Genomic DNA, 72,089 nt, shown 5'->3' with positions numbered 1-72,089 from the left:
TATGGCGAAACACGTGTTGCGTTTTTGTAAAACAATTTAGTGAAAATCTCACAATAAAGTGTTTTTGGAATACGTAACTTATTCGTTATCATTTCGACCAAACAAATGGATTCTACTCTGGATATATAATCTTCTTCATGTCTCTTTCCCTGAAAAGCTCAATGGTATTCAGTACTCGAAATATTTCGTGTAGTTCACTTGAAGTCTTTGTCTGATATTTATTTTTCCTCGCCTATCACGACCAAACAAGTTGTTTTAAGCCTGTATATGATTCTTCTTGTACGTCTTCATTTTTGCGAAAGATACAAATTTTTGACCGATAGTCTCTCGCATTCCACAAAAAATTTTACCTACGTCAGAAAGTGTGGCCGGGGAACTATGGCTAACTTCAGAATAATAACAATCCTTTATCTTTTGGTGGGTTTGCACGAAAACCTAAATTGAATCACTGAGAAATCTGTAATAATCTCAACAGAAATTTACGAAAAATCAAATGACCAGACTGAAACCCAGACTCAAAAAATTATTTTACGGTCTCACGCCAAAACTCCTCAATCAACACCACAACTCCCAGATTCATCCTCATTTAGAGTGATCTGTTCGAATTTGATTACTACATTTTATTGGACACATTATATATTTTAAAAGGACTCAAAGCAATACAACCAAAATTATGCCAGATTACAATCAACGTCTGTATAACCAACATCCACATTATTCAAAATTTCCATCACATTCCTTACATTCTTCACATTCTTCACATATAACGTCATCATGATGCTTTTCATCAGTTTCAAGATGAAAATTTAACATTTGTTTCACGTTCACGGACTAAGTTTTAAAATAGCGGCGTTATCAACTGAAGTAAGATGAACAAAAATAAATCTGAAATGAAACGGGAATATAAAATTTGGCATCAAAGCATTGCCGGGATAAACTGTTTCAATTAATTATGATTCGTCTAGGGACCGAGTATGTTTCACGAATTCTACTGTAAAACTAGAATTTCCTATCTAGTTTTTGAGCCATGGAGCTGAAACCTCTTTCAGAAGCAAATTAACAAGAGGAATGATATGTCTGCATCGAGCACCGGCCAGTAAACTCGTGGCATCAAACCGTTATGCTCCGGCTTTATAGCGAGATGAGAAATTCTGATTTATTTTTTCTCGTTCATCTCATGTTAATTTAATTTTATAGGCTCCGGTATATTGCCACTGGCTCGTTTATAGCGTAACGAACTTGTTCAATTTTGAATAGGTATATTACCTACTGAAACAACTAGATGCAGATTAATTGAACCAGTTTGTTTGGGGGAAAGGGGTTCTAGTGCAGTAAAATCCTTTGGTGAATGCGCTGACGGTGGTTGTGTATGGTGTTTATCAATTTTATATGCAATTGACACAAGAGGATGCGTCCATCAGAGGGGTTGTGGAATTGATTGGAGGATGTACCATTATGATTGTGATTATGACGTTCCTGGAGAGTTCCTGGTGGTCTTAACCCTTTCTGTTTGTCGTCCGTATGATTTGTATGAAAAGGGTTTATCGAGTTTATTATAATGATAGTGATGATAATCTTCTTTATTATTCTCTACAATCGATGTAATGAAAACAAAACTCGGCTCATTGCAAATAAGAGACGCAGTACACAGTGGCGGCAGGGGAAGGAAATATTGACAGCAGATAGTTGTTGGTTCACAGATGGATCAAAAACACCTTTCGATTCTGGTGGAGGTGTTTTCAGTCGCAGACCCAGAACAGAGATATCAACCTGCCTAGGAGCCAATGAGGCTGTATTTCAAGCGGAAATTTATGCTATTCAGTGACGGCTCGTGCATTGGAGAACAGGGGAGGCTAAAGTAATGAAGACTATATACACACAGAAAAGCCCGCCGGAGGCGCGAACATTTTTTGGGGTACCGCATCTATTTAAAACAAAATACGTAATATTTGCATGAATGCAAACAAAAATTGTGTATTGCCTAAAATTATACGTATGAAATTGACCATTGAAAAAACAAAAACAAGGAAAAAGGGTTGTCTTTGAGTTATTTGATATAAATGAACTCTTCTCAGTCAATAAATAATACTTTTCAAATATAACAGTTTTGTTTAAAATTGCTACAAATACTTCATAAGCACATAAGCACAAGTACTTAATTATGCTTATAAAAACAGGTCTAGAAGTATATTTTATTGTCCAGCAAAAACCAACGGAGGTGGGAGGTGAGAGTCGTGTCTTGCCAGGAAGGAAATGGAAGGATGGGGTAGGAAGGAAGGTTAAATCTGGTTTGTTCAAGTGAATTCACAAGGAACCCGCAAACTACTTTTAATCGGCGGTCATTCAAGTTCAATATAGTCTGCGAGGGTCCCGCATTTTGAAAGGTGAATTGAAGAAGCACTAAAACGATTTACTGAAATATTTTTCAGTCCCGGTCCGTCACGGCATCCCGTCCGAATAATTAAATCAAAAACAAACGAAGTCGTACACTAACGAAGACCTACTGGAGGCTAGCCTCCTCTAACGCTATAATTTCTGCAAAAAAATTACAAATCGAGACGTATGTCGCTGGCTGGATCGGTCTCGCGGAGCTTGTGTTTTTCAAAGCGGTCGAAGGCTTGTCTCCCTTGCAACTTATCAACGTAAAGAATTCATTATTTCGGGTTGATGGTTTCTTCATTATTCGTTCGTGGGCGGTGCGTTTGAGGTTTGTTGATGCAGGAAACAGTGTGGTACGTACTACGTACGTGATAGTGTTTTTTCGGACATATTATGTATTTATATTGAAAATTAATGGTGAAGTAATGATACCCAAGCATTGTTGCTTCCATCCAACCTCATACACAAACCAATAAAAATTATCTCGGACAGTCATGCGGCATTGGAAGCTCTTGGTTCACACTGAACAACGTCTAAATTGGTAGCAAATTGGCAAACATGACTCTCCTCGATAGAAAGACTTAATAGATTGTCTCTGGTCTGGATTTCTCATCATACTGGCCTGGAAGACAATGAGGCTGCTGACTACCTTGCAAACTAGGTTGCTGCAAGTAGCTTCATCGGACCAGAACCCGTCATTGGCGTCGCTTTTGGCTTCGCCAAACAAAAATTGAACACCTGGATGGCAAGAAGATCTATGAACTCCTGGCAGAATCTTCCAGGATTGGCTCACTCCATGACGTTCATTCACCCCCCTTCATTACTTGATACCAAACAGTTGTTGGACTACAGTAGAGATGAACTACGATGTCTAACAGGCCTTCTTACAGGTCACTGTCATTTGAATCATCACATGCAGAGACTTGGACTGTCGGAAGACAGTGTGTGTCGCCTCAGCAGAGTACATACTTTGTGCCTGCCCTGCTGAGGATCGAATCAGGTTTTTAGAGTTCGGCAGAGCCGGCAGAGCCACAATAAACCCTTGCGGGTTGCGATGGAGGGTCGAGTAGACCCACTCACTTTGTACCTTACCTAACACAGCGGCGGCGCAAGATCTGAATTCAAGGTGAGAAAGGTACATTTTGTGAGGCCCTCTAATAGTGTGAGAAGAGGGGTTCATGAAAAAAAATCTTGATATAAAAAAAATATCCATTAAGAAACACTTACAAAAATTTTTACGTGAGTACTTCTTCAGAGAACATTGAACAACAAAATAAAAAACGATCCAAGAGTAATAAAAAAAACATATGTAGATCGCCGTATTGAAACCCCAGTCAAAGTCACTGACACTGCATCTATTAACAAATTGAGACCTTCTGAATGAGCCCCAAGGCGTCACGTCTGCTGTGAGTTGCTGAGTAGTTGATCCTTTGCAGAATGTTGTGGTTGCAGCATCACGTTGAAGTGAAAATGTTATTGTACATACTATTAGAAAAAAAATTCGAACACCTACACAACAGTACATATTTTTGTTGAAACCGTATCGGAAAAAATGAACTGTGTTTATGAAAAAGTTTCACAGTAGCTTTCCTTCGATGAGCCTGCCAGAAAAATTGAAAGCTGATTTTTTGACACACCCCGTATTGAATTACCAGTAATGGGGTCTTCCGCTGAGTGTTCCCCCTCGTTTGTCCAGGTGAAATTGCATAAACTGAGTCACCCTTAATTGTTTTACTCTCATAACCCTCAACACGTTATTTGATATTAGTCATCGAAGGTGGTTTGTAACCGTAAGAGAAAAAGGGCACGGCATTTTACTTGTTTGTAGTGATTCAGATTGAAATATGAGGTTGTTTCCATTTTTATGAGACTGATTGGGATTAGTGTACTTCTGCCAAGGTAACACCAGTTGAATAATTCCATTAATTCGGACTTCCATTTTCTGATATTTAAAATTATTTGATATCCCTGAAGAAACTAAAAAAAATAGATTTAAAAAAGTAGCTGAAAATAACAATTATATCAAGCAGAAAACCTGAAATAAAATAACAGTGACATGGAATACAAGCAGGTATAAATAGAACAATCGAACAAAAATTAAGAATAAAAAAAAAAAGAGATTCCAAACCAGGTTACTTCACTATTTCGATTGTTAGTATCTACAATCGTTTTCGAGTGATGACTGGACTAATTCGTCCGAGAGATGACTATTTATAGGTCATTCGAGTGCTTTCACCTATCCCCACTTTATTTTTTTCCGCTTCACCACTTTGGCGGGAGTTGGCCATGTTTCGCTTGATTGTGGGTTTCATATGTTGCGTGTCTCTACGCTAGCTTGACTGAATACATTGTTGGACAATATGTATGCGGCTTCTTTGAATTTCCTCCTGAACCAATGTTCCTCTTTGTGTATGATCTCAGCTTAGGACCATTCGATGTTATGTTGATGTGTCCAACCATGCTCTGCTATTCCTGATTTGCTGGTTTCCTCTCGCTGTGTGTGTTTCTTGTGCTCGAAAATGCGCACTTTCAATGGTCTCCCAGTTTTACCGATATAGGATTTTCCCCACTTACAGGGTATCCTCTAAATGTAATTCTTGGACTCGTAGTCCGCGTTTGGTGTCCTGGTTTTCGTAAGGCTACTATGGCTAGTGTTTCTAGATTTTAAGCAGGTTCTGATGTTGTACTTGGGCCCAATTCTTTTCATCATTCCCGATAATCCTCTGATGTGGGGAAGTGCGAGCACTAGTTGTGACGTCTTCTCTTCCTTGCTATGCTCCTGCGGTCTCTTAGCCAAAATCTGTTCCACCATCGCTTTGGAGTAGCCATTCCATTGGAGATAATTTTTGTCATCTGCACTGAACCGGTAAAGCGAAAAAAGGAAAGAGAAGATAAGTGAAAGTACTCAAATGACCCAGAAATAAACGTCATCTCTCTGTGGTTAGTAACAATTGAAGTAATAATCGTGAAGTAACTTGGCTTGGAATTTAATGATAATAATAATAATAATAACAATAATAATGTCTTTATTTCCAATGAAAAATAAAATGCATGATATTCATCTTGTTACACAAAAATCTCAAGGGGGAGTTCACCCGAGGGTGCTCTACCACTCAACCCTTGCTATTTTAAATAAGCATATTATAACTTGAAAACTAACCTAACTAATCCTTAAACCTAAATTTTTATTTCTCAATTTTTTGGCATTTGACATTTGACATTTGTCATTTGTTGGGTCACCTGAATATTCACCACCAATAACCAAGTGGAAAAAAAAGAAAGTTGTATGAGAGATAACGAAAAATGACTACTTGTGAAACACAGATTATAGAAAAAAAAAGGGGTATACGAAACGGAACTGCATCAGAATGTGTTAACTTGCAGGAAACTTTTAAGCTCTTTTTTGAATTTATATAAATTACTATGGTGTTTAAGCGAATCGGGAATAGAATTATAAACTTCTCTGGAAAATTGCGGTCTTGTGTTGTGGACATGTGATTACATTTTTGTTTCTCAAATTTATGTTGTGTACGTCTGTCCTGAATGTTATTTTACGATATAAATAAGGCGGATTTCTGTATAATATAATTTTATGAAATAAACATAATGAATGAAATTTGAACCTATCTTTCATGTTAAACCAGTTTAGTTCCGCAAGCTTGTGGGACACATGTTCATACTTCCTAATTCCATATATATAACGAATACAAGAGTTTTGAACACGTTGTACTCTGGACCAGGTATCGTAGTCAAGACAAGGTCCATAGACCGGAAAACAATAATTGAATTGTGCTAAAACTAGAGACTCGCATAACATTTTCTTTATAGGTACATTGAGGTACATTTTGTGATGATATAGTAATCGTAGTGCACCATAGGCTCTCTGAATATTTCGATTGATATGTTCTCTAAATCTTAAAGACTCATCTAAAATTAAACCAAGATTTTTTGCATTACTTTCAAATCTAATTACTTCATTATTCAGATACAGTTTCAAGTTATTTTTAACTGATGCTACATGAGCATTGCTTCCAAATACTAGTGCTACTGATTTTTTTGGATTGAGCACAAGGGAATGCAGTTCGGCAACATTTGATATGGTTTTTAAGTCATTGTTCAACTTTCTAGCAGCGTTGTTCAAGTCATCAACTTCAAGAGGGAGGTATAGTTGTATGTCATCAGCATACATGTGTATTTTACAATGTTCAACATGTTTATGAAATTGGCTAGTATAAAGTGTGAAAAAAAGTGGTCACAGAACTGAGCCCTGAGGTACTCCCAAAATGACATTTCTAGCTGCAGATAATTTTTCCAATTTGACGCTTTGTCTACGATTGTTGAGATATGATTGACAAAGCTGCAGTGATTCCGTACAGACTCCACTTGTTTTCAAGATCTTTGGTAAGGTATCATGCCTGAATTTCTCAACTTTCCATTATTATTTTCAATGTTTGTACTTGTTTTCAATTGTATTTTATTTCACTGTTATTACATTTCAGTTTTTTTGCTTAATATCATTGTTATTTTCAGCTATTCTTTTTTTTTAGTTATTTCAGGGATTTCAAATCATTTTATAAAATATAAGACAATGGAAATCCTAACTAACGAAATTCATCATGAAACATTGTCAATCACCTCCAAACAAACGTTAAAATATCAAATATTCAATGAAAACGACACTTCCAAAGTTCTTTGTTCACATTGCTATAATACTACAGTCAAAAAGCAGTTCAGACAATTGGTAAATCTCATCTAAAACTAAAGCCTCCGGCGTGAAGTAAATCCGAAACATGCACTTTTCCCAATCACCAGAAATACAAAACTCCTTCTCCTAGGAACGCCAACTTTGTTTTGGAATGAGCAAATATATTTTCAATTTTCAGAAAATACCATGATAGAAAAGCATAGCAACATTTTCCAATAAATTCGTTATTAATACAGACATTTCATTCATCAATACCTTCGATTAATTCATCAATTACTCAGTTTCTCCGAATAAAAATACCCCTCGTACATTCTGCAAACTTGAGCTTGAGAACATATTTTGAGTAAGCAGATTCTATATTTATCAAGTTTAATGGCAGAGTAACAGGATAATGTGTTTACAGACTCTTCCCAACAGAAACGATATCAAATATTGATGCACTGAAAAGTTCAATTCAAATGATATTTGCTGTTCAATGATTTGATGTGGAGTTGCAATGGAATTCGCGAGATATTTCAGATAGCCACAGTTTGGATGATCAATTGATTGATTTCATAGATGAGTTCTAAGAAAGATTCATTTTCGTTGTTAAATATTCTTCAAGGGATACATGATGATGAAAATAATAATAATAATAATCGGAACTGTCAGGGAAGAACAAAGTTGCTGCAACAAATATGATTGCCGTTCCAATCTTACTCTACTCGATTGGAGTAGTGAAGTGGACTCGGGAGGAGCTGTATCAACTCGACGTAAAGACTCAAAAAATGATGCATTTCTGTAGGAGTTTGCATCCCAAATCGTCCATTCCACGGTTGTACTTCTCCCGACAACAGGGAGGCCATGGACTTTTAAGATTGGAGTGTCTACATGATAGAATGGTAATGGATATAGCCTGTAAAGTCGTCAGGAGTTCGGATCCCCTTCTCTGCATGGTCCGTGACCATGAGAGAGCAGGAATTGGAGCATTTCTCTTTAGGGCAGCTGCCCGAGCAGCTAATGAACTCGGTATAGTTTTCGACACTGAACGAGGTGACCACAACTCTGTCACCGAGTTGGAACCCGTTCAGTAAAAAGCTCAGATGGAAGCCGCAGAGATCCCCTCACTTCTGCGGAAACAGAAGGATAAGCCAATGCATGGGTCTTCTTCCATAACATTGGAGACCTTTTCTTATCAGAGAGTCATGAGGGTTTCGTCATGGCTCGACAGGATGGTGTCTTCAACATCTTAATCTACCGCAGTGGCGTGATGGGTATAGAGGTTCCCGACACAAGGTGCAGGGCCTGCCACGAGGCGCTCGAGAATCTAATGCACTTGCTATCAGCATGTCCAGCATATGCGGTCTCGACCTATATCCATCGAAATAACGCAGCCCTAAGAGTGCTATATTACCATCTACGGCACTCTTACGGTATTTACGAGACACCGGTCTTCCCTACGCTCCGAGAGATATAGAATCCGTTGTGGGGAACGAGAAGTGCCGAATTCATTGGACCTATTCGTTCTCCACCCTCAGGCTCATGCAAGCTAATAAGCCTGATGTAGTCTTCCTCGGCCACTAGAGCAAGACGATATTTGTTTTCAGCTCCTAGCGATAGAGTCTGCGAACTCCGCAGACTCTATCCAGACTACTCTGTCAAGATGATTGCTCTGTTTATTGGAGTCCTTGGTGGAATGATGCCCTCTCTGCTCTCGAATCTTAAAATCATACTGACTTGCCGCACCAAGGCAGAAATCTTAGCCGCACTAAGGCAGAAAGCTTAGCGGCACAGATGCAGAAGGCTGTCATTCTTGGCTCACTGCGCTTGCTCAGGGCACATGATCACTTACCCCACAGTTTGGGGAGTGGTCATTGGTTGATAATGCTGGCGCGCCCTTCCGAATATATCGAGGCTTCGGGGGACAGGACCTGACCAGCGCACACTACGGTGAAAAAAAATGAATAAGCAGGGATGGCGACTCACACCCTTGGTCTTTGGTGAGTTACGCCACCACTTACCCGAGCAACTGGTGCAAAACCGGACCGGCAGCCCAGGCGCACCCGAAAAGGGGAACACCATTCTCCCTCCGGTGCCGGCTGTGGGTCCACAGGGCTAACCACCCGGTGAACTCAATACTTGGTTCCTAGTAATCAAGAAAGGGGCCCCCACAATTGACCCGCTCGGAGGGGTCAGAAGTAAGGTGGTAGGGCCCACAACGGTGATTTGCCAACCGGTGACAACCCTGGCAATGACAACGTACTTTGAGTGGACGCATGAGCTGAGACATGCCCACATGCCCGCGAGCAGAGAGTAGATGGCAAGATTGCATGCTCTGTGGTGTGAAACACATCCGGAGTATGCCGCTTTTTCTGCCTAAAATCTTAGGGATTACGTATTCTATCTACGGCGGCAAGGGTATATAGCTTTTTCCCAGCCTGCTAACGAAGTGGTAGAAGTGACAGTTCTACCACCCGTTGGCACAGTTGGTGAGGAGACTCGCATCATGCCACCAATGGAGTCAATCAGAACAAGCAGGGCGCTCCACAGAATTAGGCCCCTTAAGCCACAAGAACTGGTTAGTTTGGATGCAGCGGTTCATAGTGTTCTAACAAATGATGCTGACATCTGGCCAAATCAACACCGCCGTCCAATCGCTTTTCGAATCAGAAGGACGAAATCCCGGCCTTGCGGTTTGGAAGATTGAACGGCGTGTACACAAGATGGAGGCTAAGATCACGTCAGCGAGACAACACGCGTCTCGTATCCAATGTGCGATGGACTACAGGGCGGCCAACAGTCCCTTCACGCCTGCAGTACGGCGAATAGCCACCAAACTATGACGTATCCATCACACTTTGAATCAAGGCGTGCTGCGGATCACCAAACAGCATTTCCTTGTATTTCATCAGTTCGGACTCCCATTGTCTAATATAATATAAATTAATTTGAAATTCCTGAAAAAAATTAAAAAAGGTCAACCGAATATAACAATTTTATTAAACAAACAACTGAAATTACAAAGAAATAACATACAAGCAACAACCAAACAAATAAAATATTGAAATAATAATAGAAGCTAAAAATTAAAAAAAAAATAGAAAACATTATTAACAAAAAATTACTAATTATAGGTCATTCGAGTGCTTTCACCTATCCCCTCTTCCCTCTCTCCGTTTCATTGGTTTCAGCGGGAGATGACTGTTTGGCGGGAGTTGGTCGTTTTTTTGCTTGATCAGAGGTTTCCATACGTTACGTATCTCTACGCTAGCTTGACTAAATGCGTTGTTGGACAACATATACGCGGCTTCTTTGAATTTCCTCCTAAACCAGTGTTCCTTTTTGTGGATGATTCCAGTTCGAGCCCCATCACAAAGAGGAACACTGGTTTAGGAGGAAATTCAAAGAAGCCGCGTATATGTTGTCCAACAACTCATTTAGTCAAGCCAGCGTAGAGATACGTAACTCCCGCCAAACAGTTATCTCCAGCTAAAACCAATGAAGTGGTGAGAGGAAAGAGGGGATAGTGACTGCCAAGAAGTCACTAGTGAGGCGAGCGAGAAGTATCTCGGAAAACCTTAGGTTTCGCAAGAAACCTCCTCGTTTATTCCAAAAGCCTCCACGTGTTGTAAAGCAGAAAGAGGAATTGTCTGTCCTGTAATTATTATATCCAGTTCGGAAGCATTTATCTTCTTGTAGGGTTTTGGTGGCATCGAATTGGAACTGGTTGCTTCCACCCCAATTCAACATCACCTCTAGTTCCTCATTAGGATATGCATCTTCTTGCTGCCAGTGGAGATATGCATCCGCAGTCGATGTCCTGGAATCCAAATGGAATGTCTAGGCGAATGTGCTGTTGTCAGGAAAGCATTATATTTGGACTGAGGAAGGCCAATTCCACCTATGCAAGCCATCTTATGAAAATCGATCACGATTTCAACACCATGTATGTACTTCTGTAAATGAGGATTGTAGCCCCCAAGTAAACTACGGTGTTAGCGAAACAAAATAGAAATGTCTGTGAAAATTGTCATGATTATGAATAATTGTCTCTCATTCAAAAAACTAGATACACTAATCATAAACATGTTTCAAAATATGTCAAATTACAATTTTATGAAATGCTCTGCGAGTAGGAATTGAAATATGTTCAAACTCATATATATATTCTGAATTGAAATAATTTTTTATCTCGAATGTACCATATTGATAATGACAAATGAGATATTAAACTTTCTATGTTTTCAACCACTTTTATTTGTAACAATCTTTAGTGAAGTTTCGTCCTACAGACACATTTTCAAACTAACACAATAAAACTGTATGTGAATCGCTACTTTCGCACTCTGAAATCGCCTTGAGGATTTTCCTGTAGTGCGTATGTTTTGTCCTTACAGAAAATCAGTTTGAAAATTTCCATAAAGCATGGAAAATAACATAGAAAGTATCATTTCTCATTTTTCCTGATGATCTCCAACTACGTAGTAACACGAAAAAATAACGTTTAGATGTAATAATAAATTTGTTTCAGGATCAATGAAAATTTTCATCAATAAATCTGAAACCCTGCATATTAAATTTCAATTTTTGACGCACTGTATAAAGTAGAGAAATAGCTCACGCCAACCGTATCATTACAAATGATGTGGGGTTGTTTATCATTGGTAGCGCTGCTAATTTAGTACCGTGTAATTCCTGCTGCAATTCCTGCTACTAATTAATACATTTTAACGCACTTTGGAGCGCTATGATTTTCAGCAATATTCAATTACTGCATGAAGTCGCTCACAGTGAGAAATCAATATAAATTGAATTGCATTGATGGCATAGAAAGTCATGTTGTACGTGGGCGTTGAATGGGATTGTGTGGAAAATTCTGAAAGGAAATTTTCAGAGTTATCAGTTTGAAGGTATTTGATAATTAATATAGCCCTTTGATGTTCGTACAGATACTACCCCTTGATGTGATTTCAGTTTTATGGTTCAGGAACTAAACAGTGAATACTGACCAAAAGTTATTTTTGATAGAGGACAATAGAATTTGTTGACCAGTGGTGAATTAACAATCAACACTATAACGTATAACGTATGATTCCAAAACAACTCTTCGATGTAACAGATCCCCATGTACAGAAACGAATTTGAATAGCCCTGTATAATAAGTTTCAATATTACAATACTCAACATACAATTTATGATAGTCATTTCAGTCAGTTGTTCACATTTTAGAGCCAGTTCTTTCATTGTTGAATCAGTCCCTGTTGAAATGCCTGTTTCTTGTCCATCTCCAGGTTCATCATCATCAAAGTTAATATCCATATAAGACTGGGGTTCATTCTGTCAACAAAATATACTTCAAAATCATGTCAATACATGAGTATTCCACTTGAAACAACACCACTTACTTGAGATAATGTTTTTTTATCAAACCTCGCTTTTCTTCCAACATCTTTATAAGTCTTTCGAACTTTTTGTGCTGAATGTCTCATGTTCTACGGAGAAACTCAGTAAGGATTGGTTTCATTCTCTAAAGAAGCAGGTTTGCCTGAGAATAATATGTATATTATCAAGTAGTTTTCACAAAACGCAAAATAGCTTTCAGTGGAGACTTGAAGTATCCAGAGGATCAGTTGATATAAAATATCTGCTGCAGACTTTCTGATACTTGATCTTCGAATCTGTGAGATCATCTCGCTTGATTGCAGCTAACCATAGGGATCTTTGCTTTCTGGATAACTCATTTTTATTAGTCAAAAACTTGTGTTTTGAAACTGTAGGAATAGAGTAGAACCCGACTTTATCCCTATCGTTACGAGATCTACAGCCAACCACAATGCACGAAATGGGCATTTCATTTCAGTTGAAGCACTAATTATCAATTGAAATTAAAAAACACACGGAAATACGTACAGGAAATCGCAAAAAAAAAAAACATATCATAAAATACAATGTTTGCCCGACGCCGCCATATTGCATTAGTTTTGACAGGTCGCTGGATTGGTCTATAGGTCATTGATATACAATTAAAGAGGGTTGGAGACAATATGGATTCCTGGGGAGTACCAGCAATTGACGGCCATTTGCAGGAATGTTCTTCCAGGAAGCTGAAGGGACATACAGAAAAATGATCCTACAAGTCATGGCATCGAAGTTTGGCCAGCAAACCTTTAAGCCACACACGGCTGCGTCATTCCAAATATGGGTGACATACCATATAAGGTCGCCTTATATCGTATTTCACCATATTGATGATTGCCCAAGATATTGAAGCCTTCCATATATCAGAAGATACGACGAGGTTCACGACTTTTTCCATGACTTTTGATATCACTCATAGCAAAGCGATTAGTCTATAGCTATTTGAAAGAGTTCTCTTTCCATTTTGGGGAATAGGCTGAACGTGAGGAATTTTCCAACAAGAAGGAAACATGTATTGCTTGGAAGACAGGTTGAAAAGTCCGCACTTTTCAAGTACGATGACGGGCACTTTATCAGGGCCAGACGCTATTAGATTTGTTTTTTCTATGGCTGTTGTTGCAATTGAACCATCCGCTTGTGTTAGTGCTGGAAATGTGAATTTTCCAAAGTTCTATTTACAGCTTCAGCTACCGACCAGAAGGATCTAGGAGTGTTGGAATTGACAAGCAATTTATCCCTGATTCTCTGATTGTGGAGTTTTTTGCTTTCATTAGTGATCTGAAGAGTTTGACAATGATAATAATATGATAGATTATTATCAAAAACAGATTAGAATGATCCACAATGCTTCAGACATTGTAATGTTCCATAATTCCCAAACATCTTCATGATCATTTTCATCAACAATTTTTTATGAATGCGTCGCGAAGTCGACATGAAATTTCTGTCTGACGCTCATTATCATTTCGAATAAGTTGAATGAGTATTCATTAAGACATTATAGTTTGGAGTAGAAAATCGAACTAAACTTCTGAAATAACCAATAAATCCAATTTCCTAAGGTCTCAGCGTCTTCTAACGCACTTCTAGTAGACTATCAAAATTCAGAGAGCTCTTCCTATATTCGACTGTGTACTGAGTATTCAGATTAGTTTCCACATAGAAGAGGGTATAATTGAAGAGTTACCAAGAAAAGTAAAAAAAACTGTAATATAGAGAAGAAGTATATAGCATACATTATGTGTATTATCAAATTATTGAAGATATGAAATCATCGAATGTTCATCAAAAATATTTCAATTTCGAAACAAATTACTCTCTGATTTCGCATTGCAGAGTTTTTTTTTCGGTGGCAGTTTCCATCATTAATCAAACTAACACAAACAGCAATAATTTTATTTGAATTTCATCAGTTCCAAAAAGACAAATCGAATTCAATAATTATGAATTCACAATAATTTCGTGATGTGTTGTTTTGTATTCCGCTAATTATTATTAATTCGAATTGGGGCTTCGTTATGCTTATTTTTGTGTATTAATTTGTGAGGGGTTCGATATTATTCATGATTCCAATGGGATTTTAAAATAGCTGGCATAATGATTATATTCTGTAGAAAATATAATTCACGTCATGACATTGTTTGATCCCATCCAAATTTGGTATTGATCCAGCAACAAGCATTCAAGTTCTCAATGAAATTATGGTCGATGAAGATATAGATATAGATATATTTTATTGGTCCATTTAAAAAAACTTTCACAAGTTATGGAACAAGTCACAAAACAACTCATATAAATGAAATATATATATATATATATATATATATATATATATATATATATATATATATATATATATATACCTATGTTTACATATACACACACACATATTGCACATTTAAGAATATTTAAGAATTCAAACACAGAAAAATGACTATGTTTGAAAAAAATTGTGAACTCATCATTATTGTATGGACTTCTATCTAACATGAGCACCTTGATATTATATTTGAGATATTTCAATTTGGTAAATCTTTTATATTCATTGGGTAATATACTACATGGATCAATAAGTCCCGAGACTAACCCAGAGATGGCGCTCTTAGTAAACCAGTAACCACGTCTTTCTAGAGTACTAACCTTTGCTTGAAACGTGTCGAAATTTTAAGTCGATCGGACCAGAAACAGCTGAGTTATCGAGGTTAGAGTAAAGTCGTTTTGTAGTTTGTTTAAAAAATGGAAAAAACCGAGTTTCGTGTTCTGATAAAACATTGTTTTTTAATGGGTAAAAACACCTTGCAAGCGAAAGAATGTATAATTTGTATAATTTTTGTATAATTTTTGCAGTAAAAGTTCATGTTGCACGCAGTCAAAAGCACGACTCATATCCCAAAATACAGCTGTAGTTATTTCATTTGCCTCCGCATCTTCTTAAATTTTTTCATAGAGAGAGTATACAGGGTGTAACTAAATAAGTGTAAAACATTCAAGTAGGTGATTCCTCATCGAAAAAAAAATAGGATCTTCCATATAAAGAAATTTTATTGGAGCATCCTTTGTTAAGATACAGCCCCTTGAAGGGGGTACATATAATTTGTATAAAATCTTTTTCACAAGCACTAAAAAAGTTACAATATTGGAATCAACCTGACATCTTGTACTACCAACAAGATACTTAGCCAGAAATTCATTTGGTTTACCCCATGGTTGTAAGGGGTGGAAAACGCAACCCCTAAAATTTATTTCCAATGTAACTTTGTGTCTTATTATTTGTTTACCATTTAAAAATGTATTTCCAATAAACTGTTTCATTCTGAATAGAAAATGTCTCTTGGATTTTTTATCCAAAATGAACCAGTTCGCAGCAAAAAATTATTTTACGAACAACTACAGAGATACATCGTCATAAATGCGAAAATACGAAACTAATCCATCTAGTAGGTCCCTATTGGCGATAGTGACAATTAAATAGGTATAAAGCTGTCAGTTTGTGAATTTTCGAAATTGAATTAATACTAATTGTGTGTTGTTGTTCTGTTCTTAATTTGTTACTTTAATAGTCCACTTGTTATTAAAATGGCATTCACAAATGAGGAAATGGCTGATATGCATTACGTTTACGGTCTGTAGCAGGGGAATGAGTTGCAAGCTTCTAGAAGATATGCTGAGATGTATCCTCAACGGCAGCATCCTTCACATAGAATATTTGCTCGACTTCATCAACGATTACGAGAATATGTAGTACTACCAGTACTAGAAAGATTGCTTTCCAGCTAAATGTTGATCATATGACGGTATTTCGAATTTTGATGGAACAACTCTTATACCCTTACCATCTGCAACGAGTACAGTCACTGTTACCGCGAGACTTTCCGAACCGTCTTGAATTTTGCAATTGGATGCTGGAAATGATTAGAAGAAGTTGTGACTTTCTGAAGACGATAAAATTCACAGACGAATGTAGTATTACCGCATATGGGATGATGAAGTTCCTTTGGGCGTCAGAAGGGATATGTTTTTTATGCATGAGGGGGCTCCCGCCCATTTAAGTCAAGTAGCACGTCAGAATTCAACTGAAACATATGCAAATCAGTGGATAGGTCGAGGAGGATCACAGAACTGGCCCCCGGATCTCAATCTTTTCGATTTATCTATTTGGGGCCATTTACAGCATTTGGTTTATCGTACTCCTGTTCGCGATGTAGAGGAGTTAAGAAACCGCATCATCGATGCGTGCAGGGTAACCAAAGAGACTCCAGGAATATTTGAGCGAATACGTGGCTCAATGCGCCGAGTCTAGACGCATGCGTAATGTCTGAAGGTAGACATATTGAACATCTACTATGATTTCTACATGTTGTGTGTTTTGTTAATAATGAATTAGTTTTGTTTATTACCCTTTAATCGTTCAATGCAGATACTAACTACAAAATAACAATAAATTTAGCTCGCATTCATGACGATGTATCGATGTAAAATAAATTTTTGCTTCAAACTGGTTCATTTTGGCAAAAAAACTAAAAGACATTTGTTGTTTAGAATAAAACAGCCTATCGGAAATAAATTTTCAATTGAAATTAAATTTTAGGGGTTGCGTTTTCCACCTCTTTCAATCATGGGGTAAACCAAATAAATTACTGGCTGAGGGTATTTTTGGTAGTACAAAACGTCCAGATTGATTTCAATATTGTAACTTTTTCAGTGCTTGTGAAAACAATTGTTACACAAATTTTATGTACCCCCTTCAAGGGGCTCTATCTTAACAAGGGATGCTCCAATGAAGTTTCTTTATATGAAAGATCCTATCTTTTTTTCGATGAGGAATCACCTCCTTGAATGTTTTACACCTATTCAGTTACACCCTGTATAGCAGTCATCGTTGAACGACCTCCATGGAATCCGTTTTGGTTTCGATTAAGTATATTATTCTTCATCAGGAATCCCATCAAAGAATTCAGCATTACATATTCAAAAATTTTCGATATTACAGAAGTTACCTTTTTGAAAAAAGAAGTGTTATAATTGACATTTTCAATCTGTTTGGAAAAATTCCAGACTGAAAAGACCTATTTATGATATGACATAGAGGTTTCATGATTTGAGTGCAAATACGTTTTATTACATATGCAGATATACCATCTGAGCCAGAGGAATGGTTATTTTATAATTTATGTTTTATTACATATTCTATCTCTTCTTCATTTACATGCGGAAGATGAACACTTTTTAAGATGCTACAAATAGATATTTTTGTGATATTAAATTTGCATTATTCATTTCACTTATAATGTCATGAGGAGATTGAATGAAGTAACGGTTGAAACCATCAGCTATAGCCTGAGGATCCAAACAGATCTTGTCATCAATTTCAATTGAAATAGTTTTAGAAAAATGTTTCCTTTTTCCCGTAAGGTTTTTAATGACAGACCACACACTCTCATTCGCATTCGAGGAGGCATATATTTTATGCGAGTAAAACATATTTTTTTGTTTCTTTTACTAATTCATTGTACTGTTTTTTCTGCATTTTATAATATTCATGGAGTGACCGGGTTTGTTTTTTGTAGATGAAAAATATTCTTCAGATTCCTGTTAGATTCTGTTATTCTCTCGTTCACCCTGTTCATGTTGATATTTTCAAAAGAACATTCGCTATTGAAGTAATTCACTAACTTATCACGAAACAAATTGAATTTTTCATCGACTCCAATATCCAAATGAATCTCCATACAATAATGAAATCTAAATGCCATCAACCTTCAGAATGAAACAATAATAAAACCTTTTCTACCATACGTGATGATGATATTTTCAAAATATGATCAATTGTAGTTTTAATTTTTTTTTTGAAAACCTGAAACGCAAAGGATGAATCCTTTTCGAATTCACACCATGTTGTTTTGAAGTTTCAGGAGTTGATTATCCTTGCTCATTTCTCTTCTCCATGAATATTGAAGCATTCACCTAAAGATAAAAAACGATATCATTCAAATTATCTAGAGAATGTCCGCTTTTCTTTTGCTCATTCAATTGTCTGTCTTCCATAATGATCGAAGGAAAATGAAGCGAATTCATCATTATCAAAAGTAAATAATTGTTTACCAAATTCGCGAAGTTTTTAAAGAACGCTGCTTCATTTCTCGTCGGAAATATACTTCCATTTTTCACATAAATGAGCGAATTATTTCACAAGAGTAATTCCTGAAAAGTTTGCCGAACGACCTACATCGTTTTCGTCAGTGTCGTGCGGAAGCGGTTTCGTGTAATGGAAAAACCATTTTCACAGCTTATGTTAGTTAGTCTTTGTCATCAGTCATTGGAAAAATGTCCAAATATCATTGAATTCAGTTTCCACGTTGTGAAAACTTACTTTGGGAACTGGAAAAAACTTCCATGAAGGTTATGTCATGACATTCAATACAAGATCTGTGATGGAATTGACCAATACCTGATAGAAATCCGCGATGAACGTTAGGTTAGGTTACGTCCAAAGTGAGTGGGTTTATTCGACCCTCCACCGCAACCCGCAAGGGTTTATTGTGGCTCACACTTATTCACCCTCGATCAGATAGACCCAGCTCCTCAACGAAGCCGATTAGTTTGCATGGTGAGTGGTCTTTCAGGTCATATGGTAAGAGTACGGCTCTGCCGAACTCTAAAAACCTGGTTTGATCCCCCACAGCGGGACAGGTACAAAGTATGTGCTCTGCTGTTTCATCGTTACCGAAGTAGTCGGATAGTCAAAGTGCAAGATTTCCATCTTGATATCCGCGACAACCTTCCCATATGAGGGTTTTTGCACGTCAGCTACACCTGACGATGTCTTAGAATTCAACCGTGCAGGGCTTTTTCGCCTCTAGTTTTGGTGAATCATCACTTGAGTGCAAACGCAATAAAACTACTGAAATTTCCACGGAGGCAGCTACAGCTACCTTAATGGCATACAGCTTCCGAAAAATCAAACAAATATAAAGGATATCGAGTAACTTGATGTGAATTCAAGAAAATAATTTTATGTGGCAAAACACTCAAAAGAATGTGAACCTCAGACACGTGTTTCGGACTCTTGGTCCATTATCAGTATGGTGCAGCCAAGTGTTATAAAAAAACAGACATGCACGGAGTCTCCAGTAGATACCAGCCGCACATCTGTGGTTTCAGTTGAAAAATCTTAGATATGTTAACAATGAAACTACTGAAATTTCCACGAAGGCAGCTACAGCTACCTGCATGACATACAGTTTACGAGAAATCAAACAAATATAAAGGATATCGAGTAACTTGATATGAATGTAAGAAAATAATTTCATGTGACAAAACACTCAAAAGAATGTGAACCTCAGACACGTGTTTCGGACTCTTGGGCCATTATCAGTATGGTGCAGCCAAGTGTTATAAAAAACAGACATACACGGAGTCTCCAGTAGATACCAGCCGCACATCTGTGGTTTCAGTTGAAAAATCTTGGATATGTTCACAATGAAACTACGGAAATTTCCACGAAGGCAGCTACAGCTACCTGCATGACGTACAGTTTCCGAGAAATCAAACAAATATGAAGGATATCGAGTAACTTGATATGAATTTAAGAAAATAATTTCATGTGACAAAACACTCAAAAGAATGTGAACCTCAGACACGTGTTTCGGACTCTTGGGCCATTATCAGTATGGTGCAGCCAAGTGTTATGAAAAAATAGACATACACGGAGTCTCCAGTAGATACCAGCTGCACATCTGTCTTTTCAGTTGAAAAACCTACTGAACTCACCATGGAGGCAGCTACAGCTACCTATATGACATACAGCTTCGTAGAAATGAAACAAATATAAAGGATATCGAGTAAAGTGACATGAATATAAGAAAATCACGAAACGCTTTAAAGAAAGTGAACATTAGACCCGTGTTTCGGACTGTTGGTCCATTGTCAGTATGATGCAGCCAAGTGTTATAAAGAAACACACACACATGCACGGAGTCTTCGACAGATACCAGCCGCACATCTGTGGTTTCAGTTTACAATAAAACTACTAAAATTACCACGGAGGCAGCTACAGCTACCTGTATGACATGGGTTTGGAACATCACGCAAATATGAACATTCTAGTTTCTTGATACAAATACAGAAGTTAATTTTATCAGGCAGTAAACTTGAAAAAATAACTCAAAAGTATAAAGCTTTCTCTGCGAGTTTTTAAATTATCCTGCATCCCCAAAAAAGTTATGGCAAAAAACGCGTTGCCAAACCGTCATTCTACAACCGAACACGAGTATCAGTCCATTTCAGTATATCTTTATTGAGCAAACCGTGAATTGGATCCTGCTTTTATTTCTATTTTCGACGTTATAAATCCTGCCCGCCAGTCAGTTCATTTTCGAATCCTGCAAATGCCAGCCATCAGTTGCCTAACAAATGCGTGTGAAATCATAAACCGGAACATTCGTTAAATCAACCCTCCGCAGACGCCGACGAATGCGATGACTCACGGACTGACTCGATTTCGAGCTGCAATTAGAGAATGAATTTCTGCAACGCACGTTGAAAGAAATGAGTGAATATTTTATTTGGGTTCAATGAAATATCCTACCTTCCTATAAAAAAGTAACAAAAACACGGCACTACTTTGATGTTGAAGCCGAAATGAGTTATCTCAGAATTTAAGATAACTCTCCCTACCGCCTGTCAATGTCCTGATTGTCCTGCCAATATCCTGCCTATGTCCTATTCATGCCCAATCCATGTCTTGTCCATATCATGTACATGTCTATGTTCTCCTCACGCCCTGTCAATGTCCTGTATATGTCCTTTCAATGTCCTGTACACGTCCTGTCAATGTCGTATACATATCCTCTACATGTCTCGTCTATGTTTCGTCCAAGTCCTGTCTATGCCCTGTTCATGACTCGTCCACGTCCTGTTCATGACTCGTCCACGTCCTGATTGTATCCTGTCTACGTCCTGTACATATCCTGCCTACATCCTGTACATGTCCCGTACCTGTCTGGTCCATATTCTGTCCATTTTCTGTCCACGTTCTGTTCATGTCCTGTCTGAGACCTTTCCATGTCCTCTTCATGCCCTATCAGTATCCTGTTCATACCCTGTCCATGTTAGGTTAGGTCCAGAGTGAGTTGATCTATTTGACCCTCCTCCGCAACTCGCCAGGGTTTTTTGTGGCTCACACCTATTCACACTCTGCCAAATAAACACAGCTTCTTAACGAAGCCGATTAGTTTGTATGGTGGGTGGTCTTTCAAATCAGATGGTGAGAGGACGGCTCTGCCGAACTCTAAAAACCCGATTCGTTCCCCAGCGGGCAGGCACAAAATATGTGCTCTGATGTTTCATTATTTTCCAAATAGAGGCAACACGCAGCCATGTCTTGTCCATATCCCCTCCATGTTCTGTCTATGTCCTGTCCAATACACGTATGGTCCATATCATGTATATGTTCCCACGTCCTGTCAATGTCATGTACATCTCTATGTTCCCACGTCCTGTCAATGTCCTGTACATATCCTGTACACATCCTGTCAATACCCTGTATATATCTCGTTAATGTTCTCTACATGTCCTGTACATGACCTCTCTATGGCCTGTATATGTTCCGTCCATGTCCTGTGTATGTCCCATCCATTTCCTGTCTATTGTTTCATCTATAACCTGCGCACGTCCTGTATATGTTATGTCTGTGCCCTGTCCATGTCCTGTCCAGTCCAAGTTCTGTATATATCCCGCTCATCCCGCCCATGTCCTGTCAATGTCCTGTACACATCTTGTCAATGCCCTATACATGTCCTCTACATGTTTATATCATGTATATGTCTGTGTCTAACCCACATCCTATCAATGTCCTGTACACGTAATGTCAATGTCCTGTAGACATCCTTTCAACGCCCTATATATGTCCCGTCCATGTTCAGTCCCGTACATGTCTTGTCTATTGTTCTATCTATAACCTGCCCACGTCCTGTACACGTCCTGTCCATATCATGTCTTTTCGTAATATTTTTTGATATCTCGTTTTCGAAAAAGATTTCGCTATTAGTATTCATTATCAATATTGTAAAGAATCGAATTCGCTACAACTTTAGTTCAAATGTTTTTCTATATGTCGAATTGGTTTCGAGATAAAGAGCGAGCGTTTAGATCATCATCATCATCAACCGGTGGGCCCTGTCAAAAAACACGCCATATAAAGTTCATTCATTATTGATACACACTTATAACTGACTTCTAAAATTAAAAAATAATTGAGGGACAAACTTCGAAAAAGTGACGTATCAAAACCTGAAAAAACTGCAGTTATGATAGGAGGAGATTGATTCACTATCAATGAAGACAGAACTTCTGGAAGACCTGGAGACAAATGTCGATGAAGACGATAAAATGAAATTGTCGTGACTTTCCGATTTTTCATATCATTATTCACAAAAAACATATCACGAGGAGAAGTGAAAAATGACACTCTGTATATAGATACGATTATACCTTCAATGCTGTGACGCTGAAAGCTTCAACAGAAAGTGACTCGATGCTCCTTGGCAAAGATGCAGAACATCTGAAAGACAAACTGTCTCAATTTGGCGAACTTTCAAAAAGAGAAAAGTTGAGAATCACTCCCAGACAATTACCCAGCGCAAATATTAGGTATCCGCGACGAAAAATATAAACAACTTTCCAGAAAGGAATAAACACTTTAATAGGCAACAGAGAGGATACGAAAAATGACAAGTAAGAAAAGCTGTTAAAATATAACGAGACCTACGCTGATTTAATTTAAAACAACATTGTTATAAAAGAATACCTGATGAGACATTAACAAAGTTTGCGACGAAGCAACATAAAACCTGTGAATTTCAAAACTTGGAGAACTTTATTTTGGGAGCAGACAACGTCGAGTTGACAGAGGGAAATGAACGGGTAGCGCCAGAGGCAATTGGTATTTTAAAAGTTCAGGAATTGAAATTATTTTGTTTTTTCGAGAAAGTTAATACATATTTGAAATAGGCCAGAAAGAGAAGCTTGTGAAATCATCAAGTTGTTTCAGAAGCTTTGTCCGTTATAATGTTGTCATGTGTTTTCTTAGCATATCTCAATAAATATTTCTACTATGTCGTGGTACTGATCTACAGAAAATTGTGTACAATGATTTAGGCTTTTTACTATATCGTTGAGCAATTTTCAGTTAATTTTTCTTCACGAATCCAAATTCAACCAAAACAGCCTGAATAATCAACCAGGCATTTGGCGATAATAGTGTTTTTGTACAAATGTCATGAAAAGGAACATTTCTAATGGTTGTCAAGAGTATCAAAAGATGATATTTACAATGTAGGATGATTTCGGCTTTTTACTATACAGGGCGTTTCATGATGAGCGTTAATTAGCCGTTTCTGGCAAACTATTCAACGGATCAACCTGAAAATTCCACAGTATGCATAAGTCAATATGACCTGCACGCCTAAAATATTTTAGACGGAGCGGCGTTGTCGCTTCTACTATAAAGTAGCGGCTTCTTTGATTTTTCAAATGGAACACCCCGTATATAGTATCATGTTATAATTCATTATCACTTTTTCAACAAATTCATATACTATTTCCCTATACCTATCTATTATCGTTCAGAAGATATAAATTAATTTCGATATTTTTTTTACCAAACATGAACTTTTATAAATGCTGATAATCTCGAACTCTCTTGCACTAAAACAATCAAATTTGAAATGGAGTGGAGTGATACTATGACGATCTTCACTTCAAGTCATATTTTTATTTGCCTCATACAGGGTCTTCAAAAAATGCAGATACTTTGATCTCATGAAAAAATGAGCGGAACTCAATTTTTTCGAATGGATCACCCTGTAAATTTCAACATTTTTGAGCTCTTCATCCAATTTTAGATTGACTTTGTTCAGATAATGCTATTTCTATTTTGAACCGTTTTCGAGATAAACTGTTTCAAACGGAAATTGACATGGTTTCCTTGTTCATCACTCAATTTTGTAAAACAGATTTCGTTTGATGTTTCTCAATTAGTCACAGATAATACAATGAAAAGATAACTATTAAAATACTCCCCAACCATCGAATGAAACTTCTCTTCAAACAATAGTTTCATTAACGCCTAAACACGAACTGAAAATAATAAACCCATAAATTAATGAGTTAATTTAATCGTCAGTGTATTTCAGAATATGTTCAAACACATCTCCACCTCTACTTAAACAAACATGTAATCTCTTCAAAAGATTGTCATGTGTAGCGCTTCTGATCAAGTCTGGAGTCAAACTATTGAAAGCAGTTGTAACTCTCGATTTCATATCTTCCATTGTTGTTATTGGAGTAGAGTAAACCATATTTTTAATGAAACCCCACACGAAATAATTTAATGGATTGCCATCTGGTGTTCTAGGAGACCAACGAAAAGGCCCATTATTACCAATCCATCTGTCTTCGAAGATTTCGGTTAAAGCTTTGCTGACTGAATGAGAATTATGGAGTGGAGCACCATCCATTTGGTACCATACACGTTCTCTTTCTGGTCTATTATTTAAAATCATTTGAATTCCATTCCTCAGTAAATCTTCATATTTTGATGCATTCAAATTATCATCATAGAACTCGATATAAAAAATTGACCCATTCTTTATGGTACAAAATACATTGAATTTCCATCTTTCTTGAAAACCCCTTTGGCGGACAACATGGGGATTTTCTGGCGCCCAATAATGACTGTTGTGTATTAAAAACTCCATTTTTTGTGAACTTGGCCTCATCTGTCCATATGATATTGTCAAGGAAATGTTCATCTTCTTGAGTCTTGATAAGTAACCATTCAAAGAATTCCACTCTACGAGGTGAATCAGTCTCTTTCAAATGTTGGACACAGTAGAACTTATAGGGATGCCATTTATGCTTATTAAGAATTCGGCAAATTGTCACGTAGGGTATACCTATCTCCCTTTCAGCCTCGTGCAGAGAAGCATTTGGAAATGCATGAAAGTATCCCAAAACTGTTATACCATTGTCATCATCATCCACTTTAGTCTTCTTACGAATGATTTTTGGACGGAAGGTTCCATTCAATCTACAGTTTTTTAGTAGTCGATTTATCACATTATTATTCGGCTTCGGAAGTTGTGGATATCTTTCATGAAATACTTGGCATGTTCTGCTCGCAATTCTAGTGCACTCACCATAAATTATTAATAAATTCAAGAAATCTTCATTACTGTAACCTAATCTTGACATTATTCTATTATAATTGGTAGCTATCACAATCAGTCAAAACCACCAACGAAATTCTGACGTTAAATAACTGGTTTATTTATTTTTCCAAAGCGCACTATTAAAAAATATTATTAGTCAATTTCGAATTGACTGATCTGAGACAGTTAAAAAACGGGATAAAAAAGAAATATTACTGAGTATAAAAAAAAAATGTTGAATATCCAAAATAAGTGATGAAAAGGAGCAAGCAGGGTGTTCCATTTGAAAAAATTGAGTTTCACTCATTTTTTCATGAGATCAAAGTATCTGCATTTTTTGAAGACCCTGTATGAGTGTCTTCAAAAAATGCAGACTCGGAGTGAAGCATATGACTCGGAGTGAAGATCCTCATAGTATCACTCCACTATATTTCAAATTTTATCGTTTCAGTGCAGGAGAGTTCAAGATTATCAGCATTTATAAAAGTTCATGTTTGGTAAAAAAAATATCGAAATTGATTTATATCTTCTGAACGGTAATAGATAGGTATAGGGAAATAGTATATGAATTTGTTGACAAAGTGATAATGAATTATAATATGATATTATATACGAGGTGTTCCATTTGAAAAATCAAAGAAGCCGCTACTTTATAGTTGAAGCGACAACCCCGCTTCGTCTGAAATATTTCAGGCGTGTAGGTCATATTGACTTATGCATACTGTGGAATTTTCAGGTTGATCCGTTGAATAGTTTGTCAGAAACGGCTAATTAACACTCATCATGAAAAGCCCTGTATACATTTCAAGGTAGAGTATTTTCAAAATGATGTTTGTTTCTGAAAAGGAATAACAAGAGTTCCTGTATAAAGACTCTTATGAGTGTAAATATTTTAAGATTACTGAATTTGCCTCTACATGACCCTCTAGAGTAGAGTTCAGTTTCGGCATAGTTCTTAAAGCTATTTTTTGTATAATGAGAAATTGCTCTGCATTTCTACTACCTCCATAAAAAATAATCCCATACCTACAAACATATTCAAATTTTGAATGATAGACTATTCGGTTTACATCTGTGTCAACATACTGACCAATAACTCTCATTGACAGACATTTAGAATATGACTGTTGAATCTCAGTATGCTGTCTATGTGCGGTCCTGAGAATTTGCACTCATTTTCTATTTTGAGTGAAATATTCGTCAGCCGAATTTCTTGAGGTAAGTCAAATTCTGCATGGCTTGTTTTGAACATTTGCCTTACAGATGCTTTCTTCAGTTCTTCAGACCGGGATCGTTTACTAAACTGAAGCATCCTGATTAACCTTTACTATTACCTAGAACTCACACACAAAATTATCCCACTTGCAATAGCTAGAAATGATATAAAGTCTCACTTATATGGAACACTGTCATCCTCAATGGCATGAGACACTTGTCCTATTCCGAAACATCGATGTATGCCATTGAGGATGACAGTGTTGAAATGATGGATGTAGATGTTTCTACGTGGTAGGAAATCATCATGAAACATGGGAAATTAAACTTTCCATGCTTTTTATCACTGTCATTTGTAACTAATGTTACGGAAGGTAATAACAGAGGTCCTTAACAATATCGATTTGATTATTCAGCAAAGTACACCACTAAGGATCATTTATACCTAATCTGAAGGACCTTTCATGTTCAGCATACCGTTTTAAGAAATTTCGTGGGACAATGTGTTTCTCAAAACGGTTCGCTGAACATGGAAGGTCCTTTAGACCAGATGAAAATGATTCGACGTTTTCAACCATTTCTTTGAATGCAACCACAAATTCCCAAATCTAAACGATACGGAAACGAAAACTCAATTATTTAGAATCCTTGAAATTCATAAGGTTACATTAGTTTCGAATAAAAGTGGTAAGATAACATAGAAAGTTTTATTTTCTATTTTCATTGATGACAGTGTTCCTTGCCAGTGAAATTTTATCCCTTTCGTATATCATTTCATGTAGCATTTCTTTGAATAATATCTGATTCAATTCCAAAACGAATTTTTGGCAAACAAACTGTATTATAAAAATGGTTTTCATGTAATTCTATATTTATATAAACGTAGTTGCTTCAAAAGTACTCATTCTTTCGTGTAGGCAATGTTAATATGAAACTAGTACTTTCAAAAGGTCTTTTGCTTTCAGTTCGTGTCTAACAATAACTTTCATTCGTTATAGTTTATTTTCAACTTGATTTCTTCTTTTCCAAGTTTCCCACATTTTCTGTATGAAGATGAAGAAAAAGAAAGGCAAAACCTTTCCCGTAGGAATAATTCCTCTGGAGGTGAAATGGATATCGTTTCTTGCGAGCGAAAAATATCATGGAACGAATTCCATTCACTAGATCAAAGAAAATTTCGACTTCATGTGTAACTTGACTCGTGCTGCGTTAACGGAAGTTGTTTTTTTTTCTGAAACAACTACTTCAAAGGCACCTGAATGGCATGTTGTATAACAGAAGCTTATATCGAGTGAAAATTTCAAATAGTCCGGTCAAATTGTGGAATTTCAGGAAAATTCAATCGACTCTCAGTTTGGATGAAATTAAACTTGTTTTTCAGATGAACAAGCATTTCACGACGTGATGAGAATTGTAACTGTACCAAAGTGAAGATTTACCTTCATTCTGAACTATTTTGGTCAACCCGGTAAACATTGTATTTGCAAAATGACAACCATTTTTAATGGTTGTCAAGAGTATCGATAGATGATGTTTACAAAGTTTTATTATGAACAATAGATATAGATACAAGTATATTCTGTTACAAATGTATTATATACATTAATTACATTATTATTATCATCATTTATGAACAATAATATGAAAAATACAATTAAAACAACTGCTGATATCAGTACCTTGCGATGTTGAAGAGCCGTGTGATATATTTGAACTATCTGAGTTGACAATTTCATGGGCATCAGCATTTAATTCTTGAAATGAAAAAGACGATGCAGTAACGCTGACGCTAGCTGTTGAGATTATTCTTTCAGCAAAAGCGTTTTTATAAGAAATATATTGATCGATGTAACCCTCCGCTACTGTTGTAGACTTCCAGCCTCCGTGCTTTTCAATATCCGTTATATTTGCTCCTGATTCTGCTAGCAGAGAAGCGGAAGACCTTCTGAAATAGTGACCTGTATATTCCTTCGTTTCCGGAAGCTTCAGGAACTCAGCAATGGTAGAAAGGACATTTTCTCAAACGTGTTCATACCAACTGCATTGGCACTGCATTTATAATTTGAGTATTTCAAAAAATAAACGTTTATGACTGATAACGGAAGGGCGTAATGCAACGTATTTATAAAAATAGTCAATGTTTTTTTTTTTCTAACAATGCAGTAAGAACGACCTATTTTCGTGTTTGTACTTGGAATTTGAAGAATCAATGATTTATCAGTTAATTTTGAGTGTTCTATAAATAAAAGGCAAAGCTCTTCACTCCGGCAGGCTCCATATATTCCGAAAATAGTGGCAACTTTCATTATCAAATATTTTCCATCTGGTGATTCGGCGTCACCTGACACGGCCACTTCACAGCAAATGCTACAAGAAATGTCAAAATGTGTTTTCATAGAGATATTAAATTCATCTATTTCATTATGAAAACATGAAAGTTGTACAAAAAAAATCGCATGATATTGGTGTTAAAAGTTTTATTAAGTTAAGTTAAGTTAAAAGTAAGTTACGAAATATAACCTAACTTCCAACACTTATATCATAAATAGCTATTATTCAAATTAGGAACTCTAATATACATGTAAGAAGGCATATATTGCAATACACATTAGAGAAAATATACAGGGAGTGACTAAATAAGTGTAAAACATTTGAGGAGAAACTTCATTGGATCATCCCTTGTTAAGATACAGCCCCTTAAAAGGGGTACATACAATTTGTATAACATTTTTTTCAAAAGCACTAAAAAAGTTATAATATTGAAATCAACCCGACATTTTGTACTACCAAAAATACACTTAGCCAGAAATTCATTTGGTTTGCCCCATGGTTGTAAGGGGTGGAAAACGCAACCCCTAAAATTTATTTCCAATGTAACTGTTTGTCTTATTATTTGTTTACTATTTAAAAATTTATTTCCGATAGCCTGTTTCATTCTAAACAAGAAATATCTCTTGGATTTTTTGCCCAAAATAAACGTGTTCGCAGCAAAAAATTATTTTACGAACAACTACAGAGATACATCGTCATATAAATGCGAAAATACGAAACTAATCTATCTAGTAGGTCGCTATTAGTGATAGTGACAATTAAATTGGTATGACGCTGTCAGTTTGTGAATTTTCGAAATTGAATTAATACTAATTGTGTGTTGTTGTTCTGTTCTTAATTCGTTACTTTAATAATTCACTTGTTATTAAAATGGCATACACAAATGAGGAAATGGCTAATATGCATTACGTTTACGGTCTGTCGCAGGGGAATGGGTTAGGAGCTTCTAGAAGATATGCTGAGATGTATCCTCAACGGCAGCATCCTTCACATAGAATATTTGCTCGACTCCATCAACGATTACGAGAATATGGTTCATTCGACAAAAGAACGCAGGATTGTGGTCCCCATCGAGAAGTACGAACACTGCTTGAGGAAGCAGTACTTAATTTTATTGAAGAACAACCTACTACCAGTACTAGAAAGATTGCTTTCCAGCTAAATGTTGATCATATGACGGTATTTCGAATTTTAAAGGAACAACTCTTATACCCTTACCATCTGCAACGAGTACAGGCACTGTTAACGCGAGACTCTCCGAACCGTCTTGAATTTTGCAATTGGATGCTGGAAATGATTAGAAGAAATTGTGACTTTCTGAAGACGATAGAATTCACAGACGAACGTAGTTTTTCTCGGGAAAAGATTAATAATTTTCATAATCACCACATATGGGCTGATGAAAACCCTCACGCTATTGTCGAAACTAACCATCAAGAACAGTTTTTCCTCAACGTGTTGCTCGGAGTTATTGGGAATGATTTATTTGGACCTCATTTTCTACCTCCTCGATTAAATGGTGAGTGCATCCAGTACTGCTGTAGGAAGTTCCTTTGGGCGTCACAAAGGATATGTTTTTCATGCATGATGGGGCTCCCACCTATTTAAGTCAAGTAGCACGTCAGCATTTAACTGAAACATATGCAAATCAGTGGATAGGTCGAGGAGGACCACAGAACTGGCCCGCTCCATCCCCGGATCTCAATCCTCTCGATTTCTCTATTTTGGGGCCATTTCAGCATTTGGTTCATCGTACTCCTGTTCGCGATGTAGAGGAAGAAACTGCATCATCGATGCGTGCAGGGTAATCAAAGAGACTCCAGGAATATTTGAGCGAATACGTGGCTCAATGCGCCGACGTCTAGACGCATGCGTAATGTCTGAAGGTAGACATTTTGAACATTTACTATGATTTCTACATGTTGTGTGTTTTGTTATTAATAAATTAGTTTTGTTAATTACCCTTTAATAGTGTAATGCAGGTTCTAACTACAGAATAACAATAAATCCATTTCGCATTTATGACGACGTATCTCTGTAGTTGTTCGTAAATTAATTTTTTGCTGCGAACTGGTTCATTTTGGGCAAAAACCCAGGGTACATTTTTTGTTAAGAATGAAACAGGTTATCGGAAATAAATTTTTAAATGGTAAACAAATGATAAGACAAAAAGTTACATTGGAAATAAATTTTAATGGTTGCGTTCTACACCCCTCACAACCATGGGGTAAACCAAATAAATTACTGGCTAATTGTCTATTTGGTAGTACAAAACGTCAGGTTAATTTCAATATTGTAACTTTTTCAGTGCTTGTGAAATAAATTGTTATACAAATTTTATGTACCCCGTTTGAGGGGCTGTATCTTAACAAGGGATGCTCCAATGAAGTTTCTTTATATGAAAGATCTTTTTTCGATGAGGAATCACCTCCTGAAATGTTTTACGCTATTCAGTTACACCCTGAATAACAGTCATATAAAATAAAATGCTTAATATAATATTAATGTGTAAACCATTGCAAGTAATATTTTGAAATACATATGGAATACAATCCAACAATATAATAGAAACTAGAAGTATTACTAGAATCGGTAATTGAAAAATAAAATAGCCATACGGAATGAAATGTCAAGTATACTAATAAGTAAAAAATTTCAATGCACATATTACAAAGTATATTCAAATGAACACACATATTCAAATAAAGAAAAATTGTTTTACAAATCCCTATAGGTTTACAAATTCACATGTGATATATAATAAATTGTTATATTGTTTTACATTCATATTTATAGAAATATAGTTACTTCTTTTGGATGTATTCCTTCAATTTGGCTTTGAACTAGATCATTGAAGCAGATAACTCAACAAACTCTGTAAATTCATTTCAACTCCATGACAGGACGTGAGAATCGCGGACCAAAACTATGCAAACATTCAGAAATCAAAAGTTCAACTAATTTAAAGTCAAATAGCTATCAGTCGTTATTTTGCTGCTACAGCAATGATCAACTGCATTTATCAGAACCATATTCATCACGATTTTCATATTTGGAATGACAACAACGATGTGCTTCTTCCCAGCTCAATCCGGAAGTACGTACTTCCCGGAAGAGGCCGGAAAATGAAACTTTCTCAAAGAAAAAGCGTCCGGGAGGTTCCTAAATAAATCATCTCCGCTCGAAATCAGTTTTAAAACATAAAGTGAAAACTCTGTTTCCAGTAAAAAATTCTGTTTGATGCATAGATGATGTTCACTACTCGAAACCTTGAAACAAAAATATCTATTATCACACCAGAAATATTGAAAAAATATTTGTTTTTCTTGGAAGGGTTACAATATCGAAGAACTTCAGTGATAATTACGTAGGTGAAACACCAAAAACACCAAGACAATTGAAAGTGCGTGAGAAAGAGCATTGAGATTATATCAGAAATAGCAATAATCAGTCAGGAATATTCACAAATCCAGCAAAGATCAAATACAACCCATATTTCATAGATGTCACCCTCATCGCACGCGGTTAGGAAGCTGCCGATATTACCATGCACAAGACGTACTTGCAACATCTATTTGAATACATCAATTAGATACGACACTGCTGTTGCTTTTCGGGCGCAATCCCTGTAATTCCTTCAGGGGGAGGGGGGGAAAGAGACGCTTTCTGTGGAAGTGTAAGACGCTCGTCTGCTTGTATGGAATTCCCTTCACCGTAATTGATTGGAATGTGCTTGCAGGAATAATTTTAGCACGTACGGGAGGGAGGAACGTGGCTTTTGATTATTGCTTGTGGCGAGTTCTTTGCTATATTCAGGTTCATGTGTTTCATACTGACGAAGGGAATCTTGTCATCGCCGTGTTGATGTCTTTGTTTGTAAACAACAACCGAAGTAAACAATAAACATAACATCTGGCCCTGTTTCAACAATGATATCGATGATATTATCGAATGATAATAATTTATTGACTATTCAACGACCTGAAAATGTGGCATTTACTCATAAATCGTCCCCAAACATGATCAACAATTTTTCCCAAGTCAAATACCTTTTTCCTGATGGGAGTAATGGTACTTGTTTACAAAACACTCCGTTTAGTGTACAGCATATAATGCTCGAACTGCAACAAATTCTATATCAGCCAAACCTAGAAAATACTGATCCAAATGTACGATGAGTACAAAAAAGCATACATAAACCCAATAACATGTAAATCAAACCTCTCAACACACGCCATACAAAACAAACATAACTTTTTCTCACCGGAAAACATCAAACTCATAAGACAAGTCAATAAAGGAAACCGTATGGACATCTGGGAAAACCGAAACATCCATGAATTCAAAGTCATAATTCACTTATCGAGGAACAAATACAAATCAAAACACAAGACCTAACATTCAATATAATCCACAAGACATTACACATTTCTAGAAACAGTAAACCTAGAGAAGATCCAATGCAAAGAATAATACCTGATGTAATCCAAGTACAGACAAATTTAAAGAGACATCCGGATGAAAGGAGACAACAAATACCTGCAGTAGGGCGCTCTAACCGTATAAAAGAACAAACAAGAAGATAAAACGTTCAGTTCGAGTATAGCCTTGATAGCACAGTTTCATATCGAAAGCGCTCGCATATGGTAATTAGAAGTTATTAAAACTTCAACTCCTGTTTGTGAACAAATGTTATTATTGAAATATATATAGATATGAAGATTATTTAGTGTCTTGATATAAAAAAAGAAGTTAATAATTGGACATTGCACTTAAGAAAGTAGCAACACTTGGTTATCAAAAGAAAGAAATACAAATGCACGGTGCCACCAGCAGGAGCCAGCCGCACATTTTTGGTTTCAGTTGATGGATCTTGTGTTTACAATAAAACTATCAAAATCATCACGAAGGCCGCTATAGCTACCTGCGTTACATACAGATAATAAACTGAAAGCCCGAAACACGTCTATGGTTCGCCACTTTCTTGAGCGCAATGTCCGATTATATATTGAGGTTTTTTCGGGTTTTCCTGCAGCTAAAAAAGCAAATACGCCACTGGAATCAATGAAGTCGCTCCGGAGGCCAATTAATTTCTGTTATCGTTTCATAATTCCGTAAAACTGCAACATTTAAAAAGTCTATATTTTAGATTTAAAAATGCAACAAAGAAATACCTCCTGAAAAATATCTTCTATTCAAAAGAGGAATTTCTGGCATTGGAATACAAACACTGAATTTTCACCGAGTGAGTTTTTTGATGTATAATTTTTTTTTTCAATCTTTACTTGTGAATTTTTCAATTTTTATCTATGCAACGTGAAATTTTTATATTCTCCTGAGTGTCAGCGACTTTTCAAACCTGCTAATTGTACTCTGTATGTAAATATGGCCAGTAAATACCATATTGGCCACATTTACATATAGAGTAAAATTGTCAGGGCAGTACATTGGTTATTACTAGTGTTCATATAAAAAATAAAAAACACGGTTTAATACCAACACAATCAAAAAAATGAAAATTGATTCGAAAATATTAATTTTCTTGTAAAAACTCATGGGAAACTTCAAGTTATATTTTTATGATAGCTCCAATCTGGAAAACAGCTCTTAACCAAGTATCTATAACAATCGATAGTCAGCACACCACGCTTTCTAACAACAAAATACATTTTTTCGAACTATTTTTCATTTTTCAAATCGTGTTTTTTTAGTTTTTTCAAATTATTATCAGTGCTCGTATTGATCTGTATTAAATAATCATTTGAAAAAACTAAAAAAAACATGGTTTAGTAGCAACACAAACCAAATAAATATAATTTGATAACTAAAAAATACGCTGAAAAGAGAAATGAAAATTTCTATGTTTTTTACCACTTTTATTTGTAACTAACGTTGATGCAGTTTCGTCCTATAAGGACCTTTTTCAAACTTAAACAATAAACAAATAAAAGTGGTAAAAAACATAGAAATTTTCATTTCTCTTTTCATCATGATCTCCTACCACATAGTAACGGCTACATCCATCAATTTATTAAAAAACACGCTCTTGAAGAACTTCGAAATGAAAAGTTGAAAATATTTTTTAAATAAGCCTAAAACAATAACGAACGAAAATACTACTATTATTGTGAAAAAATCGACGGGCGCTTGATATACAAAAAGTGACACAAAGCGCCCACGCTTTTTCCACAATAATACTAGCATTATTGTTTCAAGCTTATTTATTAAAAAAAAATATTTTTAACTTTTTAGTTCGATGTTCTTCAAAAGCGTGTTTTTTAAAATATATTTATTTTTCATTTTTTAGTTTCGTATGCTATGAAAGCGTGTATTTTAGTCTTTTTGAACTATATTTATTTTATCTAAACTTTAGGATCAATCAGGAGGGTTACAATAAAGACAGTAGGCGCACGTGTCGATAAAAAAAATATATTTTTCAAATGAAGAAATACATGTAAAGTGAGTTCGAATTATATCAAGTAGGTTACGTGCAGCGCCATCTGCCCGTGAATACATCAAGCAATAATGTCGATAATTATGTCAATCACAGATCCCGATATGAAATAAAAAGGAAAGTTACAAACAAACATACATACATACAGGTGGAGCTAATATAAATCGTGAAGAAATGAAAAAATCATTAAAAAAATTTATTTTGTTGTAAAAAAGCATGGGATGCCTCAATTTATATTTGTATTATGGCTCCAATCTGGCGAATAGCACCTAACCAATTATTTATAACAATGGATATTCAGCACCCCACGCTTTTTCACAACAAAATTATTTGTTTCAAACTATTTTTAATTTTTCAGTTTTTGTTGCTACTAAAGCATGTTTTTTAGTTTTTTCACATCACTACTAGTATTCATATTGATCTGTAATAAATAATAATGCAAAACAACTAAAAATACATGCTTCAACAGCAACGGAAACTAAAAATTGAAAAAAAATTGAAAAAAATAACTTTGTTCTAAAAAATCATGGGATGCTTCAAATTATATTTTTATTATGACTCCAATCTGGCAAACAGCTCCTAAACAATTATTTATAACAATGGATATTCAGCACCCCACGCTTTTTCACAACGAAATTATTTGTTTCAAACTATTTTTAATTTTTCGGATATTGTTGCAATTGAAGCGGGTTTGGCTGCACTTTAGCATTTGGGATAACGCCCACCAGGGGGAGTGGCATATCAATCGAAAGGGGACGATGAGAAGAACACAATGGTATGGGTTTTATCGCGAGAAAATAAGAGGAAAAAAATTTGAAAAATGTCAAAATTTTCTGACATGAACTAACCTAACCTAACCCAACCTAACCTAACCTAACCTAACTTAACCTAACCCAACCCAACCTAACCTAACCTAACCTAACCTAACCTAACCCAACCTAACCTAACCTAACCTAACCTAACCTAACCTAACCTAACCTGACCTAACCTAACCTAACCTAACCTAACCTAACCTAACTGAAAATTCAAATACATAATGTACATAATGTACATAATGTCATATATGTAATAGAATAATATGAATAAAAAATATTTTTTGTCATTTCCTCGCGATCCCACACAGCACTAGATATTCTTGGAATATTCCCTGTATATCATAAAACGAACGTATATATTCCAAATATTCATAGAATATTCTTGGAATATATACATACCTTTAGAATATTCATAGAATATGCTTGAATGAATATGGCAGGATTATTCCCGGAAGAATGTGCATAGAATGTCTATAAATGGATTATTCTCCCTTGAATATTCTAAGAATATTGTCGATCGAATATACCATATGGTATATTCTTAGAATATGTCCCCACGGTATATTTTGGAATATTCTATACAATGGAATTTTGAATTATCTTATAATAACGTATTCAAATAATTCAATATTATTAAAAACAAAAATATTTGAAGATCTTAATCGAATGCATAACCTAATGTATATAACCCTGATAGTGTTAACCAGTTTTTGAACTCAACGCAAAGATTCTGGATGAATTGCTCCAACAGCAACTGTTGGAAACGACAAAAAAATTTGAATGGGCCAATAAATGAACCAATTGCATCAATAAATTGGTTAATTCTCATCCTATTTGTCTTTTTGTATTTGAAATTATTTAATTACAAAGCGAAAAATCCTGGAAACAGAGAAATGGCGAAGTGAATAATTGGAGTAAACGTTTCTCATTGGTCAATTGAAGTGTAGCGCGCGACAGTCGAATAAGCTCTGTGAAAGCGGCTGTCCCTTAATGCATGGTACATTTGCGTTTGCGTTAAATTCGACATTTGATTCAACATGGCGGTTGACGTGGCAGGTTCGCGTGTGTAATGCATGATGTGTTGGTGTTATTATCAAAGTATAATTCTGTCACGTTCAGTGTACCATTTATAATTTGGGGTTGTCCAATGTGCAGTACAGCGAATAGTTTGATTGTGGATCTTCAAACAGGAGAGTTGCATCTATTCAGTCTTCAAGAAAAGTAAGTAAAATGCAATAGTATTGATAGTAAACTGAAAACGTAATGATTACTTTTCAACAAGACAATGCAAGTTGCTCTCCAAGTCATAAAATGTTGTAAATGTTCATGAGTAACCTATGCGAAAACTATCTATTTGATTTTTATTCCAGTTTTATTGTGCCACTTTCAAATAGTGATAATGAACGTTAATGTACATTTTGTTCCAGGTATTACTATTGAAACACTGGCTTATGCATTGTTGGACAAATATAAGGAAAACTATTCTGGTGAGCAAAGTTTGAATAACTTTAAGTAAGTGAAATTCATTGAAGAACCCATCATACCACTCATTTTAAATACTTCATTTGTGGGTTTATTTTTCTAAGTGAGAAACCTAACCTAACCTATTTCTTGATGTAATACACTTTTTCTTTTTCAATGAAATGATATATTTATTATTTTTTAATTAGTGCTGATGAATTCACAGAGTTGTTAATTTTAGTATATTTTTTAGTATACATTTGTTCGAGAGTAGGAACATCCTAATTTGAATACATTTTTAATATTTGTAATATGACAGTATTCAGGAATATTTTATTCAGTGAATAAATATTTTGAATTAGATTTTTTATTTTTAATATTGGTTGAAACGCCAAATATTTCAGTGTATATTGTTTTTAAAATATATTTGTTTATGAATATTATGTGTTTTATTACTTGTGTGAATCTTGTATCAAAATGCAATATATACATGCCTAATAGCGGTTACTCGTCACATTCTTGGAATATTCCAAATATTCCTAGAATATTCATAAAATATATTTAAAGAATATTCTATGGTGTTTCTCTATTGTATATTCCTACAATAAACTAAGAATATCCTGAATATTTTATGAATATTCCTCGGGTTCTATTCCTGGAATATTCTTAATAGAATATACCTTAGATATTCTAAGAATATTATAAGATATTCTAAGAATATTCCCAAGGAATATCCTTAAAATATATCAAAGGTTCGCCAGGAGCACTTCCAGGGAATATTCTCCAGAAGATATATATATATCCATGGCATATTCATAGCATAATACAATATCCTTAAATGTATATTCATGAAATATACCTGGAATATATATTGCTATGTGGGATGAAACCCATACCATTGTGTTCCTCTCATCTTCCCCTTTCGATTGATATGCCACATTCCCTGGTGGGCGTTATCCCAAATACTAAAGTCCTGCTGCGGGCTTTTCTCATTTTTTTCAAATTATTATCCATTATACTAGTGTTCATATTGATTTGTATTTCGTTAGGCTTTTATAGAACTCTGTCCTCAGCCCTCAACTATGTTTGATGGCAATAAAATAATAGTGATCATTTCGTCTTTGCTGTTGTCTATTTGAAATACCCAATTCTTCACGTTAGTTCCCGAAAATCAATACCATAGGTCTAAACTATCCTGAATGACGCGTTTTCCCTGAATGACGCGTTGTCTCTCAACAAATTCAAAGATCATCATCACTTACGTGCAGAACTTCCATGTCTGTTTTCGTCGACCGGACTGCCATTTTGCACGTGTCAGGATTAGTGACGTCTATCGCCGATTGAATATGTGTTTATAAAGGCATTCGTATCTGTCGTCGGCAGTCTAATTGTCACGCAACGCGGTCTCAATGTGGTACGCCGCAGCCCTGCATGTTTACACTGGCTTACACTCACCATATACCGCCATGTTTGATGTTTACCACTACTCTAATCGGATTTATACTTTGTATTAATGTGCCTTGATTTATTTTGCCGCAATTATTGTTGATTGTTTGACTTGAACTGAAAATTCGTAACATTTTTTTAAAAGGTTCGCTTGCAGGATCAAGGGCGTCGCCAGCAGGGGGCAGGATGGGCAGTTGCCCCCCCTAGAGATCAAATGTAGCTAGCCGCAAAGCGAGCAATTGACTTCCTTACCTTTTAATAAATTCCGCATATCATGACAAAACGTGAACAAATTCACAAGGCTTAATGTATATTGTAGAAAGTATCGAAATATTCAGAATAACATTGAGATTTTGGCATCCGTTTTCAAAATCGCCACCATTATCATCACGACTATATCAGATTTGCCATTACCAGCATTCACGTTAGTTTTGTATAATTTGTTTGCGGCATATCTAAAGTAGAAGTTATTGTTACGAACATAAAATTTCAATTGGTTTTGTGAACGATGCCATCTGTAAGTGTTCATAAGAAACACCTACAGCCTACAGTTGAATGAATCGACTACAATCCTTGTGAAACCTAGTAGTGCTACTCGACGCTAGATGGCGCTTTTTCAATGAACTCTCTGGAATTCAGTAGCAGTTTCTAGACCAGGTAGAATGTTACCATACATTCTAGTGACAGACGAAATTATGAAGGAAGCTACTGCTTTTGCGGAAAAAGTCGGACTGGAGGAGGACATTACATCAATGCCGCGTATTACGGGGAAACAACGTCATAGAAGCAACCATCCAGTAGAAAGCCCTTCACAATACTGAAAGAGGTCTTTAGTTATACCATACTTGGATTCTATTATCACCTCCCTTGAAGTACGTTTTGCTGAAGAAAGCACGCCATCATTTGCATTATTTAAGTTACAACCGGCGCAGACGCAAAAGATGACAACTGTAAATCTGAAACAAACTTGTGAATCTATTGCCCAGTTTTTTGATTTACCGAACATAATCCAACAAATCTCACAGTTGTTGATATCCTAAAAGAAATAAATTCCTTCTTTTCCGAAACGGAAAAAGCATTGAAAATTTTGATCGCTTTACCATGCACGACCTGTACAGTAGAGCGATCCTTTAGCAGTTATTGTGCTGTCGAGGGCTTACACATTGATATCAGAACCGTTCTTATTACATCGTCATCGAGGGAAAGTCTTACAAAATGTAACGCTTCATGCTTTCGACTGTACCAGGCGTTGATTGTTTTATCCTCCATAATATTGCCCAATTGTCCCCCCCCTTAGTCATAAGCGACGCCCTTGTGCAAGATGCTCTTTGTATGGGAGCTCACGTTCAATTAATGATGATGAATTGGGCGCTATCGGATCATGTTATTTCAGTAGTTGGCGTATCAACTGAAAGTGAAGCCTTATTTCTGCCATGTCATGTATAGTACAAATTTTCCGCACATTTTCTGTAATGGTGAGTTCGCGCGAACTCCCCGCGCGATTTGGGCGACAAGAAGAGTACTTCCACCCGACTGAAGATGAGTGCCGAAGTTGCAGTTGAAACGTTTGGATATCGTAACCAAAGAAGACCACAGCAAAACCGGGAAAACAACCAAAACATTGACGCCAGCCGTGAAAGCCTACATTCCTGTATATTTGTTCGTCTAAAAATTGTTTTTCAATGTTCGATGAATCCTGAACAATTTTTTTTTCTAATATAAAGATGGATCTGCTTGTCTAACATCTTTTTCGTTCCAGTAAATCATGATGAATATGATTCCCTAGCACAGCACAATATCTCTCGTGTTGTGATCCAATATGGCCGTCCAGCTGACTTGCAGTGAAAGCTGCAGTATGAGATAGAAGACGATTTTTTTTCAGGCCATCGATGATCATATTTCATTTTTCTGTTCATCTCATCACGAACGTAATGGCAGAGAACGTCATATGATCGATATTTTGAAATATTTACCGGGTTAGGATGGACTTATTGAAGTTGGAAACGTTGGCAACTGAAAAATCGTTTATTTTTCAGCAAATTTCCACTGATCCTCTTTTAGAATAAAAATTTAGAACAAAAATTTATTTATACTGAAAAACAAACAAAATTGTTTTCACTTACATGATGCACAGTTTTTTTTAAGTTCCTTACAAACAGTATTCATTGAGTACCGTTGATACAATTAAAATCGATATAAAATATAACTTTATAAAACAATGAATAATAAAATTACCGTTAAAAAATTCAGACACATTTGAGCATTGGAAGGAGTTGTCCCTCTGAAATACTGAATATATCCATTTCACAGTTCCTCACCATTTTGTTAACGGTATCGAGACATTGTTGAAGAGGAGACAAAGCCTTTGAGACACGAAATAAATTGCATAAACTTCTCAGTCTTACGTCAGGTACAATAAAATTAATACTATAGAGAATTTCAGGTACTCTCAGTTTTCTAAGAATGTTAGAAACAAAAATCACTTCCGAGGACTCACGGCGGTCATTTGATGGTTGCATATTGATTTTTTTCAATTAGCTAGAATACGATATAAATAAAGGCCAGACACTGTTTTTTCTGAAAAAGAGTGTTCTCAATAATCGTTTCTGGACCTTTTTCATATTATAGGAATATAAAAAGGTTTTTGGATTCCTAATGACACAACCATATTCCAGCTTAGAACGTATCGTGATTGAATTCACGGCTAGGTCTTAAGACAAAGCTCATTTTTTTATAATATTCAGACACTAAGAGAGAGGAACTGAACACACCAGTAAAAATGATCCCGAGATCTTTCATCTTGCTGATTCTCTGTAAATTGGTGAGATTAATGAAATAATCTTCGATTGTGGGTGACTTCTTTAGTGCAAAACTTATTATTTTGAAAGCAAGCGCTCAACTATAAACACCCTATATTTCCACTACGGCAAAATTATTGTGAGCTGCCACCGTTTGAACCATGTAACAACGTCCTTGACAGCTCCAGCTCATATCCTTCAAGTCACCTCATCAGAAAGTCGCGGTTTTTTTGGCAGGTACCGATGTCGTAACTCGATTTCGCGAACGAGAGGAACTCCCTAAAATAATTCCATTTACATAGAATCGCAAACCGCCTCTGGGGCTCGCTTCTGATCAATATGGCGGAAAAATGCCGCACTTTACATTCTGCTCGAGTTATGAAATTCATTTCGACGAATTCCTTTTGTTCATTACGTCGCTACTTAGCGCACTCAATTTCTCAAATATTTCGCCCAAAAGAATATTATGTTTTCGGAGTTCTCTTGCGGCCGGTTCAACGCCATCAACAAAGGGAGTTTCATTCAGAATCACGACTTATAGGTGGGTGAGTATCTGTCCAATTTCCAGAAAGGTATCAATAATTTGAATTTCATTCAAGTAGCCTCCTGTCGAAGGTCTGCTTTCTGAGACAAATGGAAGTATCAAGCTCTGCAAAGGTACTACGTAATATATTCAACGTATCGCGAGCTGGTTTCCTAAATGGTCTCCAACCACGCCATACTAAAAAGTCTCAGACCTATTATACAGTGTCACACATAAAGTCCGCATCAAATGGGATTTTTTTTTGTTCATCTCTTCAAGCAACTTCTGATGTCTCCATTAGGTTGTGCTTTAGAAATGATGCCAAATGACAAGCATATGACCGATCAAGTGATTTTTCTTCCCTGTCAAATTTGACATTTTTTCCGAAAAATGTTCAGAAAAGCAGTTATTGCTCGAAATTTCGAAAATCGGTAAAGAGAAAAGATGATTGTTTTTTGATTTTTTACCCATACAACAATTTTCAGCTGTCTAGTATGAATTTAGTTTTTTTTACAGTTTTTCGAAAATTTGACATTTGCCGATTTCTCAAATTTAGCCAAACCTCAACAAAGTTAGTGCTTTATGCCTAACTTATCTTTCCAACGCATTTTTATTACCAATTGCAATTCTAAATACAACTTATTTCGCAAAAATTTAAAACACCAGAAAATATTATGCCAAAAATGATGCAAAGTTGATACAGTTTTTAAAAACAGATAAATTTTTCACTCTTTTTCTACTTTTTGCGAAATAGCTTGATACATAAGCATAATTAAAAAACAATATCAATGAAAAGTCAATAATTTATTCTTTACTGCACTTTTCAAACAGTTAAACTTTGATTTACTAATTACGAAAAATTACAACGCAATTAAACTAAGGGAAGGAATTATACGAAAGTAATTTCACATTTACTAAATATCTTTTATGAGGTATGAATGAACAAAATTTCATTAGAAATCAATTTTGATTTTGTTGCCTAGAAAACTAAACCGTAAAAAATTCTAACAAACATCTGTTAAAATAAAGTTATTATTTAAATTAAGAACACTAAATCAAATCGAAACATATGCCTAAACCATGTAAATACCAATAGAAATACAAAATAAAAAGTCACATTTCGGTGTGCCTTCCACCACGTTCAATGCAATCAATTATCCTTTTTAAACATCTTCAACTGCATTCTTTATACTAAGGGGTTTGGTGCTTACAACACATTCTCGAATAACTGCCTCTAAATGGTTTATATCTTGAAAAGGTCTTTGCTTATACTCCTTTTGTTTTTAGTAACCCCACAAGAAGAAATCTAGTGGGGTTATATCAGGAGATCTAGGCGGCCAAAAGTGTTCCATATTGCGACTGATCACTTTGCCCCTGAATATTTCCAAAAGACGCTCTTTAACCACCCATTTATTACTTGAATTGATATCCATTATGATACAGATTTTTCATAACGATACAGATTATCAACCAATAGAAAACCATAATTTTTCAATCAAGAATCCTGTTCCTTTGTTTGTCCTAGATTCTAACCTAAGTAACTAATTGCTTTATTCGTCAAAATCAGTTTCCATATTACCTACCTATATTATCAAAATGTCTGAAAACAGCGATATAGAAGGAATACCATCGACTCCAATATTTTTAAAAGATCAGATTAATTACAGTTGTTATATTCAATATAAATATAATTAGAATCTTTATAGTTTTCATATATCCATGATAATACCATTAAGTTTGTGTTTTTTTAAAAAAATATGAATTAATTACTGTAAATGTGTTCAATACAAATATAATATTTATAGTTTTTCATTATTTATCGGGTTTAGAAAAAATAGCGTATGCAACTCTCATGTAATGATTATTAATACACTCGCATATACCATACAAAACTCGCCTTCGGCTCGTTTCGTATCCCGGTCAATGCTCGTGTCTTAATAACCATCATTACATGATCGTTGCATAATATACTATTGTGCTCTGCTCCTACAAAAAATGGATTTTTATATACCACTCCTCAAGTTAAGATACGAAAAAACATTTCATTGCCACAGTAGTGGAACAAATGTGAATCTCAGAGCACCAGTAAATTTTATGTGTTATAATTTTAATTTAGTATGTAACTTGTGTGACATTAATGGAAACTATTTGAACCCTATTAAGGATTGTATCTTATCTTCGTTTATGGTTTTTTTTTATGTAATTTTCAATTGATTTTATGTGATTTATTGTGAAAGGGCTAATTCATTTTCAATATGTCAATTGAATCTAATTATGTTATTTCTTTCATATCATTTATGTCATTTGTAATTTGTCAACTGAATATGTAATATGTGAATTCAATTGAATTGAATGTTATTTTTTTCAGTATATTTTATTTACCATTCCTGTAATTGGGTGTACACCTGTTGGAAATGAAGTGCTATTTATCTATATGCTTCTACCAGAGGTTAGTTTTGAGAAAGAAGTCCTGTTCCTGATATCTGACAGACATATGTCATTCATCATATGACAAATATGAACAATTGATGACGAAATATCGTATAATACTTTGTGAGGGAAGATCAAATGGTTGGCTCATGTCATGCATTTTTTGGAATTGTATGCATGAAACATGTGACAGCGAGGTTCTTTACTAAATTGCTGAATTTTGAACAAAAAAACCCTCGCATGACCATCTCTGAGGAATTGTTGGATGACGAACCATGGGAAAATGGATATGATATCGAAATCAAAGTCCAATCGTCCCGATGGAAGAGCCTAGGATATCCTTCAAGTTTGATCATCGTGGCGTAGTTCATCATGAGTTATTGCCACATGGTCATACAACCAATAAGGATTATTATCTTGAAACAATACGGCAAAAATGTTCGGTAATGCATCATGATAGTGCATCTGCTCACTCTTCATTGCTTGTTCGTGACTTTTTTGGCCAAAGACAACACCGCAATCATGCCTCAGACACCAAATTCACCAGACTCGACACCCTGCGACTTTTTTCTGTTTCCTAGTTCGGAGAAACCCATGAAAGGACGATGTTGCGAGGACTGAGGAGTTAAAATCCGAATCGCTGAGAGCGTTCAAGTACATACCAAAAAGTGTATATAAAAACTACATCGAGAATTGAAAAAAATGCTGGTAAGTGTTTTATATCTGAGGGGGACTACTCTGAATGGGACTAAATAGAAATTGATCAATGAATAACGAAAATTTACCTTATTTTCTGAACACTGGATCAAAAAGGGGTAAGGAATCATTCGACAAAATATATAACGTTCAGAAAATATTGAAATGCATGTATGAACTGATGCAGGTAACAAGTTCGCAGAGAAGGCTGTCATAAACTATGGAAAGGAAGAATCAAACAATTTGGTGAAAGGGTTTTCTCCTAAGTGAATAACACGCTGTAGATAAGAAGACAAGAAATTCATTAGTCTCAATACTATGATCGAGAAGACAATAAATTCGAAGATCCTATACATGGTGTTGTACGTTGGTCAACCTGGGCAGTCTTTGGAAACACGTATGGATGAACACACATGATCTGAGTGAAGAAGTCCATAGCCTCTAATGAATTCTTACAAAAATTCAATTCGGAACGAGAGCCGAAATCACGGAAAAGGGTTGAGATGGTAATAAAAGACAAGACAGCAGTGGAGTTCTGCCCTTATCGCTCTGATTCAGTGATGTGGAGTATTCGGCCGGTAATTTCGTCTTTGTTATTAAATTATCTGGCAACTTTTCCCTGGCGCAGTTCACTTTATCTGCGTTTTCCGCTTGACTTGACGCGCTCGGGACGCGAACACGCCTTTCAACGTCGCGACGCTGGAGACGGTGCCTTCGCACACCTCTTTCAGGTGGAAGATTGCTGTTTTCCAATATTGATTTCTGTTTCTCGTCTGCAACGTGTTCGCTACTAATCAAATATTGTAGGATATGCAGAGGGTGAATTTGTAGAGAGTTACTTCAGAGCCTTCGAGAAGATTTCCCTTCCAACATGAAAAATATACCGATTGTCCCAGCAGTGACGAAATTCACTCCGGCACCGATGTCAGGCATTTAAACCTGCGAAAAACGGCTGAAAAAAAAAACGAAAAATTGCTATAATATAGTTATCTCCGGCCGTGAAAGTTTACATTCTCCGATAGCAATGTCTGCTTTGATTGAAATGTGAATTAACCTATTCGCATGACTTGTCAAATTTCATATTTTCCAAAAAGGTTACGAAAATGTTGTCATTTCTGGAAATATAGAAAACATTTATTCAGAAAAGTTTTATTCTGAATACGATTTTCAGATCACATTCAAAATAATATTCTGAACTGTATGCATACACATTGCAACAACATATTTATTGAGATTTTGACCCCCACAACGATCACTGAAACACTTGACTTCTTCTAAGGAACTTGGAAGAGATTGAAAATACCGAAATAGTTGGGTCGCTATTTCACATCTCCCTCTACCTCCTTTACCTTCATGCCACATAAAACAGTCACCTTGTTCTGTAACCACATTATAAATCGTGAAATTATAGGTGGCTAATCGACGTTTATAAAATAACGCATCATTTGTGGGGTCAGAGCAAAACTTGTTGCAAATCGAAATTGCAACTGATGATCTTATTGTTATCAACAGCAGCGTCTTTGTCCAGTCGTTTTGCTTCTCGAGAATTATCCTTCAGTTTTTGGTGTGCATGATAATTTTTCTTCATGTCTGCTGTTGGATCAGCTTCGCTATTGAAGGCTCCACAAATCCGACATTGGTCTTTTTTTGGTCTGTGAAAACCCAGATTTAAGTTATCTTTGAAACAATTTCGGTAGGTGGATAACTTTGCCGTTGACTTTCCATTTTCTTGACACCATTGAACGTACATCCTGTACATGGTGGCTAAATTCAACGACGAGTCCAAGTATTTTCGTTCAATATCTGATCTGCAGTAATGAGATGGAACGCATGGAAAACTTTTAATGTGCAACATTATGTCTTGGACTATAGCAGGATCTAAGGTGCCACTCTTGCCCTTTCCACGTCCATCAGATGCTGCAATATTTTCGTTTGACCGCTTCTTCATAGCTATGTCAACAACGCCTTTACGAATTCCTAGTGTGTTGAGGAACATAACTTTACAGACTTTTTTTCTGCTTCCATCAATCGGAAGAAAATAATTGATTGAGAAATTTCTTCTGGACTGGTGCTCGGTTGTTTTAGTTTTTTTCACATTTTTTCCGTGTTGGCATGAATAAAATCTCGTTGTCGTGAGTAATCTCGTAGTTCATAATAGGCCTTGAAAATGTTGAGCCTTTCAGCTTCTGGGATTGTTGAACATTTCAATCTGCAGGTTTCCTTGCAAGGAAGCATCATTTGGATAGCTGGTCTTATTTCCCCTTTCGTTGTAACGTATTCCTTTCCTAAAAGTCTACTTTTTTTTTCTAATATTTCTCGGCCAATTGTCTGGATTTCTTCTTTTCCTTCTAGGCTTATTAGTCACCTCTGGATGTTCCTCCATTCCTACTGAGTTATTTCTGGAATTTAATACCTCTCAGAGTCAGAAAAATTATTATTGAGATCTGTTTTTTCAGAATCAATCAGAAGAAGTATGACTAGGAAAATATTCAGATTCATCTGGAGAAAAATCACTGACACTGTCATCACCAGCAACCGTTCGAAAAACTTCTACAGAGTTATTATTACCTCGTTCTGAACTTGACCCTCCTCTGTCTTCTTCTTGATGTATCACATCATGACTCGGTTCGGGAAGTGGAAGCTGATCGTTCCTCAATTCATGTTGAAGACGAGCTGAGCCATGTTTCAGAGTGTGATCTCTCTTCTGTTTGTTTTCGACAGACACTTCTGGAAATTCTCTTTGAGTCGATTGTGATTCGGAAAAATTGTCTAGTTCCGACCTAAATTCATTGTGCTACAACCTAGTGCTTATAGACTCCGGCCCTATGATGTTTTCACCCAGACCTAAAAAAAAAAGTTAAAACGGTTGAGTATTCACATCAAATACACGAAAGTTGCAAAATTACTCAAATCTGAAATAACATGTGAAAAGTAGGTATCTCAACATAATTTCAATACCTGAACTGAAGAACTGAACCTAAACAATTCACGCTATAAGTGAGCATCTTCAGTTTTATACTTTCGAAACCATAAATGCAGCCCTGCAAAATTTGTAATAACTAGGTATCTCTAGTTACATACTTCTAACAGAAAAGACAACGAATATTTTTAAGATTTGTTTGGTGCAATAAGCTGCTATCTTGAGTTATCTACTTTTTGCACTATAAACGATCTTCTGAGCGTTCTGAAAAAAATAGATGTCTTCAGTTACCCATTTATGACATGACAACGAGCACGTATTTTATTTTATCTACTTTTTACAGTGCCTACTGGATGTCGTTACATTACTTTGACAAGTTACCTATTTATTACAATAAATTCGGCTTGTTCTCGACTATATGCAATCGTGGAGAACTAGAAATTGCAAAATTTGGAGTTACCTAATACTTACATTCAGGCGACGATATCATCTGTATAAGTGTTACTGTTTGTTATTCTTACTATTTTATACCTTCTCGATGTTCCATTACACTTTCAATTTCTCAAAATTATGTAATAGAGTATCCAAGGTAGCTGACTACTCGAAGAAAATATCTCAAGGAGTGGGTAAAATAAGATTCGAACACTATTAATAAAGAGTGATTGTAGGGAGTGGTATAATTTCAATGTTATTCAACCAAATAGCCAGGGATAACCGATATCGTTTATATCCAGTAAGGACTCTCCTTAAGGTATCGATACCAAAAGTTCACAAAAGTAAGTATATAATAGGGCAAGATATATGTGGTAGAAAAGTAACTTGATTTGATTTAGTTTAAGCCAGAAAAACAGTATGAATAACGATACAGCTTACTTGTGATAGTTATTGTGTTTTCCACTCTTGGTACAGCTCCTTAGGAGAATGTTGTCTTGTCGAGAGTGACAGCGTAGCAGGGTAGGCCTAGGCGTTCGAACGAAGCATCCAAAATACTCTCTCCGTAATCACTTCCACTGAATATCCAAGTTGGGGAGTAATTGCTCTCCTGGATGAACTCATTTCCTATTCCAATGATCCAGGCTTGGGTGATGAATACTACCCCGGGCTATCTTCAACTAGATATTCGGCCCTCATCTTCAATGGTAAGTAAAACCAAGCTGAACTGAACCGTTTCGTACTACATGCATGTAGTACATACATATACTACATGCAAAGGCTGATGAAACCTACCTCGATGATGGGTGGCCTTGAGTAGTAATTATTCAATGTGAATTTAACAAACTTCTGTAATTCAGAAACAAATCTTTTTGAAATAGTCAGAGGACCTTCCTTTGACTAACTTTTCCTCAAAATTACAAGAGTTTCAAAGAAAAATCCGCAAACAAGCGACTCACGTCTTTCCAATCTCTCTAGAACACCGAAAAAACGATAATTCTCCTGAACTCTCCTTTTTTTCATATTTACTGAAAAACCTGCTTGTTTTCAATCTTTTTTCATTAGTGTCGTTCTTTATATTTTAGGTTGGGAACCCTGATATTTATAATGAAGTGACTTGGTAGTTCCAATGAACCTACAGATGACAAGCAGAAGTGAGGTTATGTTATTTTGTTATGAATTCCCAAAATGATGGAAACAGTTAGTAAACGGCCACTATTTTGGCTATCAACTGCAGAGCAGATCAAAGTACCTGATGATGAACCCTACCCGTACCTCGCTGGACTCGTCTTTGGTAAGTATTGAACGAAAAATTGTTATAACATTCGTAGTTAATAGATCTTTCTGTTTTAGGCATGGAAATATCAGCATATCCCTGTTCTGAATGTACATATTTTATAAAAAGTAGAAGTTGAATAATAAAGTTCAGTGAGTAGAAATAAAAAAACTGTATCCTTTTTCTTATCTTCACTGCTATAACCTCTGGAACTAACATAACTCGTAACATAAGAATGATTCTGATTTACTTCATATTTTCGTAAATTGCACCATTGTGATGAAATGGAGTGTAATCGACATAAGACTCATTATAATTTTGACAGTGCTTTCTGTTACCTATTATTTATAGATAAAGAAACTCATCATTCACAATTCATCAAATTCAAACGATGCAGAAGGACCTATTCTCTTTCTTTCATTCGTACATGACCTCAACAACAGTAATCGTCAACATTGTACAGTGCAATTTGCCAACGATTCTTCGTTCACTCTTAAGTCTTCAGATTATGAGGGATTGTCGAGTCAGGCCAATCAAGCTGTTGCTAGTACGCAAGAATATTGTTTTCAAAATGTTCTCATTCTGAACAGCTCAAAAACTAATACAATCGTCTTTTCACTATATGAGAATAATTGCAGTGTTCGGGTCAAAATAAATGGCAAGTCAATACAAAAAACTTCATCTGTAAAATTTTTAGATTTGAACATTGAGGCTCAACTCTCTTGAAACAAGCACATTAATTATATTTTGAGTGAAATGTCGAAACATTGTTTTGTGATTCGTAATCTCCGTAATTTTGTTCCATTGAATATATTGAAGAGCTATTACTATGCTTATATTCAATCTTCATTCAGTTATTGTCTGATCAACTTTGGTAACTGTACAAGAATAAACAAATTACTAATAGCTCAAAAAAGATAGTGAGAACAATGTATTTCAAAAAATATGATGACTCATTTAGGGAGCTGTTTACCGATTTGGATATTCCGATATATGGATACCGATATATATTCAACTGTGTTGTTCATGTCAAAACTCATCTCGACAAATTTGACTCAAGAGATAATTTTCGGATCGCCACAGGATATACGTTAAGATCTATCTAACTATAATTTCATTGTTCCCCACCATAAATTGACGAAAGCAGCAAACGACCCTCTAATTATGCCCTTCAAGTTAAACAACAAACTACATACATCTCTTAAACAGCTATCAAACCTGCATTCCTTCAAAAACAAATGTTAAAGAACTGTTACATGACAATACATTTTATTCCCTCGATGAATACTTCCAGGCTGATTTGGAAATATCAATAACTTGTTTGCAACAGTTTAGACTGTACAGATACAGATACATTTTCACTATTTTCAATTGTCATATTTTTCAGTTTCATGTTTTTTCATACTTCTGTTTGATATATATATATATATATATATATATATATATATATATATATATATATATATATATATATATATATATATTGAGGTTTGAGGAAAGCCCACATACATCGAGTAGACAGGCATCCACTATATGCAATGTTAGCCATACATCGATAGAAAAACACATTGAAAGAAAATAAAATGCATTCCTATAAATAACAAGTCTCAAGAGCTCATAGAAGACGGTTTCGAAAGAAAAACTTATTTTTGTGAGCAAATGATGGACATGTTGGATAACAATACCATCCAATATCAAATAGCCCAAAATGGACTCACCAACAGTATATACAGAGAATTCTGCACTGACACTTGTCAAATATAATCTAATGCCTTTCGTGGTATTAGCCAGGAGAATAGTTGTTTTCTGATAGGTGTCAGTCTGAACGAATTGTTCCTTCAGATAATCTGATTTAAAATGTGCCACCCCGTGGCACATTCAGCCGAAGGCAGGGATACATAAATATGCGTCACGTCACCAAAACAGAAAACTGAAACGATTTGAAGTGATTACGCAAGAAAATTCCAGAGCATCCCCAACTGTCGTCCGCGTGACTGATTTCCCCGCTGACAGTGGTCTTAATCTCCGGTTGTCAGATGGAATGTGCAACCGTGAAGGGAAATTTTTCCGGGATTTATCGAAAACCTCGGCGTGGGTGGAAGACCAACAATGTGGGTGGACGGAGTTATGGTTTTTTTGGAATGTCGGTGATGGGGTCAGGAATTTTCCTTCTGGAGAAAATCCTCGTGCAGGCTGAATTTTTATAAAATATTGGTAAATATGCGACAGATTGCAAACTGGTCTATAATTGCTGGTTCCTCCATATTTCTACAGGGTGTTTCCTGATTGCGGTGAAAATTTAAGAGTAAGGGCGTCTTCAGAAACTAATTGTTTGAAAAGAAGGTAATGAATATAGTCGCGAAATACAATTGTGAATATTCAACAATGACTGTAACTTGACAAATGGCAAACATAAACTAACTTCAATCATTTATACCGCTTCAAATGTAAAAATACCCATACATGGTACGCTTGAAGATCTTTTAAGAGGTTTCACCTCTGTATGTCCCAAAAGCCTATTGAGAAAAGTAAACAAACATGGTATCCGAGGAAAGACATCCGATCTTTTGTCCAGTTACTCATCAGAGCGCGAACAGAGTGTGGAAATTGATGGTGTACTGAGTATGCCAAGAACTATGGCTCATGGTATTCCTTAAGATACTGTACTGGGTCCACGTCTCTTTACTGTTCACATGAATATTCTTTTCCCAAAATACCCCTGGAAAAACAATCAATTTCTTCGATGATACCGTAATTTTATATACTCCACATGTAATAATATAATTTTCCCAACATTTCAGAATGGTGTCAGTTCAATAAATTGACTGTTGATTACACAAAATCTCCATATACACCATTTACATCTTATGTCAACATATAACCAAATCTCTGCCCCCTGAAGGTAGGTTTGGATCGATAAATCGACATATGAGATGGGACTCACACATGAAAAAGCTCCCGAAGCTTCTTGAAGGTTTTATGGACATCAGCCAATTGAGAATAATATATTTCTTGCTAGTACATGAATAATGCCGTTGCCCTCCGTTGTCCTGCCTCGAAAGCCTTTCAACTGGGCATCTTCTTTCTATCCAGCTCTACCGCTGCAATGGAAACCACCTCTTCAAGTCAACAGGGAAGAAGACTCAACTTTATTAAACCAAAAATAATACATTTACAAACATTGCTTCAGAATCAGAATAAACTCCAAATGTTCCTTCTAATAATTATATACATTAATTCATAATATTACCAGAAAAGACAGATGATGTAAGTCCACAAGTCATTCGCTTTCTTTTATGGCATTCAGCTTGGTTTGAGAAGATCGTCGCCTCTCCATTGTATTCATGAGCTAGCCGTAACAGTAAGCTTGCAGCCTGCAATTCATCTATCCCATTCATCTCGCACAACGATCTCTGTACATTCATTCGCAATGCGTACCCATTCACTATTTCACCCGTTTCCATCTCACAGTTGCATTCTATCCCTTTTCTGTTCCAGTCTTTCTTTCCATTCTCTTCAACGAACCTTGTCTCTATGCATACATCTCTCAAGCACGTGATCTGCCGTTTCAGGCTCCCCCTACCCTCATGGGCAAGGCACTTCCGGTCCCAGGTTGAATCTAGCCAGGGAAGTTGCCGTGCCCTATAAACAGCTGGACGGCCTTTCTCGGCAGATTCAGTGCTTCATACCAGACTGCTCACAGAGCCTGTATAGCAGTCGCCCTGTCATACCGTTGTTCCATTCTTGCTGCCATCCTTCCTTGATCCGTTCTTCCATCCTTTTTCTCTCTTCATTCTAATCATTCATTCTATTTACTTCCCAGGTAACACGATTCTTTTTAGTACCTTTAGTGGCCTCTTCATGCGCCTATTTATAACCAATGTTATTGTTTCGGTGTCCTTTGCGCCATACTATTTCAGTACGTGCTCCCCTCCCATTCCTCTCTTCAATCATTCTCTGGATTCTGGCTACCCTTTTATTCCTCACTCGTACTGCTTTAATTCTTTCCACCGCTCAGTTCAGCTTCATTCACACTGTTTTGTTCCGAGATACTTTCGTTCCCTAGAACACTTGCTCTCGCTCCTTTCAAGCGCCCAGCCTATGCCCATTTGCCCGTCCCCCATTCTCGCTCCTGCGTCCACATATACTTCAGTCATTCCCTCCTCCTGCTTCTCCTCCAGCAATATCCCTTGCATCCAAGGGAGTACCTTGTCTGTTCCTTTCATTCTATCTTCGATCTTACTTTCTCCATACATTCTCCACTCATGATATCTGACCCCGACTTCTATACGAAGTGAGGCTAAACCTGGCCGTCGGCGCCGTTCTGTACGCCCCACATGAGGCAATCAAAAAAGGCCTCTGCGTCGCGCTCAGTTGCCTCCTCACTCTGCTATCATGTATTCTACTCCCCCACACTTGCACTCCATACATAATTGCAGGCTTTGCTGACCTTACATATATGATTCTAACACATTCTCTCCTTATTCCTATATTCCGCCCGGTCCATCTCCTCATCTTTCCAGCTAGCGTACTCATCCTTTTTCTTACCTACTTGTGGTGGTCTATGAATGATAATCCAGAGTCCACCACATATCCTAGATATTTCGCATTCATTCTCACTTCGATCTCTCTCTCGTTCATTCTTATGACCGGGGCTCTTTCATTCCTTCTGGTCTGTTTGAACATGCATTCCATTTTTCTTTCATTATATTCCAACCACATCTCCTCCTCCCATGCTTTGCATTCATTCCAGACCAGATCCCATCTTTCCTCTATTCTACCCACATAGCTACCCTCAATGATGACCAGCTGGTCATTCATCCGCGTAGGCCTGCACTTGCACTCCATACGTTCCTATGCCTTGTCTAACTTTCATATCTCTCATTCGTTTGAACCAGGCTTCCATCACAATCAGCCATAGGGTCGGTCCCAGACTAGAACCCTGTGGAGACCCTCTGTTCACTGTTTTAGAGACCATCCCACAGGTAGCTGTTCTCTTCCCTACGAAGCTCATGCACGTCTTCCCCACATTTTCTGGCATAGCCATTCGTGCCATACATTTCTCAATCGCCGATGCCCACGCGGTATTAAAGGCGTTGCTAGTATAGTCGAAATTTCCATATGGAATTTTTGGATGGGGGTTGTTAGTGATTATTTTGTAGGAAGTATTAATGTAGTTCAAAAAGGGTTCATGAAACTAGTCTGTCTATTTCTGTTGAAATCGGTTTTTCCGTTTACCAGCTGTCGCTCTCCTACAAACGACGACTCTCAAAAGTCGAAACTTATGCAAGCTAAGGACTAACGAGGTCTTATCTTTCAACGTGTGATTCCTAACACGGTGAGACACGTAATTATTGTAGCGAACTCTCATATGAAGAAGCCCAAATCATGAATATCAGACAACTATTCTGGGTGACAGTATTATCATTCATTGACAATGAAAAACTTATATTACTACTTTACGAACATGTTTACAATACGCGGAAAAATTTTGCTATATTTCTACCCCGATGTGTAAAAATATTCTTGGACAGTTAAGCAGCGATGGAAGCTCTTGGTTCCTATCGAAAAACGTCTAAATTGGTACCAAATTGCCAAAAACAATAGAAAGACTTAACAGATTGTCTCTGGTCAGGATTCCTGCCCATACTGGCTACTGACTCCCTTGCAAAGGAGAGTGCTGCAAGCAGCTTCATCGGACCAGAATCTGTCATTGGCATCATTGAACACCTGGACGGCCAACAGTTGTTGAACTACAGTAGGGATGAACTACGATGTCAAACAGGCCTTTCTACAATTCACTGTCATTAGAATCATCATACGCAGAGCTGACTGGCATGGGGCGTATGTTGGACAGGCTTCTGAACGATAGAATGCAATTGTGGTGTGAAAGAAAGTTGAAATTCTTCCCGACTCAATTTGGGTTCAGAGGGGGAATGGAAACCGTCATGGCTGTAGAGAGGATGGTGTGTCGAAATCAAGAGAGGAAGGAGACATACTCTGGTTGTGGCATTGGACCCGTCAAACGCCTTTAATACCGCATGGGCACCGGCGATTGAAGTGTGCATGAGGCGAATGGGAATGCCGGAAAATGTGGCTAGGACATGCATTAGCTTCATAGGAACAGTCACCTGGGACCGACCGTATGGCTGTTAGTGATGGAAGCATGGTTCGAGCGAATCAATAGCATGGAAATCAGATAAGCATTGGTGCAGTAGGAGTACAAGTGCAGGCCTATGCGGATGACCAGCTCATCATCATCGGGGGTAACTCTATCTATAACATTGAGGATAGATGGAATTTGGTATGGAGTGAATGCAAAGCATAGGAGGAATAGATGTGGCTGAGTTATAATGAAAGGAAGACGGAGTGCATGTTCATACCAACCAGCAAGAATGAAAGACTCCCGGTACTGAGCATGAATGGAAGAATGATAGAGCAAAAAACGAGTGTGAGATACCTCGGAATTGTGGTGGATACATAGACCACCACAGAAAGGTGGGGAAAAAACTTAGTGAATTGAGTGGACCGGGAGGAACATCGGGCTGAAGAGAGAATTTGTAAGGTTAGCCAAACCTGCGGCACTGTATGGAGTACAAATCTGGGGGGAAAGTGCATGACAGTAGGGTGAAAAGACAGCTAAGTGCGGCACAGAGGCCATTTCTGTTAGCCCCGTATGGGGCATACAGAACGACGCCAACGGCTGCGCTCAGCGTCATCACCGGAATGGCGCCACTTCAAGAAGAAGGATGGGCCAGATATCATGAAAAGAGAGTGAATGGAAAAAGGAAGATAGAAGACAGAGTGAAAGAAGAAGACAGAATATTCGTCTAGCTGCAAGGCGGAGTTGCTGGAGGATATGGAGGGCGAAGAAGTGAGTGAAGTGTATGTGGATGCCGGAGCGAGGGTGGAGGATGGAAAAATGGGAATAGGCTGGGCATATAAAAGGAGAGGGGATGAATGGACCACAGGAAATGAAAGGATCACCGGGCAAAGCAGCGTGAATGAAGCAGAGTTAATAGCGATAGAGCGAATGATTAGCATGTGTAGTATGGATGAGAATCTGAAAGTAATTAGTGACTCTACTATGACTGTAGAGCGAGTGAAAGTAGGAAGAGTGGTGAACAAAACACTCGCAATGATTCATAGGATGATTGAGGAAAGGAGAGGGAGGGGAGTACGTACCCAACTCACATGGAGAAGGGACACGATTTCAATAATATTGGGAATATGAAGGCCCATGAAGAGGCCAATATGAGCATGAATAAGGAACAGGTGTCGTGGAATGTGAGAAAGTTACATAATAAAATGGTTGAGAGGAAACGTATAAAAGAAAGTATCAAGAGGGAATGGCAAAGGGAATAGGAGAGAGGCACGACTGGGCGGCTATTATACAGATTTTGTAGAACAGTCGGGCATGCATCACTGGATCTGTTGCGAGAGGCGGTCCAGCTTTTCACGGGGCATGGGAACATCCAGGGATACCTGACACGATTCAACCTGGTCTCGGAGGTTCCCTGCCAGTGTGACTGTGGGGAGCCAGAAACGCCAGATAACGTAATTGAATCATCATAGAGGATGCAAACGGAAGAAAGAACGAATGGATACGATTCGCGAATGAATGGGCAGATAGCGTGGTGAGAGACGAAAGGGAAGGATATAGGTAAGTTACCAGCACTCAAACAAAATGACGGAAAGGTCGCACTGGAGGGTACGTGGCTTTCTTCCCGGTCGTGGCAGAACATGAGTTTGTATAATTGTTCAAAGCTCTGATGATATGCGATAATATTGTGATGGAATTAACGGGGATTATGTGCTGGGTTATTATATGTAGGGGAAGTATTTATCATGCTAATTTAGTTTATTCTTTCACTCATGCCTGTTTTTTTTTGCTGTTTGCAACTGAAGTTGAAATAGTAGAGTTGATGTTTGAATTTATTATTGTTATCAGGAAATTAGGTAATGGAAAATTTGTAGATACACATATATATTGTATATTTTTGAGAAATGAAGAATATGGGTCTTCTACCCTGCTAATTTGTCCCATCACATTGGCGGCGTTCTGCGTCGGTGATGCGCTGGGGGGGGGAGTTTGGAGGAGTAGGAATTCCCTTGACAGTGGTGGCGCTAGACAAAGAAAAAATGACAGCTGAACGGCCTTCGAGCAAGGACAGCATAGGCAATGGCATCATTCATGCCTCTGCTTGGAAAATCATGGAAGATCAGAGCACATATTTCGTGCCTGCCCCGCTGGGGACCGACTCAGGTTTTTTAGAGTTCGACAGAGCCGTACTCTTACCATATGACCTGAAAGACCACTCACCATACAAACTAATCGGCTTCGTTAAAGAAGCTGGATTTATTTGGTCGGGTGTGTATAGTTGTGAGCCATATGAAACCCTTGCGGGTTACAGTGAAGGGTCGAATACACCCACTCACTTTAGACCCAACTTAATCCCGATGTGGGAAAATGATCGGACGGCAAAATAACAATTACTAGGCAACTAGAATATATACGTACGTACCTGAGGAATATTGGAAAATATGGAAAATATGAAAATTGTTCAACTGACTGAATTCTCAAGACGGGACATGAAATGTTTAGCAAAATTATAAATTCCAAATGATTATAAGAAAATAGCGAGTGTGCTTTAGACCACACGACTCCATAATATGAACACATATGAGCTAAGGAAGTTTCACTTCAGTCGTGTGGTCTAAAGTATACTTGTTTTTTCCCAAGATCAATTTCAATTTTAATATTCTGCATGGCTTGGAGACTGTGCAGGTTGCAGTCGAGTATACTGTTCCTAAACCGAATAATACCAGGTCTTTCCTTATCCACTTCGTCAACGTAGACACCCGACGTACTTCTCTGCCAATCTCCCTTCTCATCAAAGGAGAATAAATGAGCAGATCGATCAGGCAAGCTTTCAGCAAAGCCAGAATTATGAAAAGCTCAGCCAGATCAGCATCGCAGTGATCGGTAATGGCCTAAACGAATGTAATTATCAAACAATAGTTAATTATCCATTTAATCGCATTAGAATGAAAATTCTTACGCTCGACTTGCCGGCTGGGCCCAAGAAGTAAGAAAACTAATTTACAAACTTGGTGCTAATTTGATTCAAATTAAGTTGAGCGCAAACCGATTTCTATAATGGCGGCCTCGGAAAATAAATCACCGCTCACCACTGCGCCAATAATTGCTCTATTCGTGTATTTGAGGAAAGCGTTCGATTGTTTCTAGATGAGTAATTCTGGAGTTTTCACGATCAAGGTGTGTTCCAAGCCCGTGTCATCTGCTCTTAGTCATTGTCGCTACAATAGGGAATATGCATGATTGTTTTATGTCTTAAATCAGTCATTCACTCCTCTATAAAATATAAATATGCTTGATAATATTCGAATCATTTTTCAAAGTGGAATTTGAAACATTAAATTTGAGCCGTTCAAATGCATTAGATGACGTAAAATAACACGTGTTTGTTTAAGAAGAAGAAGGCATACATCTTTATTGTCTAAAATGTAATACATTTTGTCGACAAAAGGTGTCATGTTTATAAATAGGTACATAAAATGTTAAAAATATATAAAATGTATTCACAAAAATACAGTGGAGATTAAAAATAATAGACCAAAAAAACAGTCAAAAAATATCAAAGATAAGAAAAATGTACAAATAAATATGTTATTAATAAAACAACTCATTTTCAAAACTACGTAATATACATCGTGTTATATTGAAAGACTAGAATTTGAATGTTTGTTTGAAGGTGATTGACAATGTTTCATGATGAATTTCACTAGTTCGGACTTCCATTGTCTACTATATAAAATGATTTGAAATCCCTGAAACAACTGAAAAAGAAGAATTGAAAATGAATAGCTGAAAATAACAATTATATCAACCAAAATAAACCTGAAATAAAATAAGAGTGAAATCATAGTCATCACCCGAAGACGATTGTAGATATTAACAATCGAAACGTCGTGAACTAACGTGACTTGGAATCTCTCCACTTTTTATCTTCATTTTCTTTTTTCATTTCTTCATTTTCATTTATTCAATTGTTCTATTTTCACTTGTATTTTATTTCACTATTATTTCATTTCAGGTTTATTTTGGTTAGTATAATTGTTATTTTCAGCTATTCATTTTCAATTCATCTTTTTTAGTTGTTTCAGGGATTTCAAATCATTTTATATAGTAGACAATGGAAGTCCGAACTAGTGAAATAGAATTTGGATGCAAAATACTCTTCCAAACTGTAGAAGCACTTTCCAAAACAAGGTTCTTCACTGATTTTCTAAATTTTTTAGGTTCATCATTTGATGTAATATGTTTTGGTAGATGATTATATATTTATCTACTTCTATAGATTTGAGACTAACTGGTCAAAAATGATGTGTGCAGTGAAGTAAGCAGACAGTCTCTAGAATGAATATTTCAAATATTAATAATATTTTATTTCTCGAAGCTCTTTTCTGGATAACGAATATACTCTTCTTCAAAATCTGGCTGGATCTGGCTGGATCTTCTGCAGAAGAGTGGTCTACACGAGTCATGCATCTTCAATTTGACTTTTATTCTCAAATCTCTTTTCTGGATAACGAATATACTCTTCATCAAAATCTGGCTGGATCTTCTGCAGAAGAGTGGTCTACACGAGTCATGCATCTTCAATTTGACTATTATTCTCAAAGCTCTTTTCTGGATAACGAATATACTATTCATCAAAATCTGGCTGCCTAAGCCCCAGAAAGGAATTCCATACCGGAGATGACTATCCATAAGTGAATAGGATGCATTTATTGCTGCTGAAAATTCGAGTTCACGAGATATGACATTTATGGCGGAGCAACCAGAAGATAATTTCTTTTTTGAAGCAGTAATTTGCGTATCAAATTTTAAATTACTGTCAATGAATCTACCAAGAAATTTAGTTGCAGGCTAACTTTCAATCATGTGTTCACCTAATATTACTTGTTCTAAGTCCCAATTGAATGTTATCAGATTTGTTTCAGAAACATTTAGCGATAGCATACTCGGTCCACACTATTTTTTTTCTGAATCTGAGTGGATAGACCGAGTCAAAGTACCAAGATCTTTATCAAGCCAAAGTACTGTGGTGTCATCCGCAAACAAGGTAAATGCTCCATATTTATAGCAAGAATAAAATTTGGCCTAAGCGACCCCTGAGGAACTCCGCGTATAATTCTTCCACTATCAAAAGTGATTTTGCCAATGTATTTTTTGACTTCCACTAGTAATATAAGATCTGAACCATTCTAAGACTCTCCTTCGGATTTCGTAATGGAAGAGTTTTCACCGCAGGATTTCATGTTCCATGCAATCCATTCTCAGCATGTCAGTTGATTCATAAATATGCATTTTCAGTTTTATTTGCTATATAGATCATGGAAGGTGCTAAAACACCTCATTTCCTTGTATGGTAACAAAGTGCAAAAACACTATTATAATTACACCCTATAACGCGTTTTTTTGTATTCCAAGCGATGAAAAGTACGAAAACAATGGTGTGAGATGATGAGAAGGGATAATGTATATCCAATATCGTGTTCATATTGTGAAGATCATTTTAACGAAAGTATGCTATATTTATATACAGCTCAATTTGCATTAAAAGTTTTGTATCAGTTATTAAGCAATATAAAATTCGATTCAGAACTAACGTAACCTAGTTTACAAAAGTTTAGTAAAACTTTGTATGAAAACCTTTCTCATTGAAGTTTTACGAAATTTCGATCATTGGTAATTTTTTTCACATCAAAAATAATGAAAAAGTTCACACAAAAATTAAACTGACGTGGGTATTGACAAAAAATACCAAGTCATAATAAGTATGTTTCTTCTGAATAGGAACAGGATTTAGTGAGATCGATTGCCTTCTGCCTAAGAAAGTTGCTGAGTCTAACCGAAACTGACTCTTGAATGTATCTCATATACAAACAAACATCATTTTGGTTTGGTTTTACTAGTAACTAACATAGTGGGCCTAAGTGCTGATCCCTGAAGCTGGACCAATGAAACAATTACCTTAATGTGCAGCACAATCTTCACATTAAACAGGTAGAATAGTTTCTTTCGTTTCATTGCAAGTGCAAGTAACAGCATAACATTTTTGTCGGACGTTATGCTCAACTGTAGTCCGAGCTTTATTCACACATATGTCTTCACCTCGCCAACTGCTGAATCACCGTAAGATTCTCTTTCAGATATGAAACAAACAAGTACCTAGTTGAGTACTCTAAGATAATTGTTCGTGTCTATTGAAAATACTTTCTCAACACCAGAACAAAAAGTACAGTCTCTCGACGAGCGTTTCGCTAACCAAGTTAGCGTCCTCAGTTGATCATTGAGATCTCTTGATCCAGGAGATCATTATGAGGACAGCATTATGAACTCCCGAGGATGCTTATTTGGTTAGCGAATCGCACGTCGAGATGCTGTAATTCTATAATATATAGGTAATGAGTCGTGTGGAATAGTTATTGGGTTTAGTATATATTATTTTCAATACTCTTTTATGAAGAACTTCTGATTTTTCCAGGTGTGTGACTGCTACAGATCATCAGGAAAGAATCTCATACTATCATCGTGATTCCACCACTGGATAGTATGGTATTTTGAGGTTAGTGGTCCTAATGTAATACTGAAAGATTTAAATCAGTTGATTGTATTTTTTTGGAATCCGAATCGATAGTTCGATAATACATTATATCTGGTCAATCACTTGGAGAGTTTCGCGTTTACATCTATCTCAAAACATTTAGCAAACATCGTAATTAATAAAATTGGTCTGTAATTCGATAGTTTTTTTAATATCTTTTTATGGTAATACATATTTCAAAACCGGAAACAGTATCACTGTAAAAAGGAACATCCCTTGTACGCAGTTCACAGAGTATCACTGCTTATTTGCTCCATTTTGTTGGTCATTACATCAATTCCTACCCATCAATTCCTACCCATCAATACCTCCGCAACATATCTCCATGCTTCGCCCCCATCATTTATATTCAACTCGGCGCTTTCATTAGCGTCACCGGATTCAATCGAGTTTCCTGGCCCTCGAGAGAAATTAATCAAATAAAAATTGAATTCATGGAATCGAATAACGGGATAGGATCGAGCAAAAACACAAAACGAACTAAGTAGGCGAAGAGGTCGAATGAAAATGCAGGCAACCTCTTTAGCTGCGGTTCATTATTTCCATGGAGCCAGCAAAAGTATTTCTCATCCTTCGTTAAACTTATCGGGAATTTGCAATGAAAAGAAAACCACTTATTTCGAAGAATAGTTCGACGAGTCGTGTGCTTTTCGATGATGCTCGTTAGGCGAACTTATCGGGTTGTTTTCCTAATGCTGGGGTGGGGGCAGTTTGTGTAGGTTTCACTCGGGTATTAAGTCTCAACGGATGAATGACTGAAATATTGTGGGTCTTTTTGTTAATATGCAACTATTTCACTGAATAACTCAAAAACTAGAATATAGGAAAATCAAAATATGCTCTCGACCAAAAACACATAGAATCGCCAAATGTATTTGTTTTTATAAGAGAACTGAAAAGTATCATCATTACCCATCATTAAATCTGAGGAAGAAGTAAACTTAGTCATAAAAAATCTCAAGAATAAAATATCTCCAGGATAGGATGATATTCGTACTGATAATTAGAAAAAAATATCAAGCCAAATCAAGCCACTCACTTATTTGATAAATGAATGCTTTCGAAAAGGATGTTTTCCAGACTGATTGGAAATTGGTATAATTAAACCAATACATAAAAGTGGGGACAAAACCATTATAGGCAATTATTGCTCTATATCCCTGCTGTCTATCTTTTCTAAAATTATCGAACGAATTCTAAAATCGAGAATTAGTGAGTTTTTAGACAAGTTCCATATACTATCAGGCTTACAATACGGTTTTAGAAAGGGAAAATCGACAGAAGATGCAATACACCATTTATCCTCTCAGATTTATGAAGCTTTGGATTCTAAAGTTCCAGCAATTTGTATCTTCGTCGATCTCTCAAAAGCATTCGATACAGTATGCCATAAACGACTTTTGGAAAAGGTTAGACAGTATGGACTTAGAGGTAATATATATGAACTGCTCAGGAGTTATCTATCAGAAAGGATACAATTTGTTAATATTGATGGTGTTATCAGCAATTCCAGGAAAGTAACATATGGTGTCCCTCAGGGAACCATTCTGGGACCCTTACTTTTTACAATTTATATCAATGATATGATGACATTGCACACAAAGGGGAGAGTCCTTGGTTTTGCTGATAACAATGCAATATTCTACCAGACAAAAACGTGGTATGACCTAAAAAGCGATATTGAAAATGACTTCAAAATCTTCAAGTTGTGGTTTCAGTTCAACAAACTTACTTTGAACGGTGAAAAAACACAATATTTGCCATTCACATCTTACTCGAACAACTTACCAAATCTTGGCTCCCTGAATATAAACAATAACACACAAATACCTGAAGCAACAGCAGTGAAAGATCTAGGTATTATACTTGATCGACACCTTCGATGGGACAGTCACATAAAAAATGTTGTCAATAAAATAAGGGGTCTACTGTCTAGATTCAGGTACCTGAGAGAATTCCTCGATTCAAAATCTTAGAACTTAGAACGTTATATCTCTCTTTGGTCCAATCGCTTATTAGGTATGGTATTTTGGGATGGGGTGGAGTTGCTGAACACCACTTACATAACCTGAATGTAATCCAAAAATGGATTATTAAAATCATCTACAGAAAGAATATTGACTTCCCAACTGATTCCCTGTTTCAAGAGAGTCAACTTCTTGATGTACGGCAACTTTTTTGTCAAAATTTATTGAATAATATCCACAAGAAAAAATACCAGTAAATACTCTGGATCATAATTATGAAACAAGAGGGACATTAATATATGCCTGCAAGAGTGCAAAAACAATTGGTCAACGATCATATAAAAACATTGCTCCAAGGTTGTACAGACTATTACCAGCTAATATAAAAAAACATAGACAAATTCAGAAAATATAAAGATTGGATTATGCGAAGTGGAAGAGAAATTTTTAACAATCTTATAAATCTTTAATACTTACGATGAAGCCGAACACAAATTAGGAGTTTGTTTTCATTTCATTTTATATTTTTTTATATTCTTTATCTTCTTTATTTATATTTTTTTCTTTCAATTATAGCTAAAGTTTTGTATGAAGAAATCCTTAATCAGGATAGCATGTTTTAAGGTAGGACCCCCGTCTTTTCATGCTCATACAAGTCTGTCGAAGACTTCTGAGGGTTTCTCGTAGGGGTGCAACCGGTTGACGGAGGGAACAAATCTATTCAGTTGTTGAGTAGCTCTGCTGGTTAGATATATGTATAAGTAGTATATATATTAGATGTGTGAAACAGTTAGTGTTTACGGTTATGTGTACTATACAGGGCTTTTCATGATGAGCGTTAATTAGCCGTTTCTGACAAACTATTTAACGGATCAACCTGAAAATTCCACAGTATGCATATATCAATATGATCTACACGCCTAAAATATTTCAGACGAAGCGGCGTTGACGCTTCTACTATAAAGTAGCGGCTTCTTTGATTTTTTAAATGGAACACCCTGTATATAATATCATATAATGATTGATTATCACTTTGTCAACAAATTCATATACTATTTCCCTATACCTATCAATCACCGTTTAGAAGATATAAATTAATTTCTATATTTTTTTTACCAAACATGAACTTTTATAAATGCTGATAATCTTGAACTCTCTTGCACTAAAACGATTAAATTTTAAATGAAATGGAATGATACTATGAAGATCTTCACTACGAGTCATATTTTCATTTGCCTCATACAGGGTCTTCAAAAAATGCAGATACTTTGATCTCATGAGAAAATGAGTGGAACTCAATTTTTTCAAATGGAACACCCTGTTCAACATTTTTGAGCTCTACATCCAATTTTAGATTAACTTTGTTCAGATAATACTATTTCTATTTTGAACCGTTTTCGAGATAAACTGTTTCAAACGGAAATGACGTGGTTTTCTTGCTCGTTTTTTTGAATTCATCACTTATTTTGGATATTCAACATTTTTTTATACTTAGTAATATTTCTTTTTGATCCAGTTTTTTAACTGTCTCAGATCAATCAATTCGAAATTGGTATGTACCTACCTTAGAAAAAGTTACAATTTGTATACATTGAGGTATTGGTCTCTACAAACAACAGTACACATTAATATTTTTTAATAGTGTGCTTTGGAAAAAATTTAACGTCAGACTTTCGTTGGTGCTTTTGACTGATTGTGATAGCTACCAATTATAATAGAATAATGTCAAGATTAGGTTACAGTAATGAAGATTTCTTGAATTTATTAATAATTTATGGTGAGTGCAATAGAATTGCAAGTAGAACATGCCGAGTATTTCATGAAAGATATCCATAACTTCCGAAGCCGAATAATAATGTGATAAATCGACTACTAAAAAACTGTAGGTTGAATGGAACCTTCCGTCCAAACATCATTCGTAAGAAGACTAAAGTGGATGATGATGACAATGGTATAACAGTTTTGGGATACTTTCATGCATTTCCAAATGCTTCTCTGCACGAGGCTGAAAGGGAGATAGGTATAACCTACGTAACAATTTGTCGAATTCTTAATAAGCATAAATGGCATCCCTATAAGTTCTACTGTGTCCAACATTTGAAAGAGACTGATTTACCTCGTAGAGTGGAATCCTTTGAATGGTTACTTGTCAAGACTCATTGACTACTTGTCATTATTGGGCTCTAGAAAATCCCCATGTTCTCCGCCAAAAGGGTTTTCAGGAAAGATGGCAATTCAATGTATTTTGTGCCATAAAGAATGAGTCAATATTTTATATCGAGTTTTATGATGATAATTTGAATGCATCAAAATATGAAGATTTACTGAGAAATGGAATTCAAATGATTTTAAATAATAGACCAGGAAGAGAATGTGTATGGTACCAAATGGTACCATACACGTTGTACCAGTCAGCGAAGCTTTAACCGAAATCTTCAAAGACAGATGGATTGGTAATAATGGACCTTTTCGTTGGCCTCCTAGAACACCAGATGGCAATCCATTAGATTATTTCGTGTGGGGTTTCATTAAAAATATGGTTGACTCTACTCCAATAACAACAATGGAAGATATGAAATCGAGAGTTACAATTGCTTTCAATAGTTTGACTCCAGACTTGATCAGAAGCGTTACACATGACAATCTTTTGAAGAGATTACATGTTTGTTTAAGTAGAGGTGGAGATGTGTTTGAACATATTCTGAAATACACTGACGATTAAATTGACTTATTAATCTTCAAACTATTGTTTAAAGAGAAGTTTCATTCGATGGTTGAGGAGTATTTTAATGATTATCTTTTCATTGTATTATCTGTGACTAATTGAGAAACATCAAACGAAATTTGTTTTACAAAAATGAGTGATGAACAAGGAAACCATGTCAATTTCCGTATTTCCAACAGGCATTCACCCAATTACAGGAAATGTACAAAGGTGTTGATGAAAATATATGCAAAACAGTATAATTAGTTTAAAAAAAATATTGCTACAACTAAAAGAAAAATAAGTAGAAATAGAAATATATCACAAGAAGGGGTCACAGTTAAATGGTTCTAGTGAGAATACATTTTAAAATAAAACTTTGAGAATTGTGATTAATATCGCACATATCACATATTATATTATAGTTGTTACAAAGTATCGACACTGGTGCTTTCAAACTGTTCTGACAAGATCACAGTAAAATGTCGTTTGATATGTGGAATCAAGGCGTGGGGTGCAGATGTTGATCATTTGTAAAAGAGGGGCACACGAAATCTTATTGTTTAGCAGTTTGTGAAAAAAGGAGATTGTGACAAAAAGTCGTCGTGTATTAATTGAATTGATTCAGAAGGATAGAATAGTCGGTTCCTCTTTGAGGATATATTCATGTGACCTTGAAAGACAGATATTAAAAAAAAAATTTTAACAGCATCAATATCATGTATGTGTCAATTGTAAATTGGATACCATATTAACACGCCGCATTCTAGTTTAGACCTCACATAGGCATTAAACAGTGTTATGTTCATATTAATATTCTTGTATAATAAAGCCCAACATTTGATTCGCTGATGGAATAGCCTGGTCTATGTGGGAACTGAAAGTGAATTTGTAATCAAAAGTGATTCCAAAATCTGTCATCTCATTTACTCGACTAACTGGAATGCTTTCAATAACAAAGGAAAATTCTATTATATTCTTTTTTTGAGGAAAGGATAAAATGTAACATTTCGATATGTTCAAACGTAAATAGTTCTTGGAACACCAGTCGGATACTAAATCGATTTCATTTCGTAGAATTCAGCAGTCTTCATAATTGTTAATTACTTTGTATAACTTTAGATCATCAGCGTAAAGAAGTTTTGGGCAGTTCATCATTTTCGCCAGGTCATCAATGAAAATCAGAAATAAAAGAGGCCCCAAGTTCGAGCCTTGTTATCCCCCTGAGCTAGGTGTGTACAATGAAGTGTTGATTGAACAAATGTTCACTCTTTGACAAGAACATGAGAATTATTGGTGAAATGGTTACTTTTTCAAATTTTCAAAGGGCGAAAACAGTGTAGAATTTCCCAGTCATAAGAACACGTTATTCTCCTTTTTTTAAAAACGAAACACAAGTACCACAGGAGAATTCTCAAGGCTCACATTGGATTTGAATCGCTGGAGGTGAAAGAGTTCTTTAACAGTGAAGTTCTAGGTGTACTGAGTTGAACCTCAAAACGATGAGCAGTCAAAGTTCTTGGATGAATCAAATGTGCCAAGTCACTTGAATACTTCCCATGAAAGTATTTATAGGAGAGAGAGAGACAAGTCTCCAACCTTCCTTCGATGTTCGAGATTATCAAAGTTGCAACTGATATTCACGTCTCCAATCAGGCGGATGGCTCTTTTCTGGATGAAATCCAGCAGCTTCAGGAAATGCTTAGGGGCGAAGCTTCATACATGAGAACAATTTTCCAAAGCAAGTCTGATCTGAGCTTTATGAAGCATCAAAAGTTGCTGAGGTGTGTACAGTTTTCTGGTTCAGAACAGTGTTCAAAGCTCTTGAGAAGCAGCCTCTGCAATTTCAGCGACGTGATTGTGAAGATGTGCCTCCGTAGCCGATGTACTGGAATCCAAATCGAATGACGAGACAACTCTGCTGTCATCAACAAAGCAATACATTAGATTCTTCCTTTCGGTGTCACCACCTGATTTGCATCTCCCCGAAAAATGTGGGAAACGCCGCATTAAATCAAAATTCGTAATTATTCCGGAAAGTCCCTAATGAAGGTAATCAGAAAGTTCAACCAAAAAGTGTGGAAAGAACAGATAATACTCGGTTATGTAAATGTGTATTGTCTTTAGCGGCAAAGGTGCGAGTTAAGGTGGTGAATAAATTTCGCCTAGTTATCTGCTCTTTACCAGTCTGTTTTAGCTGGTATTACACAAATGCCGCAAATATTTAACTTGCTAAAATCTTTCGACAACGAATAATCACGATCTTTACATTCCCGGTACGAGGTAAAATCGGAGACGATGATAATTATTGATAAACTACTGCATAGTAAACTTAGATAATACTTATAGATCATATAGGAATGAAGTTTCAAAATTGGAGTTTTTCTTTGGATATCACCACCTTCCAAAATCTGTAAAAATGATTTGCAACACAACTGAAAATTTCAATGATGAAAATGTTCTGTAAAAAAACTCTCATCCAGATTCGTTCCTAGCCTCAACAATGGATGCGATAGAAAATAAACAGTTAAATAAAAACAAAATGGTCTCACAAACAGTATCACGAGTTCAACAACCACCAACTCAAAAATTTCTGACTCAACAACCACCGACAACTTTCACAACTGATGTTATATATTCCATGACTATCTGAGAAGATAAGGCGGATTGAAAGCTCATAGGTTAACATACAGATGGCGCTACTAGTATTGTATACATATGATTATTAGTTGACTTCATTCTGCAGAACACACGTGTGCTAATTTCTCAGCTGTCGGACTATTAGTTTTTCGGATGAAACATTTTGAGTAAAGCAACTTTTGATAACTTGAAGAAAATGAATGAAAATGATTTTCGTGTGTTAATAAAGCATTGCTTTTTGGTGAACCACGTCCACCAAGGACAATGGACTTGTTTCATGCTATTGAAAATGATACTGGTTTGCTTATAGACTGATCGAGTTAGGGGTACATCAAGTCTAATCGGTCCCAATACCTCTTCATATTTACAGAAAAAAAAGTTCGAGAAGCAAGAGTTTAAATTGGCCACGTGTATGATGACCAATAAAATTGATCGTGTCTACAGCGGTGTTGGCAAGTTCCAATTTTTTTAACGAAAATACGAAGTTATGAAACATCAGAAAGAGTACATTGCCTCATACATTGAAGAGAGATAGCAGACTGGATGGCAATATGGCTAATATATAATATATATGGTCGTCTTAAACAATCATTGAATAATTTAAGTTGGTAATTGTTTACATAAGGTAGTAATAAGTTTAATTTCAATTCTATATCCTATAGTATTTTATAATGTTATATAGTTGTGTGCTGCAGAAACATTCCGTGGTATTAGTTTATATTTTACATTTTTATATTGTACTTTTTTCTGTGAAATTTTTACACTGTAATGGGGTTTATCCCGTATAAATAAATAAAAAAAATGAAAAATAAAAAAAAACTTTGAATTTCTTACTTTTTCAGTAAATTTATGGATGTAGCCGTTACTACGTGGTAGGAGATCATAATGAAAAGAGAAATGAAAATTTCTATGTTTTTTACCAAGTCTGGAACATCAAAGGAAAGTTGAAGATTTGTTTCTCTTCTGTAGATAGTTTCGCGTGAAGTGTTCGAGTGACTTAGCACAATGAATTCGAAGTTTCGTTTCGAAGTTCAACTCAGTACACCTCGAACTTCACTGCTTAAGAACTTTTCCATTAGACAACTGCGTGTATGTGAAACAAACTTCTTGAGAACGTTTTTCCAAATGGATTAAATTTCCAGCTATTCAAATCCAACGTGAATCGCTACTTTCGCACAGGCACCGCTCTTAGAGCGTCTCAAGGATTTTCCTATAGTGCTTTTGTTCTGTCCTTAAGAAAAAGAACATATATTTTTTCACTTCCCATTCGAAAACGTTTTTCTATAGAATCATAACAGCTTCCATCGTATGACCGTACTATGAAAGTTCTCCAAACATTACCCGGCAGTATCTCGAGTCGTTTGACTGGCAAAATAGGAAATGCAACGAATTGCGCTGTACCTTAAAAGTGCAGTTCCAATATGAATTATGCACTTCTCCGCTTTCGCAGTATAATGGAATGGTCTGATGTGTCCTTTGGACCGGAACTTTCTACTCTTTTACGTCAATTCGAGACGAGTCAGCCGAATCACTAATGTTCGGGAAATCGGAAAATTGATCTGCTCCATTGTTTGTTCGCGGTATTCATGTGCAT

General features: G+C 36.3%; 1 long non-coding RNA gene across 1 annotated transcript; it reads left to right on the top strand.

Annotated features, from left to right (window-relative positions):
* Positions 1-36,809: 36,809 nt before the first annotated feature.
* LOC141485159 (uncharacterized) lies at positions 36,810-38,331 on the top strand. Its single transcript, XR_012467053.1, has 2 exons — positions 36,810-37,728; positions 37,935-38,331. It is a non-coding gene; the product is annotated as an uncharacterized lncRNA (long non-coding RNA).
* The last annotated feature ends 33,758 nt before the right edge of the window (positions 38,332-72,089 follow it).

The sequence above is a fragment of the Leptinotarsa decemlineata genome, unplaced genomic scaffold, assembly GCF_025532065.1.
Source record: "Leptinotarsa decemlineata unplaced genomic scaffold, Ldec_3_MD MMD2_tig00026307_RagTag_RagTag, whole genome shotgun sequence".
In the NCBI taxonomy this organism is placed as follows: domain Eukaryota; kingdom Metazoa; phylum Arthropoda; class Insecta; order Coleoptera; family Chrysomelidae; genus Leptinotarsa; species Leptinotarsa decemlineata.
Note: the sequence above shows the minus strand (reverse complement) of the source record. Positions and strands in the feature narration are given on the sequence as shown.